This window comes from Gopherus evgoodei, chromosome 5, assembly GCF_007399415.2.
Source record: "Gopherus evgoodei ecotype Sinaloan lineage chromosome 5, rGopEvg1_v1.p, whole genome shotgun sequence".
Taxonomy (NCBI): Eukaryota; Metazoa; Chordata; order Testudines; family Testudinidae; genus Gopherus; species Gopherus evgoodei.
The window spans coordinates 142,652,263-142,705,469 of NC_044326.1; the positions used below are offsets into that span (position 1 = coordinate 142,652,263).

Consider the following 53,207-nt stretch of genomic DNA (forward strand, 5'->3'; position numbering starts at 1 on the left):
CAAGTGATTTGTTAATGTTGAGTTTATCAATTAATTCCAAAACCTCCTCTAGTGACACTTCAATCTGTGACAGTTCCTCAGATTTGTCACCTACAAAAGCCGGCTCAGGTTTGGGAATCTCCCTAACATCCTCAGCCGTGAAGACTGAAGCAAAGAATCCATTTAGTTTCTCCGCAATGACTTTATTGTCTTTAAGCGCTCCTTTTGTATCTCGATCATCAAGGGGCCCCACTGGTTGTTTAGCAGGCTTCCTGCTTCTGATGTACTTAAAAATATTTTATTACCTTTGGAGTTTTTGGCTAGCCGTTCTTCAAACTCCTCTTTGGCTTTTCTTATTACACTCTTACACTTAATTTGGCAGTGTTTATGCTCCTTTCTATTTGCCTCACTAGGATTTGACTTCTACTTTTTAAAGGAAGTCTTTATCTCCCACTGCTTCTTTGACATAGTTGTTAAGCCACAGTAGCTCTATTTTAGTTATTTTACTGTGTTTCTTAATTTGGGGTATACATTGAAGTTGGGCCTCTATTATGGTGTCTTTAAAAAGCACCCATGCAGCTTGCAAGGATTTCACTTTAGTCACTGTACCTTTTAACTTCTGTTTAACTAACCCCCTCATTTTTGCATAGTTCTCCCTTTTGAAATTAAATGTCACAGTGTTGGGCTGTTGAGATGTTCTTCCCACCACAGGGATGTTTAATGCTCTTGTATTATGGTCACTATTTCCAAGCGGTCCTGCTATAGTTACCTCTTGGACCAGCTCCTGCACTCCACACAGGATTAAATCTAGAGTTGCCTCTCCCCTTGTGGGTTCCCGTACCAGCTGCTCCATGAAGCAGTCATTTAAAGTATCGAGAAATTTCATCTCTGTATTTTGTCCTGAAGTGAAATGTTCCCAGTCAATATGGGGATAATTGAAATCCCTTCTATTATTGGGTTCTTAATTTTGATAGCCTCTCTAATTTCCCTGAGCATTTCATCATCACTATTACTGTCCTGGTCAGGTGGTCGATAATAGATCCCTAAGGTTATATTTTTATTAGAGCATGACATTTCTATCCATAGAGATTCAATGGAACATCTGGATTCGCTTAAGATTTTTATTTCATTTGAATCTACATTTTCTTTCACATATACTACCACTCCTTCCCCTGCACGACCTTTTCTGTCCTTCCGATATATTTTGTACCCCAGAACGATTGTGTCCCATTGATTGCTCTCAGTCCACCAGGTTTCTGTGATGCCTATTATATCAATATCCTCCTTTATCACAAGGCACTCTAGTTCACCCATCTTATTATTTAGACTTCTAGCATTTGTGTACAAGCACTTTAAAAACTTGTCCCTGTTTATTTGTCTGACCTTTTCTGATGCACCAGATTCTTTTTTATGTGACTGTTTTATTACCTGATCCGGTCCTTACATTATCCTCTTCTGTCCTCTGCTCCTGACTATAACCTGGAGATTCTCTATCATCCGACTCTCCTCTAAGAGAAGTCTGTGTCCGATCCACACGCTTCTCTGCAGCAGTCGGCTTTCCCCCATCGCCTAGATTAAAAAATGCTCTACAACCTTTTTAAAGATTATAGGACAGAGACTGTGACCCCCCCCCACACACACACACCAGAGATCAGGGCCTGGCACCCTCCCCCTGAGAAGAGATTCCTCCTGCATGCACCCGGGGTGAGGATTCAGCCCCGTCCAAGAATATTTTCACTAGCTGCCTATGACAATAACTAAACTAGTGTGACTTCACCAGCAGAGTGCAGCCACATTGCTTGGTTTATGTCATCTTATGCTAATTCCGATGTGAATCGTGTCCACACAGCTCTGCAATTTTTCAAAATAAATGCACAGAATTCTAGATGGATATCCCATGGTGCAGTGTTCTGGAAAAGCCCTGATGTGTTGAACAAGATTGTATAGTGGTATGGCTATACCACTCTAATTATACCACCATAGTTATACCAGTATAACTCCCTGTATGGACACTCTTATTGGATGTGTTTCTAAAAGCTCTGCTCTAGGAATCATTTTGGGGCAGTTCTCTGTCCTGTATTATTTAGGGGATCAGACTAGATGATCACAATGGTCCCTTCTATCCTTGGAATCTATGAAAAGGTTTGTCCACGTGGGGAGTTATATTGGTATAATTATTTTGGCATAATTAGGCTGGTAAATTTCCCTGCGTAGACAAGTCCAAACGTGCTGCTGTAGTGGGCAGACAAAAAAAGCAAGAACACCCTGAAACCTCTGTTTTCTCAAATCTTGTTAGTTGATGAACAGCCTAAGGCTGTGTCTACACTGCACTCCTTACAATGGCACAGCTGCGCAGTTGCAGCCATGCCATTGTAAGGTGCGCAGTGTAGCCGCTTTTACCTCCGTGAGAGGGCTCTCCTGGCGACAAAATAAAACCACCTCCAACGAGGGGTGGTAGTTTCATTGCCAGGCGCACATCTCCTGATGCCAAAGCACTGACCAAAGCGGCGCTTTTCGTCGTTAAAACCCCTGAGAACTAAAAGGTTAACTACGAAAGCGCACTGTAGACATGGCCTAAGTCCTCCCCCCACCTCCCGCCCAAAATATGCACCCAAGTCATTGGCAGCCAGGGGCCTGCTGTCCTGCAGGCTGTGGGGTTATTTCAAGATTTGTTCCTTGAATTTTTTTCAAATATTGGCAACTCTGGGATTCTGCTTATTAGCAACCTCTCGGTTCCCAGCAAAAAAAGACAGTTACCTGTTCCGTGACTGGGGTTCTTCGAGATGTGTTGCTCAGGTGTGTTCCACTATAGGTGTGTGTGCTCGCCACGTGCACTGGTGCTGGAAATTTTTCCCTTAGCAGTACCCGTAGTGGGGGAGCCCCGCTGTGACCCCTTGAGTGGCGCTGACATATCGTGCTATAAAGGGGGCTGTGCTCACCCCCCACCCTCAGTTCCTTCTTGCCAGACAACTCCGACAGAGGGGAAGGAGGGTGGGACGTGGAGTACACCTGAGCAACACAGCTCGAAGAACGCCAGTCACGGAATAGGTAACTGTCCTTTCTTCTTCGAGTGATTGCTCATGTGTATTCCACTATAGGTGACTCCAAGCTATTCCTGATGGAGGTGGGTAGGAATTCAAATGTAAAGTTTTAAGGGTTACCCAGGTGGAGCACCGCCCTACCAAACCTGGCGTCATCCCTTGTTTGGAAGACGATTGCATAATGCGATGAAAAGGTGTGGACAGAGGACCACGTAGCAGCGCTACAGACGTCCTGAATAGAGACATGAGCCACATAAGTCACTAACGAGGCCTGGTGGAATGCACCTTTACAATGGGAGGCGGGGGAACCCCTGCCAGGGCATAACAGGTGCAAATGCACGAGGTCAGCCAGCGGGAGAGGCACTGGGTAGACACTGGCTGTCCCCTCATATGCTAGGCCAAAGCAATAAAAAGCTGAGGGGACCTCCTAAATGAGCTGGTTCTGTCCAGGTAGAAGGCCAGCTCTCTGCGCACGTCCAACGTGTGCATGCTGCATTCCTCATTGGAGGAATGGGGTTTAGGACAGAGGATCAGGAGAAAAATATCCTGATCCATGTGAAAAACCGAGACTACCTTTGGCAAAAATGCGCGGTGAGGGCGGAGCTGAACCTTGTCCTTATGGAAGACCGTATACGGTGGTTCAGAAGTCAGGGCCCTGAGCTCCGAGACCCGGAGGACTGAGGTGATGGCCAGTAGGAATGCCACCTTCCATGACAGGTGGGACCACGAGCACGTGGCTAACGACTCAAAGGGAGCCCTGTGAGGCGGGAGAGCACCAGGTGCAGGTCCCAGAGTGGAACCGGGGGTCTGGCGTATGGGAATGCCCGATCTAACCCTTTCAGAAACCGGGCCGTCATGTGACGCGAGAACACAGACAGGCCCTGCACCGGGGCGGTGGAAGGCCGAAATGGCCGCTAGGTGCACCCTGACCGAAGAGGGTGCCAGCCCTTGGGTCCTAAGGAAAAGGAGGTAGTCGAGGACAAGCTGGATAGATGCGGAGGAAGGAGAGGAACCTCTATCCCTCGCCCACATAGAGAACCTATACCATTTAGCCAGGCAGGTTCGACGTATGGAGGGTTTCCTACTTTCCAGCAGGCCCTTCCTCACATCCTCAGAACACCTCCCTTCCTCCTCATTTAACCACGGAGCAGCCACACTGTCAGGTAGAGCGTGGCTAGGCTGGGATGGAGGAGACGACCTTCCTCCTGGGAGAGGAGGTCAGGGCAGATCGGCAGCCTGCACAGAGGGGCCACTAAGAGTTGCAGTAGGGACCCATACCAATGCTGACCGGCCCAATCCGGGGCTATGAGAATAACCCTCACCCCGTCTGACTTCACCTTCCGTAGGACCCTGCCTATTAAGGGGAAGGGTGGGAAGGCATACAACAGGGGCCTCAACCATGGGAGCAGGAAGGCATCCCATATCGCCCCATTGCCTCCTCCCACTCTGGAGCAGAATCGAGGACACTGTTGATTCTGAGCAGTGGCGAACAGGTCTACCTGGGGAGCACCCCACTGTAGGAAGATCATCCTGGCTACCTCCCTGTGCAGGGACCACTCGTGCTGCTGGGAGAACACCCTGCTCAGATGATCTGCGAGTATGTTGCTCTTGCCAGGCAGGTACAAAGCCCGCAGAAGTACGTTGTGGGTTATACAAAACTCCCACAGAAGATGGGCTTCCTGGCATAAGGCCCAGGAATGCGTGCCCCCATTTGTTGATGTAATACACGGCGGTCGTGTTGTCTGTAAGGACTCTGACCACCTTCCCCTGTATGTGCTGGCAAAATGTGCTGCCATGCACGTGCAAGCGGGTGTCTGACTGTTCTTCAAACAGGGCCTTGCCATCAAACGGCAGGTCCTGCATTATAGATTGAGACTCGACCGACAACCCCGAGAGCAAGAGCCACGATGCCCATCGCATGGAGACTGCGGAAGCCATCGTACGAACGGCTGTGTCTGCTGCATCCGAAGCTGCCTGGAGAGCTGCTCTGGCCGTGGCCGCACCCTCGTCGATCAGAGCCCAAAACTCCTTTCCATCCTTGTCTCGAACAAGGGGCTCAAACTTAGAGAGGGAACCCCAGAGATTAAATTCATACCTGCTCAGCAGTGCCTGGTGGTTGGCTACTCTGAGCTGGAAACTCGCAGACGAATAAACCTTTTTCTAAAGATGTCCAGTCTACGAGCGTCCTTGTCTTTTGGTGTGGGCACGGGCTGGCCATTCCGCTCATGGTGGTGGACCGACTCTACCACCAAGGAGTTAGGAGTGGGTGGGTATATAGGTACGCGTGACCCTTTGTGGGGACGAAGTACTTCCTCTCAGCCTTTTTGGAAATTGGACCAAGCGAGGCTGGGGTCTGCCAGAGGCCAGTGGGGATGCTGGCTACTCCCTGATGGGATGGGAACGGCACACACCCCGGTACCGAGGAGGCGAGGACATTAAAGAGGTTATCAGAGGGTTCCTCCATCTCTTGGCCCAGAGCTCGAGATTTGCTGCCACCCTCCTAAGCAGCTCCTGGTGCACCATGAAGTCCTCTTGGGAAGAGGGAGGCGGCACTGCAACTGAATCACCCTGCTCCAAAGAGGTGGATGGTGCGGTGCCTTCAGCAACCGACGGCATTGTGGGCTCAACGTCCACATCCGGTGCCAAAGTCGGTGCTGGGGGTTCACCATTGTCCTTGCCAGGGAACAGCTTGGAAATTAGATGCATCGGGCACCGCTGGGCTGGTTGCTCATGCGGTGCGGCACGGCCCAGGGAGAGACAGCTGCGTGCAGACGCCGAAGTCCTAGAGGAATGCACAGTGCCGTAGGAAAGACTGGAGCGGTCTCTATCATGATGGCTCCTGCCTCGAGACTTCGACTTGGAAGAAGTCGAGAGGTAAATGTCCAAAGAGATGTCTCTGGACTCCCTGTGGTGCCTGTGACCACGGCGCCTCGGTGCTGGGGGCTCTCGGGACACACTCTGAGCATGGCCTCTGTGATGGCGGGCGCTTGAGTACAAGTATCGGTGCCGATGGCGGCGAGACCTGTTCCTCTTGGACTGACTGGAGGAGGAACGGCACCATCTCTTGTCACCTCCTCGATGGCATCCGAGACCGGAGGAGTGGGATCCGCTCACTGAAGACCTCCGACACCTCTGGGGAGGGCTGATGGGCGCCCAAGGGCAGCTTCCCACGGGACTGGGGGCCCTACTGAGGTGGCACACCCGGCATCGGAAGTGTCAAGATATCACGCGTGGCCTGAGCTGCCTCTGGTGTCGAAGGCATGCGTATTTTGGGTGAGGCTCACGCAGACGGGACTGGACTACTCCACTCAGTGCGAGTTGGAGGTCTATGTCCCGATGGGGATCGTGGGCTGCTCAACTCAGGTCTGTCCTCACCCCCTGCTATTCTCGGCGCTGCTGATTGCTCCCTTGTTTAGCAGGGGAGCAGTGCCAGCTCGTTGACGGTGCCTCGCTGTGCACCGAGGACACGGTACCGGGCACGGAATCAGGATGGCGCACCGGAGGCGCTTCGCTGCATGCCAAAGATGAGGTGTGAGCGCGGGGTCGGCTCGACGCGCCGGTGCTGGGGTCAATGCTGACTCTATGAGGGGAGCTTGGAGTCGGATCTCATGCTCCTTCTTTGTTCGCGGCTTGAAGGAGTGGCAAATTTTACACTTCTCACTAATGTGAGCCTCACCCAGACAGCAAAGACATTGACCGTGTGGATCGCTTCTGGGCATGGAGTTGCGACAGGAGTCGCACGACTTGAAGCCTGGGCCACGGTGCATGCCCCCAGCCAGGCTTTGCAAGAGACAGTTCAGCAAAGAAGTTTTCAAGGAAACTGGACACCACTAAGGCTGTAACGCTGCAGCCAAGTCTGGAGCAAGTTTCGACTACCTTCACTGGCGGCAAGAAGGAACTGAGGGTAGGGGGAGCGTGCAGCCCCCTTTATAGCGTGATATGTCAGCGCCACTCCAGGGATCGCAGCAGGGCTCCCCCACTACAGATACTGCTAAGGGAAAAACTGCCAGCACCGCTGCACGTGGCGAGCATGCACACCTATAGTGGAATACACAGGAGCAATCACTCGAAGAAGAAGTTGCTATTATCTTAGAACTGCCAATAAGCGAAAGGCAAGTTTGCAGGGCTGCAACCTATCTGTGAATTGCCTTCCTGGGCTGCAGCCTTTCAAACCCGCTTGCAGCCAGGGAAAATGTTACTAACCACATACCTATTGCCAATATCTGAATCCCATTAACATTAATGTCAATGGGACAGGATCAGTTCCAGGCAAGATGTTGCAATTAAGCTCAAGTTGTTGATATCAGAATTATAATTATTAAGCAACATCCAACAAGTGTTGCCCACTTCCTTGGGCTCCTGTGGTGGCTCCTCGGCCCCAGCCCTGCAATACGCAGTATGTAGCTCGACTGCTGCATAGAGCCTCACTGACTTCACTGCAGGAGCATCAGTCCACCTTTGTGCGCCATGCAGCCCCCCTCTGCCCCCAGCTCCTGCCTTGGACTCGGGTCTCTGCTGCAGCTCCTCTGTGATTGGGTGGTCCATTTCAACCATCCCTAATTTAATCTGAGTACATGGAGCTGGAGATACCATCAGCTGAGACCTACGAGGACTTTGATCTAAGACCCCAGAGCAGAGTCGTTTATTTTTTAGAAAAAAAAAATTCAGAAAATGGTTAGACAGTTTTTTAATTATTAAAAAAGATGAAAACTTTTTTTTAAATAGTGTATTTCTAATACCTTGGTCAAAACTGGCTTGATTAATTCCAAGCAGCATGGTTTCTCATTTAGCATTCATATTTGCAATGTTTTACAACTGTGCATACTTAGTTACATAGTGAATTATTCCCTGATCCCCACCTCCCCATTGCAAATTCTTAGCTCCGGTATAGAGGAGAACATGTAAAATTACCCAAGCTTGTGTTTGCTGGCAAGGGAAGAGAACCATATTGGAACGCGACCCAGGAATGGCTGCTGTTCTGATGATAACATGGGACTGCCTGCACTAGAGAAATGACTCATTGCTACAATGGCAGCGACAGGTGCAGTACAATCAGTGCTGAACACTATTTAACGGCAAGTGTAGCCCAGGGCAAACTGGGTTCCATGCGGTTCCAATGCACTTTGACCAGTTTTGAGCCTGTTTCTGAAAAAGTCCAGAAACACTTGCAGTTAAATCATGTTCAGCATTGATCTAGCTGCACCTGTTTCTGATGCCTATAAACCAGGCTATAGAGAGAGAAATACAAAAGGGGCTTGATTTTTACCTTCATTGCATTCGGAATCTGTAGCAATTCTGGGCCTTCTGATATTGCTTCAGGAAGCACTGGGGATATTCAGAAAAGCAACAAGAAAGCACTCTTTTGGGGCCTGGACAAATGCTGATAAGACATTTCACCTGGACAAAGGTCAGTCCTGTTTCACAGCACTTCTTGAGAAGCAATGTTTACTGTTCTCTCCCCAATCTTGCAAGGAGCTCAGTGTGGGCAAGCCCCTACCCCCATACAGAGGCCTGCTCATTGCAAGATCGGGCCACAGCTGGAAAGGGACCCATTCCAAGAGCCACATAAAGCATTAATTCATGCTGTAGGAAGAGCTGAGATACTTTCTAATGCGGACTGAAGTGTTTTGATTTCAAACTCTTTCTCCCCCATAAACCGCTGCATGGAAATTCGGCTTTTCCTTATCTACTGCCTTATAAAAAACAAGAACTCTAAACTCCATTCCTTGCTGGAGACTTTCCAATCTATTTGCATGTTCCTGTGCATATTGGTATTATTGGCCAACCAAAGTGTTATTTTGCAGTGTGGTTTGTGCTAGACTAATTTGAGAGCTTGATCACTTGAGTTAACTCTGAACTGAAGATGCACACTGGCAGGCTGAGGCCTTTCCTCCACTGTTGCTGCTTGGGGCCTCCTCCTGCCTGGAAAGGGGAGGGAGGTGAGGCCACTAGGGAACTACATGGTAGTGATGGAACCACATTTTAATGTGCATAGGGTCCTTGATCTCCTTGACTCAGCCTCAGACATATTTGTCGCCTCCCTTGTGCATCGGATTACAGGTGACTCTTGGAACATGCACAGGTGCAGTGCAGCCTCCTACTTGCTGCCGCTGCAGTTCTAATTCCCCTGCTTAGCGGCCAGGTTTCTTCACCTGAAGCTGATCCAAAGATCTCTCTCATATTAGTCAGGGCCACCCAGAGGATTCAGGAGGCCTGGGGCAAAGCAATTTCTGGGGCCCCTTCCATTAAAAAAAAGTGCAATACTATAGAATACTATATTCTTGTGGGGGCGCCTGTGGGGCCCTGGGCCAATTGCCCCACTTGCCCCCCCCCGGCGGCCCTGGGAAAAATAAACATTTAAAAACCTTCTGCATCTCAGAACAAACCCCATTTTGAGAAAATTTCTTTTCAAGTCACCTTTACAAGGTATCACTGGGTCTCAGCATCAGCTAGTGCTAAAAGGCACTAAAACTCATTAAAAAGGTTGGACAAAGATTTTCCATCAAAATTTTTCTTGGATCGAAAACTAGGGGTTTTTTAAAAGTAGAAAAAAATCATGGACAATGTCTGCTTTCCTTCAAAATTTATTGTGTTTTTTTTAATTGAAAAGCTGAAATTAGTCTGCCAAAACCTGAACATGGTTTGGGGTTTCAGAAGCGTGTGGCCAAATATTTGCTGCTTGCTGTGTTTGATTGTTTAAAGAAACAATACAAAAATTCTGATTAAAAAAAAATCCAAAACTTTTGAACCACCTCAGCTTGTGACCAAATGCCCGAGCCCATCCAGTCAGAGATTTTTCCAGGTTTCTGATACTCTGATGGCTTCCTTAACTCATATCTGTCTCCATAACTTTGGGTTCATTTAGCTTAGAACATAACAACGGTCATACTAGGTCAGACCAAAGGTCCATCCAGCCCAGTATCCTGTCTACTGACAGTGGCCAATGCCAAGCGCCCCAGAGGGAGTGAACCTAACAGGTAATGATCAAGTGATCTCTCTCCTGCCATCCATCTCCACCCTTTGACAAACAGAGGCTAGAGGCACCATTCCTTACCCATCCTGGCTAATAGCCATTAATGGACTTAACCTCCATGAATTTATGTTTCCTAGAGACTGGCTCCATGGGGTCCCTCACAAACTGGAGACGGTTACTGTGGGTTTGTCTTTAGTATAGCTTATGTACATGCTCCACGAACTGAGCATTTGAGCTTGTTCCAGAATCTGGGATGAGCCTATGTTGTGAAAATGGAAATACTCAAAATAGCACATGCATGTGAATGGACACAGGGTGCTAAAATTAAATTAACCCAGGGGTTCTCAAACTGGGGGTCGGGACCCCTCATGGGGTCACGACATTATTACTGGGGGTTGTGAGCTGTCAGCCTCCACCTCAAACCCCTCTTTGCCTCCAGCATTTATAATCGTGTTAAATATATAAAAAAGTGTTTTTAATTTATGGGGGGGGAGTCGCACTCAGAGGTTTGCTGTGTGAAAGGGGTCACCAGGACAAAAGTTTGAGAACCACTGAATTAACCCCTCTGGAGCCTTGGGGAATGCAGGGGAGGGGGGGGTCTCCCTTGGTAGGATTGGGAAAGAGGTAGGTGGTGTAGGATATTGCTCTTCTCATGTGATTCCCTCCCCCATGGCTCTCTTGGCTCTATCACTGTTAATCTAAAGTGGCTAATTTTAATGAAGCTGCCCTCCCCTGACATGACTCTCCCTATGGCACTGAAATTAAATGTAGACTATAATTTAGCATTTGAGAAGTGAAAGGGATGGTAGCCATAAGGGAAAAGATAACAGCTTGTCTCTTTGTGTTAAATAGCTGTCTGCAGGCCTCAAACTGCTGAATGAGCTTTAGGGCAGGGAAGGCTGTGCCTCCCCAAACAGCCTGGCCCTGCCCCCATCTGACCCCCACCCACTTCCTGTTCCCCGACTGCTGCCTCAGAATCCCCGACCCATCCTGCTCCTTGTCCCCTCACTGCCCCCGAGATGCCCCTCAACCACCACCCTGGGACCACACCCCCTGCTTCCTGTCCCCTGACTGCCCCTACCCCTATCCACACCCCCCCAACTCCTGACAGATCTCCGGAACGCCAACGATCTAACCTCCAGTTCCCCATTCCCTGACCACCCCCCCAGAACCACTGTCCCCAGGACTCCCTATACCTTATCCAACCCCCCCAGCCCCAGCCCCCTTACTATGCCACTTACCCCCGCCCAGGGGTGGTACTGCAGGAGTCCTGAGGGGCGTGTGGCCTCAACCAGAAGAGGTGTGGCCTCAAGATTTAAAGGCCGAGGGGCACGGGCTGTGGCTGGGAGACCCAGGGGCTTTAAATCAACCCGGGCTCTCAGCTGCATAGGTGGCTGGGAGCCCCTGCAGCTCATGGGCAAATTAAAGTGCCTAGGGCTCTGACCTCCGGCAGCCAGAGCTGCGGGCAGGATTTAAAGGGCCCAGAGCTCCCACTACTGTGGGGAACCCTGACCCTTGCTGGGCTGGGGCTGAGATTTAAAGGGCCCGGAGCTCCTGCCACTGTGGGGAGGTCTGAGCCCTTTAAATCCGTCTGCAGTCCGGCCATGGGAGCCGTGGGTCAGATTTAAAGGGCTCTGGGCTGGCTGCAGCTGCGGGAGCTCTGAGCCCTTTAAATCCGGCCCCAGCACATCCACTGGAGCTGTGGGCGGGATTTAAAGGGTTCTGGGTTCCCCGCAGCAGCAGGGCGCTCTGAGCCCTTAAATCTCGGCCCTCAGCCTGGCTGCTGGAGCCATGCGTCAGATTTAAAGGTTTCTGGGCTGCCCGCAACCACGGGAGCTCTGAGCCCTTTAAATCTGGCCCCAGCCTGACCGCCGGAGCCACGGGCAGGATTTAAAGGGCTCTGGGCTGCCTCCTGTGGCGGGGAGCCCAGAGCCCTTTAAATCCCCCCCGTGGAAGCCGGTGCAGTGTGGCACGGTGTGCTGGCTTTTGCGGCTACGCCGTACCGGACCAAACCGGCTTACTCTTACCTCTGCCCCCGCCTCTCCTGGATCCTCAGTGCACCATGGACAGCACTGCAGCAGCATAGCTCCATGGGACCTGAGCTCCTGCTGCTTGGCCGCAGCTCACAGCCCCGCCCCTTACCACACGGCCCTGAGAGGGAGGCACTCAGGCCCTGCTCGAGCTACACCGCTTTAGCTCTGTCCAGGTGCCGGGGGATGGGGGGAGCCTCAAACATTCTTGTGGGGCCCAGGGCAAATTGCCCACTTCCCCCCCCCCCAGGCAGCCCTGATATTAGTGTCAGTGGTCTGACAATTGACTCTTGCCTCTTGTGAGTTGTCCTGTTTTCCGACACAATTCAAGTCAACAAGAGAAATGTCAGGTAATCAGTGGCAAGCACTTGATCACATTAAACGAAAGGATCCTGGGGGTAATGGTGGAGAGGAAAGTGCTATTCCCATTTCATAGCAGAACTTCTCTCTCAAGTTGACTGGGCTCAGCTGTGGGACAAAGTCCAAAATGAGAGACAAACAACTTATTCTTGCAGCAACAGGATCTGCCATAGGATTCTTTCCTTGCATGTAAATAGCTCTTCCTAGAACTTCAGCTCTGTGCTTATTTCTGCTACAGACAATGGCCAGCAGTAAAAGAGATGCAGATTTATGTGGCATACAGTTAAATTGGAGACTAAAATGAGTGATAGCCCTCAGAATGCTAAATAGATTATTGTTGTTGATTTATTAAAGTTTTGTACTTATAAATGGTGGTTTTGAGACTTCAGGGCCATCAGGAGACTGCAGAAAACATCCACAAATGCTGTGGAGTCTTTCACTCCAAGTGTATGGAATTCTGCAAAGAATTACCCTGGTAAATTCTAAAGAGCCGTCGAGTCAAACGGTTTTTCTCATTTACTTAACTTTTACTGAGCCTGCAAACATTTAATACACGTAACTTTATTACTGGGCTCAGTTTTGCCACACTGAATTGTATCTATCTGCATAGGTGGCCCATTGACTTCAGTGGAGTAAATATTTGTAAAGTAAGAGCCAGATTCACAAGGCAAGTTTAGACACTTTGCTGTCTATTGAAATTCTCACCCCCAAGGTAGGTGTTCAGGCTCCCCATGCAATGTATGGAGCTAGATATCTAAAAATGGGATTCTTAAACTCAAGATACTACTTCATGTCAGTTAGGGTGGCAGAATCAGATTCATAGCTGTTAAGGCCAGAAGGGACTATCATGATCATCTAGTCTGACGTGCACACCACAGGCCACAGAACCTCACCTACCCACTCCTGTAATAGACCCCTAACCTCTGGGTGAGTTACCTAAGTCATCAAAACTTAATTTAAAGATTTCAAGTTAGAGAATCCACCATTTACTCTAGTTCAAACAAGCAAGTGCCCCAGGCCCCACACTGTAGAGGGAGATGAAAAATGCCAGAGTCTCTGCCAATCTGTCCTGGGGGAAAGTCCCTCCCAATTCCAAATATGGTGATCAGTTAGACCCTGAGTAAGTAGGCAAGACTCACCAGCCAGACACCTGGGACAGAATTCTTTTCATTAACTTGGAACTCTCCCCATTTCTTACTGTTGGAGATATTTGCTAATAGCAGTCAATGGCCTGGTCTACACTACGCGTTTAAACCGATTTTAGCAGCGTTAAACCGATTTAACGTTGTACCCATCCACATTACGAGGCCCTTTATATCGATATAAAGGGCTCTTTATATCGGTTTCTGTACTCCTCCCCGACGAGAGGAGTAGCGCTAAAATCGGTATTACCATATCAGATTAGGATTAGTGTGGCCGCAAATTGACAGTATTGGCCTCTGGGCGGTATCCTACAGTGCACCACTGTGACTGCTCTGGACAGCAATCTCAGCTCGGATGCAGTGGCCAGGTAAACAGGAAAAGCCCCGCGAAATTTTGAATTTCATTTCCTGTTTGCCCAGCGTGGAGCTCTGATCAGCATGGGTGGCAATGCAGTCCCAAATCCAAAAGGAGCTCCAGCATGGACCGTACGGGAGATACTGGATCTGACCGCTGTATGGGGAGACAAATCTGTTCTATCAGAGCTCCGTTACAGAAGACGAAATGCCAAAGCGTTTGAAAAAAAAATCTACAGGCTACACAGTGCTGCGTGACAAGTGTAACGGGAAGCCAGAGACTCAAATGGACGCTCATGGAGGGAGGGAGGGGGTACTGAGGACTCCAGCTACTCCACAGTCCACAGCAGTCTCCGAAAAGTATTTGCATTCTTGGCTGAGCTCCCAATGCCTGTAGGGTCAAACACATTGTCCGGGGTGGTTCAGGGAATAGCTCGTCAATTTACTCCCTCCCCCCCCCCCACGTGAAAGAAAAGGGAAAGAAAACGTTTCTTGACTTTTTTCAATGTCACCCTATGTCTACTGAATGCTGGTGGTAGACGCGATGCTGCAGCAGTGAAGAGTAGTATCTGCTCCTCTCCCCTTCCTGGGGGCAGATGGTACAATATGACTGATATCCGTCGTCACTATCAGCCCGTGAATACTCCTGGCTGGCCTCAGGTGAGGTAGGCTGGGGGTGCCTGGGTAAAAGTAGGAATGATTCCTGGTCATTCACAGTAGATGGGACAGAACGGCTGGTAACCGTCCTTATCATAACTGGGGGCTGAGCTCCATCAGCCCCCTCCCTTTCCTGTGTAAAGAAAAGATTCTGTATTGCCTGGACTATCATAGCAGTGGGATGCTGGGCTCCTCTCCCCCACACCGTTTAATGTCCTGCCTGGACTGTCATAGCACCAGGACGCTGCCTCCCCCTCATTTTATCTGACTAACAAGTCACTGTTTCTTATTCCTGCATTCTTTATAACTTCATGACACAAATGGGGGGGACACTGCCACGGTAGCCCAGGAAGGTTGGAGGAGGAGGGAAGCAATGGGTGGGGTTGCTGCAGGGGCACCCCCCGTGAATGGCATGCAGCTCATCATTTCTGCAGGATCTGACACAGAGCAGCTGTACTCTCTGATACACTGCTTCTCTAGTACACTTGCCCTAAATTCTAGGCAGGACTGACTCTATTTTTAGAAACCATAAAGGAGGGATTGACTCGGGGAGTGATTCCCAGTTTTGCTTTTGCGCCCCTGGCTGACCTCAACCAGGGGAAACCATGATAGCAGCAGACAGCACAGAAGGACAAATAACCGTCATCTCATTGCCAAATTACCCTGACAGCAGACGGTACAGAACAACTGGTAACCATCTCTCCTATCATGCAAAAGCAAATGAATGCTGCTGTGTAGCGCTGGAGTATCGCCTCTGTCCGCAGCATCCAGTACACATACAGTGACTCTAAAAAAAAAAAAGGGCTGAACAGGCTCCGTGGTTGCCATGCTCTGGTGTCTGCCAGGGCAATCCAGGGAAAAAGGGCGCAAAATGATTGTCTGCCGTTGCTTTCCCGGAGGAAGGAATGACTGAGGACATTTACCCAGAACCACCCGCAACAATGATTTTTGCCCCATCAGCCACTGGGCTCTCAACCCAGAATTCTAAGGGGCGGGGGAGACTGCAGGAACTATGGGATAGGTACGGAATAGCTACCCACAGTGCAACGCTCCGGAAATCAACGCTAGCCTCGGACCATGGATGCCCACCGCCGAATTAATGTGCTTAGTGTGGCCACGTGCATTCAACTTTATACAATCTGTTTTATAAAACTGGTTTATGTAAAATCGGAATAATCCTGTAGTGTAGACGTACCCAATGGACCATATGCCACCTTAAGCAATCTCATCATACCATTCCCTCCTTAAACTTATTAAGCTCAATTTTAAAACAAGCTAGATTTTTTGCACTCACTACTCCCCTTGGAAGGCCGTTCCAAAACTTCACTTGTCTGAGGGTTAGAACGCTTTGTCTTATTTCATTCCTAAATTTATTGATAGCCAATTTATATCCATTTGTTCTTGGGCCAATATTGGTCCTTAATTTTAATAATTCCTCTTCCTCCACGGTGTTTATCCCTCTGATGTACTTATAGAGAGCATGCTTAATTTTGTTAGGCAAGCAAGCCACACTCCTTAAGGCTTCTCTTGTAAGGTAGGTTCTCCATTCCTCTGATCATCCTAGTAGCTCTTCTCTGCACCTGTTTTAGTTTGAATTAATCTTTCTTAAACATGCAGTAGTCCAGATAAGGCAGAGGCAGGCAACCTGCGGCACGCAAGCAGATTTTCAGTGCCACGCACACTGCCTGGGCCTGGCCACTGGTCCAGGAGGCTCTGCATTTTAGTTTAATTTTAAATGAAGCTTCTTAAACATTTTAAAAAAAAAGACGGTTACTCACCTTTGTAACTGTTGTTCTTCGAGATGTGTTGCTCATATCCATTCCAATTAGGTGTGCGGGCACCACGTTCACGTCCGTCGGAAGATTTTTACCCTAGCAACATTCGGTGGGTCGCCTGGGCGCCCCCTGGCATGGCGCCACTATGGCACCGAATGTATACCCCTGCCAACCCGTCCGCTCCTCAGTTCCTTCTTGCCGGCTACTCCGACAGTGGGGAAGGAGGGCGGGTTTTGGAATGGACATGAGCAACACATCTCAAAGAACAACAGTTACAAAGGTGAGTAACCGTCTTTTCTTCTTCGAGTGCTTGTTCATATCCATTCCAATTAGGTGAATCCCAAGCATTACCTAGGCGGTGGGGTCGGAGTGAGATACTGCAGCATGTAGAACCGCAGAGCCGAAGGCTGCGTCCTCTCTGGATTGTTGCACCAGGGCATAATGGGAAGTGAAGGTATGTACTGAAGACCACGTAGCTGCTCGACATATCTCCTGGATGGGTACTCGAACTAGGAAGGCGGCCAATGAGGCCTGAGCCCTGGTAGAATGAACGGTAATATGGCCCAGAGAGACATGATCTAGATCATAGCAACTACGGATGCACGCCGTTACACGACAAAATTCTCTGAGAAGAGACGGGTAGGCCTTTCATCCGATCTGCCACTGCTACAAAAAGTTGGGGCGTTTTGTGGAAGGGTCTCGTTCGGTCAATGTAGAAAGCGAGCGCCCTACGGACATCGAGGGAATGCAACTGCTGTTCTCTACGAGATGTATGCGGTTTGGGAAAGAAGACCGGGAGGAATTTTTCCTGGTTGAGATGGAAAGCCGAGACTACTTTAGGGAGGAACGCCGGATGTGGATGTAACTGCACCTTGTCTTTGTGGAACACCATGTATGGTGGGTCCACCATCAGAACCCGAAGCTCAGAGACTCTCCTAGCCGATGTGATGGCCACAAGGAAGGCTGTTTTCCATGACAAATACAGGAGTGAGCAGGTCGCCAACGGCTCGAATGGAGGAGTTGTAAGTCTCGTCAGGACCAAGTTGAGGTTACAGGAAGGGGCGGGGCATCGTACTAGGGGGTATAGACGTTCCAAACCTTTGAGGAACCTCGAGACCATAGGGTGGGAGAAGACGGAGTAAGTACCTTCTCCGGGGTGGAAAGTAGAAATAGCCGTCAAGTGCACTCGCAATGATGAGATAGCGAGGCCTTGCTGTTTAAGATACCAGAGGTAGTCCAATATAGTGGGAATGAGAACCTCCATGGGTGTTACCTTTAGTGTTTGACACCAGCAAGAAAAACGCTTCCACTTGGCCAAGTGCGTAGACCGGGTGGAAGGTTTTCTGCTACTCAGGAGTACTTCTTGCACTGGGGCAGAGCAACGTAACTCTGACTGTGTTAACCATGCAGGAGCCACGCTGTGAGATGGAGGGATTGCAGGTCCGGGTGGTGAAGCCTGCCGTGGTCCTGCATTATAATATCCTGATGCTGGAGCAGAGGGATCAGGTTGGCTATCAAGTGGTCCAGCAATGTTGTGTACCAGTGCTGTCGGGGCCATGCAGGGGCGATCAGGATCAGGCAAGCCCTGTCCCTGCGGAGCTTTAAGAGAACCCTGTGCACCAGTGGGAAGGGTGGAAAGGCATACAGCAGCTGGTTCTTCCATGAGATTAGGAAGGTGTCCGATATCGAGCCTGGGGTGAGACCTTGGAAGGAGCAGAACTTCTGGCACTTCCTGTTGTCGCGGGAAGCGAAGAGGTCTATGTGGGGAAAGCCCCACTTCTGGAAGATGGAATGTAGAACGTCCGGGTGAAGCGACCACTCGTGAGACCGAAAAGATCTGCTGAGATGGTCTGCCAGGGTATTCCAGACTCCTGGGAGGAATGATGCTACAAGGTCTATCGAGTGGGCTATGCAAAATTCCCACAATTGGATTGACTCCTGACAAAAGGGGGAGGATTGAGTCCCTCCCTGCTTGTTTATGTAGTGCATGGCCGTTGTGTTGTCAGTACGCACTGAAACAAAACGACCTTGCAGATGTTGTAGGAACGTCTGGCATGCCAGGTGGACTGCTCTCAGCTCCCAGACGTTTATGTGCAACGCTAGCTCTTGAGATGACCAGAGGCCTTGCGTGCGATGATGGTCTAGATGAGCCCCCCAGCCGAGAGATGACGTGTCCATCGTTAGGGACACCGAGGGCTGCCCTGCACAAACCAGGGAGGGGGTTAGCCATCAGTTGAGGGAGTCTAAGATGCTCTGAGGAATGGTGACCACCATGTCTATGGTATCTCTGCCTGGACGGTACACTGAGGCGAGCCAGGTTTGAAGGGGACGCATGCGTAGTTTTGCGTGCTTGGTTACAAAGATACATGCGGCCACGTGACCGAGGAGGCTCAGACAGGTGCAAGCCGAGGTCATCAGAAAGGTTTGGAGGCTTTTTATAACAGAGACTAGTGCCTGAAACCGGGGCAGTGGCAGGCAGGCTTTTGCGAGTTTGGCATCCAGAATGGCCCCAGTGAATTCTATTCTTTGAGTGGCACGAGAGTAGACTTCTCTAGATTGATCATCAGGCCCAGTCTCTCGAATAGGTCCGTGATGATGGGTATGTGCTGGGTGACCTGAGCCTCAGAGGTCCCTCAAATAAGCCAGTCGTCTAGGTAAGGAAACATATGTATTCGCCGATGACGGAGGAAGGCGGCCACTACCACCATGCACTTTGTAAAGACGCGAGGGGCCGTAGAGAGGCCAAACGGAAGGACCGCAAATTGGAAATGTTGGCGGTGCACCGTAAACCATAGGTACCGTCTGTGTGGGGGATAAATAGCGATATGGAAATATGCATCCTTCATGTCGAGAGCAGCATACCAGTCTCCAGGATCCAAGGAAGGGATAATGGTCCCCAGGGATACCATGCGGAACTTCAACTTCTTTAAAAACATGTTGAGTCCTCGCAGGTCCAGGTTGGATCGAAGACCTCCTTTTGCTTTGGGGATTAGGAAATATCGGGAGTAAAATCCCCTGCCCCTTAATTCCTCCGATACCACCTCTATAGCTCCAATCGAGAGGAGCGTGCGAACCTCTTGCCAGAGGAATTGCTCATGAGAGGGGTCCTTAAAGAGGGACAGGGAAGTGGGGTGAGAGAGAGGGGGCAAAATAAATTGGAGGTGGTATCCAAATTCCACCATGTGTAGGACCCAACAATCCGAGCTTAACTGGGACCACATAGGGAGGAAGGAGGAAAGGTGGTTGGAAAACTGAAGGGGATCCTGGGAAAGGACTGATGCTCTGCTCTCGGGCGCACTTTCAAAAGTTCGCTTTTGGGCCCGTCGCTGGTTTGGCAGGACTGGTATTGTGTCTGCCTTGGGACCCAGACTGTAGTCTGCAGTTCCCGCGACCACGCCTTCTGCCAAAGTCTTGTCACGGTCTGGGCGGGGGGTAAGGGCATTGAGGTTGGCTGTGGAAGGACCTCTGTTGGGTTTGTGGGGTGTGCATCCCAAGGGAACGCATGATCACCCGATTGTCCTTAAGACTCTGTAGCTTAGGGTCCATTTTCTGGGAGAAAAGGCCCTAGCCTTCAAACAGCAGGTCCTGGATGGTGTGTTGCAGTCCAGGAGGTAGACCTGACACTTGCAGCCATGAGATCCTCCTCATCGTAATTCCTGAGGCCACGGTTCTGGCCGCTGAATCCGCAGCATTGAGGAAGGCCTGCAGAGACATCTGTGCCACTTTCTTTCCTTCCTCGAGAAGGGCTTGGAATTCCTGGTGGGAGTCTGGTGGGACCAGCTCAGTGAACCTACCCACCGACTGCCAGGTGTTACAATTATATCTATTGAGCAGGGCCTGTTGGTTCGCCACCCTGAGTTGGAGGCCTCCTGCAGAGTAGACTTTACGTCCCAACAGTTCCATCCGTCTAGCCTCCCGCGATTTTGGGGCGGGGCTTGCTGGCCATGGCGCTCTCGCTCATTGATGGATTGAACCACCAGGGAGCATGGAGGAGGATGGGTATATAGGTATTCGTATCCTTTGGAGGGTACCATATACTTCCTTTCCACCCCTCTGGCCATAGGAGGGATAGATGCCGGGGATTGCCAGATTGTGTCCGCTTTAGCTTGGATGGAGTGTATAAATGGCAAAGTTACGCGGGTTGGGGCATCCGCCAACAGTATGTCTAACACCGGGTCTTCAACCTCCGGGATCTCCTCCACCTGGAGATTGATATTTAAGGTGACTCGCCTCAAAAGGTGCTGGTGAGCTCAGAGGTTGATGGGGGCGGGCCTGAGGATGTTGTACCGGCCTGCCTCGTTGGGTGAAGAGGAGGACAACAGACCCGGTACCAGTGGTTCCTGTAGGGACTCTTGGTCCGGAGGTACATCAGGGTCCGGGAGGACCTGAGGGTTTGATGCCTGAGGAGAGTGATCTATACCCGCTGGTGGTGGGCGGCTAACAGTGGCCTCCGGTGAGCGATGTTCCGATGGGGCGGAACGTGATGGTACCATGGGTTCGCCTTGGGCCTGGTGATATGCCCAAAGCGTCCAAAAGGACCACTGAGGAGGATCTTGGTCTGGACCTTGAGCCTCATGGAGAAACCGGCTGAGTGGCTCTGAATCGGGATAGGCGGCACTATCAGCGTGCGATGATTCAGACGCGTGCCTCGATGGCCTTGGCGGAGTGGAGGCCGTATGAGAATAAGCCCTGTCTCTAGGGTACCATATTTCGTGCCGGACCGGAGAGCAGTACCGGGATCCACACTGGTACCGGGATCGTGATCGGGACCTGCGACCGGTGCGGTGCCCGGAGGTCAACCGGGATCTTGACGCTCTATGATGAGAGCGGCTGCGGTGCGAACGGTGCCGGGAGCTGGACCAGTGCCTGGAGTATCGGTCTGGTGAGTGGGACCTCGAGTGGTGCCGTGAGTGCGACCGGTACCGAGGAGGAGATCGGTACCGGGACTGTGAGTGGCACCTGGATCTGGAGTGATGACGAGATCGAGAACGTGGGCGGGACCTCGATCTTGAGTGCTGTCTGCCTGAGGTGCCGATGGAAGGTGATCTTACCATGGCAGGCTTGCCTGTCGATTGAATAACCCGCACCGGCGGTGCCGGGAGTTGAGGCAGGGCAGGCTCTGTTAATGCAATAAGTTCCCTCACTGTAGCAAATGTCTCTGGCGTAGTGGGAACAAGAAGCTCTACCGAGGCATGTGCCAGGGAGCTGTCATGCACCGGACTTGACAGCTCTTGCACGGCCAGAATCAATGGTGCGGAGATTGTCGGTGCCGCGGCAGTTAGTGGTGCCGAGCGGCTCGACTTAGATTGCTGCTCAGACTGTGGTGCAGATAGTGGGGCCGCAGGAGCTTTAAGCTTCTTGGCATGTGGGGAGAAGGAGCGGTGCCGGGCCGCTGGTGCTGAGCTGCCTTCGCGGTGCCGGCGCTCTCCGGTGCTGATGAGGCACTTTTACCCGGCGCGGACTGTCCGGCAGCCGGTGCCAAAGGTGGAGGAGTGAGGGCTGCCTCCATTAGGAGCTGCGTAAAACGAAAGTCCCGCTCCTTTTTCGTCCGCGGCTTGAACGATTTGCAGATCCGGCACTTGTCTGCAAGGTGGGATTCCCCCAAGCACTTGAGGCAGGAGTCGTGGGGGTCTCCTGTGGGCATCGGCCGGCGGCAGGCCGAGCACAGTTTTAAACCCGGTGAGCCAGGCATGGGCCTGGGCACCGGGAGAGGGAAAGGGCTAATCCCCGACCCTCTGAACTATATACACTAACTACGTTTACAAAAATCTATTAACTAGAACTACAGAGAATAAACTATATATGCAATAAGTATTAGAATGAGCGAAAAGCTAGGGAGGTGGAGATTAGCTAAGCTGCGCTCCACTGTTCCAACGACCGACATGGGCAGTAAGAAGGAACTGAGGAGCAGACGGGTCGGCAGGGGTATATACTTGGTGCCATAGCGGCGCCACGCCAAGGGGCGCCCAGCCAACCCACCGAGTGTTGCTAGGGTAAAAATCTTCCGACGGACGTGCATGCGGCACGCACACACCTAATTGGAATGGATATGAGCAAGCACTCGAAAAGAATGTATTTACTTTACATACAACAATATAGTTTAGTTGTATATTATAGATTTATAGAAAGAGACCTTCTAAAAAAGTTCAAATGTATTACTGGCACACAAAATCTTAAATTAGAGTGAATAAATGAAGACTCGGCATAGCACTTCTGAAAGGTTGCCGATCCCTGAGATAAGGGCTCACGAGTGCCTTGTATAATGGTACTAACATTTTCCAATTGCTTCTGGAAGTACCTCACCTGATGCAGTCTAGGATTGCATTCAACTTTTTCACAGCTGCATCACACTGACAACTCATAGTCATCCTTTGATCAGCTAATATACCATGTCATTCTCCTCCTCTGTTGAGTCCAACTGATACATCTCCAACTTATTGCAAAAATTCTTGTTAGTTCCTAAATGCCTGACCTTGCACTTTGCACTATTAAATTTCTGCCCATTTCTACTACTCTAGTTTTCAAGGTTATCCGAATCATCTTGTATGATATTCTGATCCGCCTCCTTATTGGCAATACCTCTCAAGTTTGGATAAGCCACAAAATTTTATTTGTAAAAGCAGCAAAGAATCCTGTGGCACCTTATAGACTAACAGACGTTTTGGAGCATGAGCTTTCGTGGGTGAATACCCACTTCCTCAGATGCATGTAATGGAAATATCCAGGGGCAGGTATATATGTGTGCTAGCAAGCAAGCTAGAGATAACGAGGTCAGTTCAATCAGGGAGGATGAGGCCCTGTTCTAGCAGTTGAGGTGTGAAAACCAAGAGAGGAGAAACTGGTTCTGTAATTGGCAAGCCATTCACAGTCTTTGTTCAATCCTGAGCTGATGGTGTCAAATTTGCAGATGAACTGAAGCTCAGCAGTTTCTCTGTGAAGTCTGGTCCTGAAGTTTTTTTGCTGCAGGATGGCCACCTTAAGGTCTGCTATAGTGTGGCCAGGGAGGTTGAAGTGCTCTCCTACAGGTTTTTGTATATTGCCATTCCTAATGTCTGATTTGTGTCCATTTATCCTTTTCCGTAGAGAAAGGATACGCTCTTTTTGCTGCTCTTCCTGGGCCTTCATGGGAGCAAAGTTATTCACATGCATAGGTTTTCTCAGGATTGTGCTCTAAGCTTGTCGACAAGTTACTTTATGAAAGGAGAGACAAAGAGCTTGGCTTGTTTAGCCTAACCAAAAGAAGGCTGAGAGGAGATATGATTGCTCTCTATAAAAATATCAGAGGGATAAACACCAGGGAGAGAGAGGAATTATTTAAGTTTAGTACCAATGTGGACACAAGAACGAATGGGTATAAACTGGACACTAGGAAGTTTAGACTTGAAATTAGATGAAGGTTTCTAACCATCAGAGGAGTGAAGTTCTGGAACAGCCTTCCAAGGGGAGCAGTGGGTGCAAAAGACATATCTGGCTTCAAGACTAAGGAGGGGATAGTATGATGGGATAGCCTAATTTTGTAATTAATCTTTGACTATTAGTGATAAATATGCCCAGTGGCCTGTGATGGGATGTTGGATGGGATGGGATCTGAGTTACTGCAGAGAATTCTTTCCTGGGTGCTGGCTGGTGAGTCTTGCCCACATGCTCAGGATTTAGCTGATCACCATATTTGGGGTTAAGAAGGAATTTTCCTCCAGGGCAGATTGGCAGAGGCCCTGGGGTTTTTTTGCCTTCCTCTGCAACATGGGGTACGGGTCACTTGCTGGAGGATTCTCTGCACCCTGAAGTCTTTAAAGCATGATTTGAGTACTCCAATAGCTCAGACATAGGTTAGGGGTTTATTATAGGAATGGGTGGGTGAGAGTCTGCGGCCTGCTTTGTGCAGGTCAAACTAGATCAGGGTTTCTCAAACGGGTAGCCGCTTCTGTAGAAAAAGCCCCTGGCAGGCCGGGCCGGTGTGTTTACCTGCCCCGTCCGCAGGTCCGGCAGATCGCTGCTCCGGCCAATGGTAGCTGCTGGAAGCGCACTGGCCCGGAGCAGCGATCCGCAGCCAGTGGGAGCCGCGATCGGCCGGACCTGCGGACGGGGCAGGTAAACACACCGGCCCGGCCTGCCAGGGGCTTTCCCTACACAAGCGGCGACCCCTGTTTGAGAAACCCTGGACTAGATGATCAAAATGGTCCCTTCTGACCTTGAAGTCTAGGAGATACCCAGGGAGATGCTCAAAAGTAAGAGTAAAGGTGAAACACACAGGTTCATCTTTGGTACATTATAGCTGTACGGATTATATGGAACTATTATACAAGTACTAGAATATAGTTGAGGAAAGAACAAAGTACATAGGAAGTAACTAACATCTGTAGTGAATTTAATTGTGTTATGCCTTTTGATTTCTCTTTTGCACTTTTAGATATCTATAGGCTCTGCAAAGTTAAATGCCATTCAGTGTTCATTTCAGTGCCAGCAATCATAGGAGAGATAGATACACGTGCAGTTTTTTAAATCTGTAACAGATTCAAAGTTTATGGTTGCACCTTGGGAGTGGAATAATATCACTCTTTAAAAAGAAACTAATGAGATGCATTGTGTGTTAAGCAGTCAAATGATTGCTGTGTTCATTACTATGTATTCTTTGCATTGTAGATGTGCCTAGAGGCTCTAATAAGGGATGACCATTGTGCTGGATTTTGCATGCACACACACACGCACACCATTCCTGCCCTTCACCGTTTACAATGATGACATTTTTGTTTGTTACTTATGCAGCTACATTGAAATTAATGGAAGATGCACAAGTAACTGAGCAGATTTGCCTAGTGTCTGTTACCTGGGTAGCTTTGTTTCTTGTTTGAATCTTATTTTCATAAAGTCCAAGGCTGCTTGTGGTGGTGGTAGGCCTCAGCTGCTACTTGAGTGATTCCAAAACAGAAACAAATGCACACTAAAGATGAAGATTTAAGAACAATCCCAGTCTTAGCCCTGGCAGCAGAACAGGAAGTTCTTGCTTTAGAAAACCAGCTGACAAAGCTGCTCCTATAAGTACATAAAGGCCTGATCTTGCTTCACTATAGTCAGTAGTGCAACTTCCATTGGCTTCACTCAGAACAGGATTAAGCCTGACGTGTGGGGAGAAGGGAGCCAAAATACGTTTTAGAAAAATAATTTCACTCCAGCCGAGTCTCATAAATTATTGATTCTTTCTGATGCTCTAGTCCGACCTGCATAACACAAGTTATAGAGAGCTACCCAGTGATCCCTTCAGTGGAAGGGATTATTCTTTCCTGTTGTCTCACAAGGGAGCCCAATATAAGTTGTATTTGAACTACAGCATCTCTCAAAAAGACAGTCAATGTTGATTTCAAGACTCCAGCTAGATTCAAAGGACTTAGGCACCAAATTCAACATTTATGCACTGCTGCCATTCTCAAAACAACTGCTCAGTTGCCAACTAACCCTGTAAATCCCTATGTTTTGGCAGTAGGCACATGCGAAGCCACCTAAATCCAGATATTCCCCCCCCCCCCCCCCCACAGCTAACAAGCTAGTTGAAGCCCCAGTAGGATTCTTAAACGAGATGTTCCCCCATTTATTGCACCAGTAGGTCTGAGTGTGCATACATACCCGGTGGTTAGGGCATTCACTTAAGATGTAGGAGACCCAGGTGTGAATCACCCCTCTGCCTGAGCTAGAGCAGAGACTTGAATCCAGGTCTCTGACATCCCAGATGAGTGCCTTAACCACTGGGCTATTGGGTATGATGGGGTGAGGGGAAGTCATTCTCCCTGAGAAAGGCCTGATGTGACATAGGCACCTAACTCCAGAAGAGGGTTCATTGTTGAGAATCCTTAGCAAAGGGAGGCAGCTGTTGCCTGCCTGTCAGTCGAAGTATGTCTACACCAGCTGTTGGCCCATGTCAGCTGACTCAAGCTCATGGGGCTTAGGCTGCAGGGCTGTAAAACTGCTGTGTAGATAGATGTGTGGGCTCAGGCTGGAGTCTAAGCTCTGGGACCCCACAAGGGGGGACTGTCCCAAAGCCTGGGCTCCAGTCCAAGCCTGAACTGCAATTTTTAGCCCTGCAGCTTGAGCTCTGTAAGCCTGACTCAGCTGATCCATGCCAGTGACAACTATGCTGGGGTCGCTTATTCCAGTGTAGATGTACTCTCTGGCACCCGAGGCCAAGATCAAAGGCAGTAAAGGCCTAGATTCACAAAAGGCACCTAAGCCCTATGCCTTTCCTTTGCATTTCACACGGGGCTGGGTTAGGTGGGTCTCACCTCTGCTTCCCGGCTTCTAAGCAACCCTTTCTTAGGTGCTTAACTCTCCTCTTACTGAGCTTAACTTGGAGCTGACAATTCCATGAGGCAAAAAGGTCCCTAGGTGTTTCCATGCTTAACTCCTAAGTACCTTTGTACCTTCTGGCCCCTCAACTCGTGGTTTACACACATTTTTTGTACCCATTTAACTATAGTTTAGAAATTGATAATCTACGCAGCTCCAAGGGTGGATAGTTACATCAGTATAAAGGAGTTTATGAAGTAAGCTGTAGCAATATAACTCCACTATAGTTAAATTGATACAGAAACTGTGTAGATGTGATGCTGAATTTACCATATCCCTTAGGAAGCTGTGTAATCCCTCTCCCTGTTAAATAGCTGCATTTATTTCTATTCAGATTCTTTCTTTCTTCAACTTCCAACCAGTGGATCTTGCCTACTAGAGAGAGAAAAAATAGCTGCTGTTAGGCCAGCTTCTGTGCAGGTTCTTATTAGACCATGACCAAGTTATCTATTAACCTTTCTTTCCTTATACTGCCACGCTTAATAAGTTTGGCATTTAAATAGGCCCAACCAGCAGTTAAAATTAAAATGTCAGGCCAGAAGGCTGGAAGGTGGAGTTATCACACTAAGCATCACAACCTCTCTCTGTGCAAGAGAAGACTAAACGAATGTTCTTAAACAAAAACTTAAGCCTGGTCTACTGCTAACTGATACAGCGAGGCCAGCAAAAGTCCTGCTGTAGATGCATTTATGTCAGCAAAGGAACTCTTCTACTGGTACAAGCTGCTGCCTACGCTAGGAGGATTCAGTGAAATAGCGACACTGGCAAACCCTTTCTAGTGTAAGCCAGGCTTTATATTTTGCAGAAAGTAGCTAAACTTATGGAAATATCTTAAAACCACAGAATCTGTTATTCTTTTGCAGCCCTGATGTCACGTACACAGTGCAGAATAATGCACTAATGGAAAGTGAAGTTGTCAGTTTTGATACTAGGTGGCACCACAGTCAGTTATAGCTCTGGGTTCTTAGGTACTCTTTCAGCTTCCTCTCTTTCAAATTTTGTGCTGCGGGGGCCTTCTTTTTCTTGTTAGGCCCTTGTGCACTACAACCCAGCCATGTTTAACCACAGTTGTAAATTGGCTTTTTTTTGTATCTGTTCAGAAAAAGCAATTAGGGAAAAATGTTTAAACATAGCTGCGGCCAAAGCATGTTACAATGCACTTAATATTGTAGCTTAAATAGTGTTCAACACCAGCTGAGCGACATCAATTGCCAACATCTGCTGTCACCAATAGGGAGTTTGGTTTCTTTTAGTATAAGTGCACCATAGAACATTGGGCAGACGAACAACAACTGCTGCTCCTAGAGTGGAATTTTCATGCATCAGTCACCACTTTTTACAGCTGGTTATAAATTTTTGAAAGATTAATTAGTCAATATCCTTTTTATCTGAAATTCACTAATACTAAAGCACTTTTAAATATAACCAAAGTTAAGCTTAGCATAACATGGGGGGGGGGGAAGATGAATGGAACTCAACAGGAATCCTCTCCTTACATATGACTACTTTTCAAAGCACTCTAAATTAAGTATTCTTTTATAAGATTTGATGTAGAGACATACTACCGACCACCTGACCAGCATGGTGATAGTTACTATGAAATGCTCAGGGAGTTTAGGGAGGCTATTAAAATAATAAAACTCAATAATAATAATAATGGGGAATTTCAACCATACCCATATTTACTGGGTACACGTCACCTCAGGACGGGATGCAGAGATAAAGTTTCTTGACAACTTAAATGACTGCTTCCTGGAGCAGCTAGTCCTGGAACCCACAAGAGGAGAGGGAATTCCTGATTTAGTCCTAAGTGGAGCACAGGATCTGGTCCAAGAGATGAATATAGCTGAACTGCTTGGTAATAGCGGCTGTAATATAATTACATTTAAAATCTCTATGGCAGGGAAAACACCACAGCAGCCCAACAGGTAGCATTTAATTTCAGAAAGTGGAACTACACAAAACTAAGGAGGTTAGTGAAACAGAAATTAAAAGGTACGGTGCCAAAAGTGAAATCCCTGCAAGCTGCATGGAAACTTTTTAAAGACACCATAATAAAGGCTCAACTTAAATGTATACCCCAAATTAAAAAAACATTGTAAGAGAACCAAAAAAGTGCCACCGTGGTAAAACAACAAAGTAAAAACAGATAGAGGCAAAAAGGCATCCTTTAAAAAGTAGAAGTTAAATCCTAGCGAGGAAAATAGAAAGGAGCATAAACTCTGGCAAATGAAGTGTGAAAATATGATTAGGAAGGCCAAAAAAGAATTTGAAGAACAGCTAGCCAAAGACTCAAAAAGTAATAGCAAAATTTTTTAAAAGTACATCAGAAGCAGGAAGCCTGTTAAAAAAACCAGCAGGGCTACTGGACAATCTAGATGCTAAAGGAGCACTCAAGGACAATAAGGCCCTGCGGAGAAATGAAATGAATACTTTGCATCGGTCTTCATGGCTGAGGGTGTGAGGGGGATTCCCAAACCTAAGCCATTTTTTAGTTGACAAATCTGAGGAACTGTCCCAGATTGAGGTGTCATTAGAAGTGGTTTTGGAACTAATTGATAAATTAAACAGTAATAAGTCACCAGGACGAGATAGTATTCACCCAAGAGTTCTGAAGGAGTCTGTAACCTATCTTTTAAATCAGCTTCTGTACCAAATGACTGGAGAATAGCTAATGTGACGCCAATTTTTAAAAAGGGCTCCAGAGCTGATTCCAGCAATTACAGGCCAGTAAGCCTGACTTCAGTACCAGGCAAACTGGTTGAAACTATAGTAAAGAACAGAATTGTCAGGCACATAGATGAACATAATTTGTTGGGGAAGAGTCAACATAGTTTTTGTAAAGGGAAATCATGCCTCACCAATCTACCAGAATTCTTTGAGGGGGTCAACAATCATGTGGATAAGGGGGATCAAAACCTTTGACAAGGTCCCTCACCAAAGGCTTTTAAACAAAGTAAGCTGTCGTGAGATAAGAGGGAAGGTCTTCTCGTGGATCGGTAACTGGTTAAAAGATAGGAAACAAAGGGTAGGAATAAATTATCAGTTTTCTAAATGGAGAGAGGTAAATAGTGGTGTCCCCCAGGGGTCTGTACAACATACTCATAAATTGTCTGGAAAAAGGGGAAACAGTGAGGTGGAAAAAATTGCAGATGACACAAAACTAAGGTATCTCACAAAACTGGGTGACTGGGCAAAAGGCAGATGAAATTCAATATTGATAAATGCAAAGTAATGTACATTAGAAAGCATAATCCCAACTATATATATAAAATGATGGGATCTAAATTAGCTGTTACTCAAGAAAGAGATCTTGGAGTCATTATGGATAGTTCTCTGAGACCATCCACTCAGTGGGTAGTGGCAGTCAAAAAAGCTAACAGAATGTTGGGAATCATTAAGAAAGGGATAGATAAGACAACAAAATATCACGTTGCCTCTATATAAATTAATGTTATACGCACATCTTCAATACTGTGTGCAGATCATACAATATTAGGGTTGGAAGGGACCTCAGGAGGTCATCTAGTCCAATCCACTGCTCAAAGCAGGACCAATCCCCAACTAAATCATCCCAGCCAGGGCTTTGTCAAGCCTGACCTTAAAAACCTCTAAGGAAGGAGATTCCACCACCTCCATAGGTAACCCATTCCAGTGCTTCACCACCTCCTAGTGAAAAAGTTTTTTCCTAATATCCAACCTAAACCTCCCCCACTGCAACTTGAGACCATTACTCCTTGTTCTGTCATCTGTGGTCACCCCATCTCAAAAAAGATATTGGAATTGGAAAACTTTCAGCAAAGGTCAACAAAAATTATTAGGGGTATGGAACAGTTTCCATCTGTGGAGAGAATAATAAGATTGGGACTTTTTAGCCTGGAAAACAGATGACTAAGGGGGGCTATGATAGAGGTCTATAAAATCATGACTGGTGTGGATAAAGTAAATAAGGATATGTTATTTACTCCTCATAACACAAGAACTAGAGTTCACCCAATAAAATTAATAAGCAGCAGATTTAAAATAAACGAAAGTATTTCTTCACATAATGCACAGTTAACCTGTGGAACTCTTTGCCAGAGGATGTTGTGAAGGCCGAGACTATAACAGGGTTCAAAAAAGAACTAGGTAAATTAATGGAGGACAGGTCCATCAATAGCTATTCGCCAGGATGGGCAGGGATGCCATCCTTAACCTCTGTTTGCCAGAAGCTGGTAATAGGAGACAGGGGATGGATCATTTGATGTTTACCTGCTCTGTTCATTTTCTCTGGGGCACCTGGCACTGACCACTGTCAGAAGACAAGATACTGGGCGAGATGCACTTTTGGGCTGACCCAGAATGGTTGTTCTTATATTTTCTTACATTGGAATTAGATTGTTTTGCTAGATTTCGTTTGCAAGACTGACAATAATAAATCCTCTAATATGCTCTAATAATTTCCCCCTTTAAAACAAAATATGGCATATGCCAGCCTTGCAGCCTAATAATGCTGATTGGGAAGCCAATGATGAGATGCAACAGTCACTCCAAAGGTGCAGTGGTATCACAGGTGCGCTGTAAAATAGCATCATGGTATACTGTAAAAACATGGTAATGAGAAGAGTCATCTAGGCTTTAGATACAGTGTACTTCCTGGGGTTTGAAACAGTACCTCCCCCTATGAATTGTTTGCTTTTGCCCTGCCCTTTGTTGCTTTAATAAAAATAAATCAACGGATAGGTTGGTAGGGCTTAGAAATATCAATGTCAAAGTAACCCATCAGAACAAATACATAATAATATTCAAAATACAAAGCAAAGCATTATCTGAAGCATGTAATATACACAATTATGTATTTCTAAGCCAAGCACAGAATTTAAACTCCATCCAGACAGTTCTATGATAATGGATATTTATCTTGCATAGCAAGGAAACAAAGTGCTAAAAAAGCTAAACTATACATTAAATTTCACTAAATTATACATAGCTAAAAAATAAAGACGGCTAAGTAAAAATAAGCTACGTTCCTCTACTTGGCCACCAAAACCAAAAACCACACCAAAAAAAGCTATCAACCCTTGCTACCATTTACTATAAGAGCTAAGATAGTTACATACACATTCTAGCAAGCCAACAGTAAGAGTAATGCTCTCTCCCTGTTTATTCTGTTCTCTAGATTGAGAGCGAAAATGAACCTGCTCAATTCCTCTCCCCAACAACCACGTGGTCCTTGGGCAGCTCTAAACAGCAAAACTGCCATCCCTGGATCTGCCCGCCATCCCAGATCAGTTACTGTCTTTCTGGCTGTATAAAGGTGACTGTCTCTCTCTCTCTCACACACACACACACACACACACACACACACTCTCACACACACACACACACACACACACAAAAAAACCCCTCTTAACTATCTAACAGTGTTCCTTCTTCGGCTGTCAGGATCAGTAATGAGCAAGCCAAGGCCTGAATGTCGTGTTCCTGCAGTAGTCTTGGTCCCCACTAGTCCAGCAGAAAGCAGATCCAGATCTCTCAGATGGTGAAGTAGTAGAAAATTACTACAAATTTGGGACTAAGTGTTCCATACTTCCACCTTTTCATGTTCTCTGTATGTATAAATATCTCCTGTCTGTGTGTTCCATTCTATGCATCCGAAGAAGTGAACTGTAGACCACAAAAGCTTATGCTGAAATAAATTTGTTAGTCTAAGTGCCACAAGTACTCCTGTTTTTTTTGCAGACTATTTTTAGTGGCAGTTCCTCATTCTGAATAGTTTCTTGGTTAACAGGATTCTTATAAATGTAGTCTTCTTGCATGAAACAAGCCCCAAACTCAGGCAAAATAGTCTTAAACAAATTGTATTTGTGCTTAATAATAGTTGTGGTTACATTTTTCTTTTTGCGCCTACTAGCACTGAGGCCAGGTTTACATTAGGGCTTTTGCTGGTACTGAAATGTCGCTAAAAAAATTACCACTCAAACTGCCATTACTATACCATCCAGAGTTTCTACTGCATACCTGGCCTCAGTGTCATATTATTCTCTTCATACCTCCAGTGGTCCTTAGAGGATCCTGTTGCTTTGCTTTTTAAAGCAGCTCCTCTTCCCTTCCCAGATCATGATGTGAAGAAGGTAGGGGAAGCTCCCACAGAGCCCATCATTGGTGGTTCCAAAATAACATCAGAAAGCAATGCCAAAGGGCCACAGAGTCCGTGTTACAGAAAAAGGCTACAACATCTTTAAAAACAAAATCGGCAGAGCTGGCTCAGACACAGCCTTGTAGGGGTATGCCTAAACTGCAGCTTGAAGGTGTGATTTTAGCACTCAAGCTGGTGCACTAAAAATATCAGTGTGGCTGTTAGAGCATTGGCTGGTTGCCCTAGTCCAAGCCCACCTGACCCCTGGATCTGAGCTTGGGCAGGTAGCCTGAGCTACCACCTGCACTGCAACATCTACACTGCTATTTTTAGTGTGCTAGACTCTCACTAACTCGGCTCAAGCTATCTACTCGTGCTAGGAACCACGCCTCCAAGCTGCAATGTAGACATATCCTAGGAGACCTGGATTCACGTTCTGGGCTCAGTCTCGAGGTCTGCTGTGCTCTGGAGGAAGACATTTTAGTTTTTGAGTAAGGGCAGCAATGCTCTTTGTCAAATTACAGTGATCACGCCCAACCAATTGAGTCCTGGCCACTTCTCCCTAAAGGAAGGGTGGTGGCTGAGGCATAAGCTGTGTCTGCACTAAGGATTTTTCTGGTAAGAGCTTTCCACCATAGCTAACATCCATGGTTGAAACATCTGGAGCCCTACTATAGACAAGACAAATATGGCCATAAGCACTTAACACCACATCAATCTGTTCTGACGAGATTTGGAGTTAAAGGCAATGGCCAGTGGCTTCTTATCTAGGCTAAGTCACCCAATGTTACATGAACCAGTGGATATATATTTAAAAAACCAAATACCTACTAACGCACATAAGTCATGTCATTTCAAGGATGAATGATAAAGCAAGGAAATCTTCAAATATGCAACCTTCAGGCCTCAACGTTGATGCCAAGATCCCCATTACATGTGGGACAAAGGCAGAAGAAGTCCTGAACATCAGAACACTATTCTTTTTTTGCACTCTTACAATTATGGACAATGCCTGCATATATGATTAACTGAATTCACTGTTACTGTAACACACATCAATTCTATAAGTGAAAGAAAGACCAAACGGATCTTCAGAAAACAGCACTGAAGTGAACAATTCCTTACATGCCAGGCTTCATTATGTACTGAGGTCCAGATCCTCAAAGATATTTAGGCTCCTTTCTCTTCCATTGATTTCAATAATATCTTTTGGGAAGCTGGGCTTGAGTGTTTATTACCAAGTTTGCTAGCGTCCCAGCATCCTCACTGGCTTGCAAATGCTTCAGCACAAAGACTGAGAAACCCTGGTTGAAAAGAACTGGCTCCCAGGGCATGGTAAGCTAGTTATTTTGGAAGACTGGGACAGTTACCATTGCCAGATAGCTAAAATAGTAAAGGTTGGTAAGATATCCCTTTGTAAACTTGGAGGACTTTGTTTTTATTATAGGAAAATAGGGTATGTTTTGATACCTGCTAAATCTCTAAACAAGATGGTAGTATCCAACCTCTCTGTTAAGGCTATGAAAAACTCATTGCCTATATTTATTCATTCATTCCTCTCCACGCAGTCATACAGACTTTAATTTGAACACATCAAAAAAACTGTTCTTCCCACCAAGAGCAGTATCTGCTCACTGATCTTATCTCCATTTTCTTTTCAAAACAAAAATCCAAAGCATAACATCTACAACATCTAAACCCAAGGAACATCTTATAAACAAACTAACTCAACGCGCAGCCTATAAGTCCTCTGGAGAAGGATTTCAATAGTTTTTAAAACTGAAGCTCCATATTTTAAAAAGAAGGCACTAAAATGCAGGGAGGAAGAGTGTATTTAACTGCAACCGTGCCAGGAAACTAAGAACATCATCTCCTTTTTGTGCTTCCAAAGCCTGCAAAGGAAAAAGACAATCATTATAAAAACATTAACAGCTTCAGTCCAGCCACCAGCTTTCCATTTGGTTCCCCTCTCCTTTACACTTGTACACACTGATAACTGAGTCGTGTTAAAGATAGCCACAGGATTAGTGTGACAGAGCGTAACACTGAGCTGGCCTGGGAAAGATTTCTAGGTGACGACTTGGACTGTCTGATTTCTGACAAAAGAGTTTACTAAAACACACACAAATAGAAGAGAGGAGCACTCCCTAACAGACTAATGAAGTGTGCAGACTATTAAGGACGGGCCTAGTGCAGGTAACATGATGTTCACTGAAAGCCTACAGGGAAGCTCCACGTGTCATTTAGATTGCAAACCCTCCAGACCAGGAATTTTTTTGAATGCTGTGTGAGCATAAGTACAATGGGTCCTCAATCCTGATGGCAGTCTTTGGCTGCTACCATAATATAAATGTTCATTAATAAATCAACCCTTGGCCCCATATTAATCAACGAGCAATATCTTAGAACACAGCTATGGCACTTGCCATAAACTGCCACTACTCAAGCAGGAGCAAGAGAAAGACTAACTCATTGCACCTAAAGCAACTTTACTGCCTCCATGGAAACAAAGAAGAAAAGGTGATAATCTGGAATGACAAAACCTATTTACATGAGAAAGGAGTTAAGGGAGACCTGGTTACAGCCTGGCTCCAATTTGTAGTGAAGATAGAATCGTAACTTTGTTCGATAGTCTGAAGTTTTAGTCTGGTTAAGAAATACTTCTAAGTTTCTGTCTATGCTACAAACTGCAATAGTGTTGTAACAAGCTCTTGACTACTGAAAATGTAGGGTGGATGGGGCACTAAAAAGGAAAAATCTCTGTGCCCCAATCCAGACCACCAGACAGCCCTGTGGCCCTTTATCTCATACAAATATGGAGGTTTAATGGAGATATTGTGAATAAGGATGGGAACCACACACTGAACACCAAGGATAAAAATATAGTTCAGCAGTTTCATTTACTCAGCAACTTCCACAGTGACTGAGAAAAATTAGTAGTATACGTTCATGTAATTAAAGACTATACCACAATGCAGATGCACAAGGGACAGAGCAAGGATTGCACAGTGGTGCAATCAAATCCTTATGATCTTCTAAGGAGAGTTTTTTTATGTTAAATTTATTATATTTAATCAAATCAACTACCGTAGTCTAGAGAAGGCTGATGGGGGGCACACGGTAACAGCCTTCATATATGTCAGGGGTTGGCAACCTTTCAGAAGTGGTATGGCTTCATTTATTCACTCTATTTTAAGGTTTCGTGTGCCAGTAATACATTTTAACGTTTTTAGAAGGTCTCTTTCTATAAGTCTATAATATATAACTAAACTATTGTTGTATGTAAAGTAAATAAATAAAGTCTTTAAAACGTTTAAGAAGCTTCATTTAAAATTAAATTAAAATGCAGAGCTCCCTGGACTGGAGGCCAGGACCCAGGCAGTGTGAGTGCCACTGAAAATCAGCTTGAGTGCTGCCTTTGGCACATGTGCCATAAGTTGCCTACCCTTGATATATGTAATAGCCTATTATAAAGATGATGGGGATTAATTGTACTCCATGTCTGACTATAAGGATAGTTAAGCACTGAAATAGGCTTCCAAGGGAGGTTGTAGAATCTCAGTCATTGGAGGTTTTTAGGAACAGGCTGGACAAATACCTGTCAGAGACCTCTTGAGGTCCCTTCCAGCCCAGCATTTCTATGATTCTATGTACAAATTTTGAATTCCTGAATATGTTCATTACAGAGCTGAAGGTAGCAGTCTTGGAAGGTCATCTGGCACTTCATGCATACAGTTTACCTGTAGCTGTATCAGCCCCAGGAAAAGATATTACCTCTCCCACCTTGTCTCTCTAATTTGGCATTTTGGTTATTTGTGTTATTTAATCAATAATACTTTGGGAAAGAAGCTATCTGCAGTAGGAAGTCCACACACATTTAAGGAACTTTATGGAGAACAGCAACCCAGCAAGGTGTTAGGTTTTATTTTGCCCAGGAGGAGAGGATCCAAAGCCCACTAAAATCCATGGGAGTCTGTTCATTCATTTCAATGTGCTTTGGATCAGCCCCAAAATCTCTTAAAAAGCCACAGGAAAATAAAACAGTCTTTGCCTTACCAGAAGCAGTTCTTGTCCCTGAGGGATGAGGCCCCGTAAAGCCACTTGAATTTCTGCCTGGAGGAGGAGGAGTGGTAGGACCGGCGTATGGATTGACATAAGGAAAATATGAGGAATGTGGTTGTGCCCTGACAAAAGAAACATGTTTAAGTTGTGGGTTTTTTTTTTTTAAAGAAAAGGTCACTGCTTAAGAAGGTATTAACACCCAGAGTGAAGCATCTCTTTTAAAAAGGCAGATGAGAGTAGAAAAAATACAATTGCACACATTTTACTTATTTTTAGGCCTAAAAATTAGCAAGATGCAAAGAGGAATTAAACATATACATCGACAACAAGGTTTTTCAGAACTATCCTACTTAATGCTAATAACTTTTGGAAGAGATATTAAACCTCATGCTTCAGGATTTAACCAGTCTCTAACTCCTAGGGATTAGGAGGTTTCTTGCACCTTCCGAAGAAGAATCTGGTGGTGAGTATTGTCAGAAACTGGACTAGATTTTTTTTTTTTATACAGTCTGGCAATTCCTTTATTCTTCTATTACATTCATGTAATGTAAAAAAAAGTGCTTTAAAGTATCTCTGGGATATTTTACTAGAGAAGATATGAGCAACTGCAATACAGGTGTGACTAGAGACACGGAGTAAAATTCATGATCTTTGACTCATCTCACTTCAGTTTATTCTTAACTTCTACAGGCAGGAGATTTCTACTTTTTGAAAATCCAAAATCTACTCCTTCACACTAAGTTTGGATCATAATTTCTTCTTATTCTTGTCAGAACACGGGGAAAGAAGAGTTTTTTAATGGAACAAAGCTACTATGATACTTGGTAACATCGGTATCCTTGGCATGTGCTGTCACAAGTTTGAAAATGTTGGCTTAAAATCTGTTCTAAGACAGGAAGCTAAAGTTAGGCTCTTAAATATTTATTTAGACCACTAAATAAGTGACTCGAGTTTCAGGCATTCTGAACACCCAAGAGCTCCGACTGAAGTCAACAAGCACATATTTTCTATATACAAATTTCGTGGTGTTTAGACCAGTTTAAAGCTTAAAAAATCCAGATATTTGAAACAGCCTAGGAGCCTAATGGGGGTGACTTAATTTACTTCAACAAGCCACTCTCCTCTGAAGAGTGACACTGTAAACATTTCTGTTTCTTCCTACTGAAGAAATCTGCAGTGTGTGTGTATTCAGTCATATCTGCCAGCTTTGCTGCTTTTATTTCTGTTAGCCCTTCAGAGCTAAGAGTGTCAGTTGGATTCTATTGCTGCTGCTGGTACATCAGAATTGGTCTCTGATCCCAAACTGTTTTTTCTGCAGAGTTTGTCTCCTCCAGCTCCCTCACAATCACTTTTCAAAGTAGACTGAAACTTCAATGCATTCCAGCATGTTTTATATTAGAGTCATAAAGCTTTTATCGGTTAGTATCCCAACTTTTGTTCCTTAAATACACACAGCCCAATAAAAGGTGAGTTGACATATTTGTAGGTAGCCCAGTCACTTGATAACAAAACCCTCCTGTGCAAGATCAGTTTGTGCTCTGCAGAGTCCCAGAAGAGCTATAAAATCCCACTAAAATGGCAACTGTTGCTACTCCTACTAGGCTGTTTGGAAGAGTTTACAAATTTTTTTGATTTTTAAATAAACATTTCAAAGGTGAATGGTAGATGAGGGCTCAGATATTTAAATTACTTTATTATTGTAACACACACTTTTGCCTATTACTTTGTACAAAGTAATACTTAAGTAAAAGTCCTTTGTAGAACCATGCCACTTGGATTTTCATTCATGGGATACGAGGTGGGGAGACTAGTCCACGTACTGGAGCCCCTGGAATCTGGCTCCCCATAATGTCACAGAATGGTGCATTCTGGATGTCACAGCAGAGCAGGAACCAGCCCAAAGTGACTTTAGGGGAGATAAAATTAAGAACAATGGCTAATTTATAGGACTGTCATGTGATTAAAAAAATTATCACAATTAATTATGCAATTAATTGCGCTGTTAAACAATAATATAATACCATTTATTTAAATATTTTGGATGCTTTTTACATTTTCAAATATATTGATTTCAATTACAACACAGAATACTTTATTTTTATTGCAAATATTTGCACTGTAAAAAACAAATGAAATAGTATTTTTCAATTCACCTAATACAAGTACTGTAGTGCAATCTCTTGATCATGAAAGTTGAACTTACAAATGCAGAATTATGTACAAAAAATAACTGCATTAAAAAACAACACAGTGTAAAACTTTGGAGCCTACACGTCCACTCACTCCTATTTCCTGTTCAGCCTATTGTTCAGACAAACAAGTTTGTTTACATTTGCAGGAGATAATGCTGCCCGCTTCCTGTTCATGATGTCTCCTGAAAGTGAGAACAGGCATTCGCAAGGCACTGTTGTAGCTGGCATCACAAGATATTTACGTGCCAGATGCGCTAAAGATTCATGTTCCTTCATGCTTTTACCACCATTCCAGAGGACATGCGTCCATGCTGATGATGGGTTCTGCTCAATCACTATCCAAAGCAGGGCAGGCAGACGCATGTTCATTTTCATCATCTGAATCAGATGTCACCAGCAGAAGGTTGATTCTGTAGTTTCTGCATCAGAGTATTGCTCTTTTAAGACTTCTGAAAGCATGCTCTACACCAGTGGTTCTCAAACATTTTTTTGTGTGGACCACTTGAAGATTGCTGAGGGTCTCGGCGGACCACTTAATGAGCTTTCCAAATGCTGTTTGTACCATTAGCTAACTACTGTAAAGCGCTTTGGATAAAAGCGCTGTATAAAAAAAAACCTAAAAGTTTTTTTTGTTCTACAAATAAAAGCACACTAAGATTTTAAATATCAGTAGTCTTGCCTTTCTAATGTGCCCTCTCCTCTGCTGTGGCAGCCCCCAAGCTGGGGCTGGGAAGGAGGGGGAATCTCTCCCCAGCAGCTGCAGCCCTGGAGCTGGGGAAAATCACCTCCTTCTCTGGCGGCCACAGCCCTGCATGTCCCAAATTCCCCCCCTCTTCTCAACCGATTGCCCCCTCCCACCTACCCCCTATTTCCCCCAAGGCCACCATGTCACCTTACATATGCATCTTCTCCAGGGTCCAGGCACCTAATCAGTGGAGCCACACCTGCGCGGCTCCACTAATTAGGTGGGTGGCCCTTCATTCTCTTGTGCGTGGGCGCCCAGGTGCGTACCTTAGAGGGAACTATCTGTGGACCACCTGAATGGAGCTTGCGGACCACAGTTTGAGAACCTCTGGTCTAAACCTTATCCCACTCCGATTTTGGAAGGCACTTCAGATTCTTAAACCTTGGGTCAAGTGCTGTAGCTATCTTTAGAAAATTCACATTGGTATCTTCTTTGCATCTTGTCAAATCTGCCGTGAAAGTGTTCTTAAAACAAACGTACTTGGTTATCATCCGAAACTGCTACAACATGAAATATGGCAGAATGCAGGTAAAACAGAGCTGGAGAGACAATTATCCCCCCAAGGAGTTCAGACACAAATTTAATTAACACATTTTTTTTTTTAAAAACTGTCATCAGCATGGAAGCATGTCCTCCGGAATGGTGACCAAAGCATGAAGGGGCATACGAAAGTTTAGCATATCTGGCATGTAAATATCTTGCAATGCTGGCTACAAAAGTGCCATGCGAATGCCTGTTCTCACTTTCAGGTGACATTGTAAATAAGCAGGCAGTATTATCTCCCGTAAATGTAAACAAACTTGTTGGAGTGATTGGCTGAACAAGAAGTAGGATGGAGAGGATTTGTAGGCTCAAAATTTTACTCTTCTTTTATTGCCATTGTGTAACAAAAAAAAAAAATCTACATTTGTAAATTGCACTTTCATGATAAAGAGATCGCATTATAGTACTTGTGAGGTGAATTGAAAAATACTATTTCATTTGTTTATAATTTTTATAGCGCAAATATTTAATCAATAATATAAACACTTTGTATTGTGTTGTAATTTAAATCAATATATTTGAAAATGTAGAAAAACATCAAAAATATTTAATAAATTTCAATTGGCATTCTATTGTTAGTGCAATTAAAACTGTGACTAATTTTTTTGAGTTAATCGCGTGAGTTAACGGCAATGAATCAACAGCTCACCTAATTAACAATTACTTCTATTCTAAATACTCTTAGCTATGTCACTGGAGACATTCCACACAGCTTTTTTACATATTTTTTTAAATTTGCAATTCATTTAAACAAGCTACAAGGGTAGGTGCCTTAACTGAAAAAAACCAGTCTCATAGAACCCTTTTAAAATGCGCCATCTGCTGAAGCTGCAGCTTCCACCTGGGAATTGCTACTGTGGCAGTACTTTGCAGTTTGGATGATGAAGGATCCTGCAAGCTCAAATCCAGAAGCAATGTGAATATTTTATAGCCAGGTAAAGACTACTAGTAACAGGGAGGGAGAGAGTGAGTGTAGTGCTTACCTCTGACTACCAGCCAAGTATCCTAGTAGGCCTCCTGTTCCGAGTCCAGTCCAAAACCCTCGTCCTAAATTGGCCTCAGAACTGGAACTGCCACCAAAACCACCAGCTCCTTAATTCATATTGCAAATGGGGGGAAAAACACAAAAAAAACTCTATCAAATACGAGTCAGTAGCAGTTAACCATCCTCAGAGTCAATAATATGTCATATTAAAGAAATATTTTAACAAAGAAGAACTGTGAGACTGACTCCAAATGACTTCAATCCTTCAATGGATCAATCCCCATTTGAAAAGCTTCAGCGAGCGGTTCTGCTCTGGAAAGTGACTACATTAAAAAATGAACCTTGATAGAGCATCAGACTTTTAATCTGAGGGTCCCGGGTTCAAGTCCCTTCTCAGGTGGAGGGACCTTTCCCCCTGTGATATCCTCCTACACCTTCAGATGGTGTCTCCTCAGGACTTTCCTTAACACTTCCTTTTGGGGGGATAGCTCAGTGGTTTGATTGCTAAACCCAGGTTTATCAGCTCAATCCTTGAGGGAGCCATTTAGGTATCTGGGGCAAAAATAGGTCTGGGGAGTGGTCCTGCTTTGAGCAGGGGGTTGGACTCCTGAGGTCCCTTCCAACCCTGATATTCTTCCAACCCTGGTATTCTATAAAATGGTACCTTCTGTTTGTATTACAGTAATGTTTAGTGCAGGGGTCAGCAACCTTTCAGAAGTAATGTGCCAAGTCTTCATTTATTCACTCTAATTTAAGGTTCTGCATGCCAGTAATACATGTTAACATTTTTAGAAGGTCTCTTTCTGTAAGTCTATAATATATAACTAAACTATTGTTCTCTGTAAAGTAAATAAGGTTTTTTAAATGTTTAAGAAGCTTCATTTAAAATTAAATTAAAATGCAGGGCCCCCCAGACTAGTGGCCAGGACCCGCAGTGTGAGTGCCACCGAAAATCAGCTCGCGTACTGCCTTTGGTACACATGCCATAGGTTGCCTACCCCTGGCTTAGTGGCTCCATCCAATAATGTCTTTGTTACTAGACATTGCACAAGAACAGGGAGGCATATAAAAATATTGCTCAGGCATGCTGGAGTGAAATCAGGAAGGCCAAATCACACTTGGAATTGCAGCTAGCAAGAGATGTTAAAAATAAAAAGAGGGGTTTCTTCAGGTATGTTAGCAACAAGAAGAAAGTCAAGGAAAGTGTGGGCCCCTTACTGAATGAGGGAGGCAACCTAGTGACAGAGGATGTGGAAAAAGCTAATGTACTCAATGATTTTTTTGTCCTCGCCTTCACAGACAAGGTCAGTTCCCAGAGTGCTGCACTGGACAGCACAGCATGGGGAGAAGGTGACCAGCCCTCTGTGGAGAAAGAAGTGGTTCGGGACTATTTAGAAAAACTGGACAAGCACAAGTCCATGGGGCCGGATGTGCGGCATCCGAGGGTGCTAAAGGAGTTGGCGGATGTGATTGCAGAGCCATTGGCCATTATCTTTGAAAACTCAAAGAAATCGGGGGAGGTCCCAGAGGACTGGAAAAAGGCTAATATAGTGACCATCTTTAAAAAAGGGAAAGAGGAGGATCCGGGGAACTACAGGCCAGTCAGCCTCACCTTGGTCCCTGGAAAAATCACGGAGCAGGTCCTCAAGGAATCAATTCTGAAGCACTTAGAGGAGAGGAAAGTGATCAGGAACAGTCAGCATGGATTCACCAAGGGCAAGTCATGTCTGACTAACCTAATTGCCTTCTATGAGGAGATAACTGGGTCTATGGATGTGGGGAAAGCTATTCCTTGACTTTAGCAAAGCTTTTGATATGGTCTCCCACAGTATTCTTGCCGGCAAGTTAAAGAAGCATGGGCTGGATGATTGGACTGTAAGATGGACAGAAAGCTGACTACATTGTCGGGCTCAACGGGTAGTGATTAAAGGCTCTATGTCTAGTTGGCAGCTGGTTTCAAGCGGAGTGCCCCAAGAGTCGGTCCTGGGGCTGGTTTTGTTCAACATCTTTATTAATGATCTGGAGGATGGCATGGACTGCACCCTCAGCAAGTTTGCAGATGACACTAAACTGGGACGAGTGGTAGATACGCTGGAGGGTAGGGATAGGATACAGAGGGACCTAGACAAATCAGAGAACTGGGCCAAAAGAAGCCTGATGAGGTTCAACAAGGACAAGTACAGGCACTTAGGACAGAAGAATCCCTTTCACTGTTACAGACGAAGAACCGAATGGCTAGGAAGCAGTTCTGCAGAAAACGACCTAGAGGTTACAGTGGACGAGAAGCTGCATAGGAGTCAACAGTGTGCCCTTGTTGCCAAGAAGGCTAATGGCATTTTGGGTTGTATAAGTAGGGGAAATGCCAGCAGACTGAAGGACGTGATCATTTCCCTCTATTTGACTTTGATGAAGCTTCTTCTGGAGTACTGTGTCCAGTTTTGGGCCCCCCACTATAAGAAGGATGTGAAAAAATTGGAAAGAGTCCAGCAGAGGGCAACAAAGATGATTAGGGGGCTGGAGCACATGACCTATGAGGAGAGGCTGAGGGAACTGAGATTGTTTAATTTGTAGAAGAGAAGAATGAGGGGGGATTTGATAGCTGCTTTCAACTACCTGAAAGGAGGTTCCAAAGAGGATGGATCTAGACTGTTCTCAGTGGTAGCAGATGATAGAACAAGGAGTAATGGTCTCAAGTTGCAGTGGGGGAGGTTTAGGTTGGATATTAGTAAAAACTTTTTCACTAGGAGGGTGGTGAAGCACTGGAGTGGGTTATCTAGGGAGGTGGCGGAATCTCCTTCCTTAGAGGTTTTTACGGTCAGGCTTGACAAAGGCCTGGCTGGGTTGATTTAGTTGGGAAATGGTCCTGCTTTGAGCAGGGGGTTGGACTAGATGACCTCCTGAGGTCCCTTCCAACCCTGATAGTCTATGATTCTAACACATTAAGAGACAGTCCCTGTACCAAAGAGCTTATACAGGCAAGACAGATAAAGCAACTCATCCAAGATCACACAGCAAGTCATTGGCAAAGCTGGGAACAGAACCTCACTCAGTACCTTATACATTAGACCACACTGCCTCCCAGTCTTCTCACTCAACAAATTTGCTGCCATTTTGAGTAAATAAGTATGTTGAGTAGTATGTGCTCAATCTAGTGACTAAAACAACACTATCACATTTATCTCCTGGTAGTTCTATCTTAAGTGTGTGTTAACAGAACTGTTAACTAAGATCAGACTGCAAAATCTTCATTACTGGTGATGCATGAGTCAGGAAAAACCCAGCTTGACTTAAATCTCTGGTTGAACTTGCAGAATTATCAGTTAGAAAAAGCCAGATTTTTTAATTGTAAGCAGAAGCCTTTTAATCTGGAGTCAGAGGCAATGTGGAATTTCACAATGTCATTTACAGTCACATTTCGAATAGAACTGCACTCTAAACTAACTCTACAGATAAACATATTCATAATTACTAAAAAAAAAAGTAAGTGATCAGAGACGGCATTCCAAACTCCCCCTGAACTCGCCCAATCTAAACCATCTGCCAGAAATGTCACATGCACTTTATGCCATAGTAGTCTGAGGGAAATCAGTAAGGTATTTGAGATAAGAGTTAAAGAAAAATTTTACAAAACAGGGAAAATTTCCTAGCATGTCTAAAATCTGTTGGCTCTGGCAAGGATGGGGACCCTGGCTAAATTTGGATGATAAGGAATAGGATGGAAGAAGAAAATGACTTTTTGCTCTGCGCTTGACAACACCCTAGCACAGTAGGGTCCTGGTCCACGGCTGAGTTTTGTAGGTGATTCACAGTACTAATACATAATAATGATAACCATAGCCATTGCTGTTCTGTAGGAACTCACCAGGGTCATTAATGGGCACACGGCACAGACACATGGTTTAGAAATTCCACAATAAGCGAATGGGAACAGATTTTTCAAAAGCATTTATGGAATTTAAGAGCACAAGTCCCATTAACATACATATAAAAGCATTCACCACCACACTATTTCACAGCATTAAATTTTCAAGGTTCCACACGACCTATCCCTACCCTACCTCTCATTCAGTATTAAAAGGTTGACCCCTACTTCTGATTAGCCAACGATGCCAGCCTCCATTGCCCACTACTTACATTTTCAAACAAGCACCTTCATGCTTCTCCTGTGCTGCCCCACACACTTGGGAGGCACTCCCCATAAACATCTGCATAACTACAGTACAACCTCTGAGCTATGAACACCTCAGGAATGGAGGTTGTTTGTAAACTCTGAACAAAACATCATGGTTGTTCTTCCAAAAGTTTACAACTGAACATTGACTTATTACAGCTTTGAAACTTTACTATGAAGAAAAAAAATGCTTCTTTCCTTTTTTTTTTAAAGTCGTTTACATTTAACATACTACTGTATTTTCTTTTTTTTTCAGGTCTCTGCTGCTGCCTGACTCTGTACTTCCAGTTCCAAAGGAGGTGTGTGGTTGACTGGTCAGTTTGTAACTCTGGTGTTCGTAACTCTGAGGTTCTACTGTACCGCATTATCCACCTTCAACTCCCTCCTTAAAACTCCCCTTTGCCATGAAGCCTACAAAAAACTTGACAATCATGGCTGGGCTGCTGGCATGCTGAGACCACTGCCTATCATGCTGACCAATGTTATCTCATTGTTTCCTTGTGCGCCTCTGTGGATCTGTCTGTATCCATCTGCTGTCTCTTTCCTTATATTTAAATTTATAAACTTTGGGGCACTGGACTGTCTTTTTCCTGTTTATACAGCACCTAGCACAATGGCATACCACATTGTAACGTGCTTGGATGCTCTGCAAGAACGAGGCCCACACACACTGTGAGTTATTTGGCTTTAATGAAGGTAAAGTGACACATTCGCAACGGGGACCTTGGGCGTTGCTGTCACTGTGGCGGGGAACCCAGCACCGAAGCTCAGCTCGGCCTGGGTTGGAGTCCAAAGGCGGGACCGGGAGCATACAGCTATATGGACACAATACAAAAGCAATTCATACATATGCAAAAAGGGACTTCCCACAGGCTATATCCGCCCCTTGGCCAAAGGCCAGGGACTGTCCATGGGCGGTGTACGCCCTTTGGCCTAAGGCCACACAAGCTAGTTTCAACCAGTTAAAAGCAAGTTATAACTGGCATGCCGTGTCCTACAACGACCAGCCACTTAGCAAGCAGGGGCTTTCCACAAGGCCCCCGAGAAAGCGGAAATACCCTAGCTAGGCCGTGATACAGTCTTCCGCAGTCCCCTACACACACAAAAATAATTTTACTCAAAATGTTTGACTCCTTTCAAGCTGTGACCGACCAACCCCCCTGACCAAATAAATATGAAGTTTCATGCTAAAAGGACGGCTTTGAAAAAAGTTAAGTTTGCCAAAAATAATGGGGAGTTTCAAAGACAAAGGGCAGTCAGGCATCCAACTTTCTTTGAGGGTCAGTAGGAGTTGGCCATTTGTGCCTCTGAAAGTCTCCTCCAAAGAGTATGGTGCAAAGCTAGTTGCAACTTTAGTAATGAACTCATGACTGTGAGCTCCATAACTGACATTGACACTCAGCAATGCTTGAAGACATTGTTTTGTTTCTTAAACTATTCCTGTCCACATTTGCTGCAGCCAGACCAATATCTCATTGCTTTTTATTTCTAACACTACAACAAGCTTAGAACCACACCTGTGAAGCTGGATTTAAAACCAGGAGGAGGTGGTGTCTGAGTATTCTGCCAAGATGTCCTAGCGTATCCATCACCATTAGAGAAATCCTGTTGAGGCAGCTGATTACTGAGGAATAGCTTGTAACATCCATAAGCAAGGAGTAGAAGTACTATTACGACAATCACTCCAGCAACAGAGTTAGAGGAATCCTGAGAATTCACTTTACTTGATTGGTAATAGCTGGAGCCAAAGCTTCCACCAAAGTTGTCCGCTTTTCTTTGGCCTTCCTCAGTTAACTCTAACCCATACTGCAAACCACAAGATCCCCTTAAGATGTAAGGGTCATCTGGATAATCATAGCCTTCACAGCTCACTTCGATTCTTCCAAAGCGATAGGAGTTTTCCAAGTCTGCCTTACACTCCCACTGAAATTAGTAAACAAAATTCAAAGTAGTAACCATTTCCTGGTAGGTGAGAGTAGCTCTTTTGTTTGCTTTCCTATATATGTAGTGAAATATAGCAATAATTAATAACATAATTTAAAAACAGTAATTAAGAAAGCTTCTGGACATCTGTATTTTAAAAGTTAGCTATCAAGAGTCACAAACCTTTAACTTAAAGAAACTGAACATTCAAAAAGTAAAGCAATTGTAACTTTAAAAGACAATGTTTCAGTAGTTCACATATCAGGTTTTTCTAAGCATTCATCTTTAAAAAGAATACTGCAGAGTATCATGTAATAAAAATAACAATAGCCTTTAAAACGTTTTAATAAGCATCCCTCACAAGAAAGCTGTGTAGTAGTTACAATGAAATACTGATCAAGGTTGCAATCTGATCCATGTTAACAGGCTATTGTATCCAGGTGGAGCGCCATTGACATCAGTGAGACAGAAGGGTTGCCCACACAGATTAAACTGCAGGATCAGAAACAATGATGTAAAGAAACCATTCTGTAAGGAAAGTCATAAATGCAACTCTTAAAGATGTGCCTATCTCAAACAAAAAAATGGTTTTAGCCATCGGGCATGCATAGCTTTAGCAAGATTTAAATAGGTAATTCCTGAAGAAACAATTCGACTGAATTTACGAAGTTATACCAAGATCTTTCAGTGTTTCTATTGCTAAGACTCCCATTTCAGCTTTTCTTCCTCAGAAACCTATTTTGCTATTACCTAAACTTTTGACAATTGGATAAAATATTAAACCACATTTTTGCTTGAAAGATTTGCATCAGTTTAACTTAAATTGGTTTTAAAAATCAGTTTAGCTAAGATGGTACAAACCTCTGTGTTTGGTTATAGAATGCTTTGTTTCTGTTTCAGCATAAATTGATTGGCAATCTGTTTCAACAAAGCCAAAATAAGGGTATCCAAGTATGGTCTTACACTGCTTTAACTAACCCAGTTTAAAAATAATTAAGTTAAACTGCCGCAACTTTCTCATGTAGACGAGACCTTATTTTCACACTAAAGAAAGATATGGTTAATATGGAGACTTTTGTATTGGTCTCTGATTTCAGAAAGTGTATCTGAAGAAACCTAACATTTGGCTCAAATTTGACTGGCTAGTGTTCTTTTAAACAAAATCTAAGTTTGGGGTGTAAACTAACAGACAATGTCCCTTTAAAACTATGCTTTTAAACAGTCTTTAAAGGAATAATCTGCACTACCATTTAGAAATGTTATTGTGATTCTTTTCAGTTTAAGGTTGCTGAACAGTTCATTCAGTCTGTGCAAAGAGATTCTTATTTAATATTTAGCATTTCATTTACATGCACTTTTAAGTGAACCTACCTGTATGTCAAAGCCATCCCAGCCTTTGTTATGACACTGAACAACCATGGGAACATACGCACATCCAGCTGTACCTCCAGTACATTGTAACTGGGGAATTGGAGATGTCCGCCGAGAAGTAGTATATTGATCTCTGTAGAAAGTGAGAGCTTGGACCTCCCGCAACAAAACTCTCCCTGAAACAGGAAGTACACAAATTAACTGAACTAGCATCCATGAAGAATTTGTTTCAGAACAAGAGTAAATGTGACAGTTAACACAAGCAGCCTGCCAAGGTGCTTTCAGAACAGGGAGCACCAGGGTGGATTTGATTTTAATCACTAGTCAGGAAGACTTGATTTAATCATGGATTTCTACATAAAAGGGCACTCCTGTTGGTTGTTACAACTGTAATACATATTCTTCACAGGTAGAGGAACTTCATTAAAATATTCCCAAACTGGGTCTCTTTTACGGCCTGCTGCCATTATAGGTTTTCCCTTCTAGTGAGAGAATGGTATGGCAGATTTCAAATCAATGAAGGCTACACTCAGAAAGACCTCAAGACTTCTGGAATATGCTGCTCAGTTTCACTTTTGTTTCTACTGCCTGTCCCTCCCTTTTCACATTTATCTCCAGACTTCTTCTCCTTGTCCAGATCTATTCTGCCCCCCAAAATCTTCTAACTCGTTGAACTTTTTGAAACTTTGCACTTTTAAAGAGAGAGTTGGGGATTGATTCTGTGTACACAATTTGCAGAGGGACAATAGGGTTGAGGTCAGTTATTTCTCACCTCTATATATTATTTATTTATGTATTTATTTAAAAACATTTTTGCTGTTAACAAGCATGTTATCTCTGGAGACAAATCCACAGTTTGAGAACTGCAAAACTAAACATCTCTGCTGGTATCTTCTAGACTGAGCACTGAGTCTCATTGGCGAGATAGAAAGATTAACCTAAATAGTCTAAACAGAAGACCCTGGAACCCCGTAAGATTGGGTCCCTAATCCATGAACTATTGGAACTCATTTACAAAAACTTTTCTTAAACATTAAATGAATACCGTATATACTTGTTCATTAACCCGTTTGTTTATAAGCCGACCCCCCAGGATGGATAAGTAAAAAGAGCAAAAACTATATGACCCTTTCAGAAGCCGACCCTGTATTTCAGGGGTTGGAAAACTTTGGCTCCCAGCCCATCAAGGTAAGCCGCTGGCGGGTTGGGATGTTTTGTTTGCCTGGAGGGTCTTCAGGTATGGAGCCCCTCAGCTCCCTGTAGCAGCAGTTTGCCGTTCCCGCAGCTCCCATTGGCTGGGAACTGTGAACCACGGCCACAGGGCGCTGAGGGGCTCCATGCCTGCAGACGCTCCAGGTAAACAAAATGACTATGTATTAGATATCCAATTCAATGATTCCATAGAGTTTAAAATCACTAAATTTTGGTGTAGAACCATTTATAAGCCGACCCCCCCTTTGATATGTCACTTTTTTACCAAAAATATTCAGCTTATGAATGAGTATATACGATATATTGTCTCATAATACAAGAACTAGGGGTCACCAAATGAAATTAACAGGCAGCAGGTTTAAAACAAATAAAAGGAAGTTCTTCTTCACCCAGCGCACAATCAACTTGTGGAACTCCTTACCTGAGAAGGTTGTGAAGGCTAGAACTACAACAGTGTTTAAAAGAGAACTGGATAACTTCATGGAGGTTGAATCCATTAATGGCTATTAGCCAGGATGGATAAGTAATGGTGTCCCTTGACTCTGTTTGTCAGAGGGTGGAGATGGATGGCAGGAGAGAGATCACTTGATCATTACCTGTTAGGTTCACTCCCTCTGGGGAACCTGGCATTGGCCACTGTCTGTAGACAGGATACTGGGCTAGACGGACCTTTTGTCTGATCCAGTATGGCTGTTCTTATGTTCTTATACTATAAAATTAGAATTTATAATCCCTATTCCATGATGAGATATCTGAGCTATAATGTATCTTAGTTTAAACTATCTTTAGATTGGATTTTTTGATTAAATGCTTTTGGAGGAAAAAATCTATTTAAATAAAAAATATGATTTTTTTTTAAATCATTGATTTTTATCCATTCTGAGCACTTTAAAAACCACTTGGGACTCCCAGCAACAACATGATTGTGGCTGAAAGTCTGACACTGACAGACCCTACCAATAGGACCCAGCTCTGTTCTACTCCTTTCAAAGAGATGTCAATGTGTATGTCACAGACCAGCTGGCATCTCACAAATAACATAGACTTCATTGAAACATAGATTATTAGGTTGGAGATCATCTAGTCCAACCACCTGCTCAAAGCAGGATCAATCCCCAAATGGCCCCCTCAAGGATTGAACTCACAACCCTGGGTTTAACAGGCCAGTGCTCAAACCACTGAGCTATCCCTCCCCCTTATGCAAGAACCTTTAGTAGCAATACAATAGTTTCTCTGACAAGCGAATCCCTGACTGTGTATTTTCCATATAGATGCTCATGAAAAAAGTTGTTAAAATAAATATTTCTCTGCTTCATAGACTCCATAAAAAGCTTTTGACTGGCACTCGTGACTGAACCTAAAATTAGTACAAAAATGGAAGTGGAGGAGAAACCTATGACATTAGTCAATCCATGTACCAGTCCATCACATTCAAGACAGCAATATACAAATTGAAGACTTCAGGAAAGAAAGATGAGTGAAATGGGGTTTAATTTCAGTCTAGCCTTCTTCTATTTATACATCAGTGACATAACAATGGTACTGGAACAATCCCCAAGTCAAGAATGCTCATTCAAAGACTTGAAAATTAAATGCCTGCTGTGTCATGATGACTAAGCATGCTTATGAGGATTGTCAAGAATCTTACACTTTCTAGACATTTACCGCAATACATGAGCAATGCAGGTCAAACAAGCAAACAAACCCTCACAATCATAATTTTTCAGGGGGACAAAAAATGAAAACAGGCAAAACAGTAAAATTCTGTCAGAGACTTGCTGACAGACCCTGAACAACACATACCACAAGAACAGCCATATTGAGTCAGTCCAATGCTCCATCTAGCCCAGGATTCTGTCTAATGAGATTAGGGCAGTGGTTCTCAACCTATTTACCACCATCCAATACTACCTGTATGGTCCTGAGGCTGTGGCTCTGTGCTGATTGGGCTGCAAGTGGCCTGCGGGGCACAGGCTGAAATGCCAGAGTCCCACTGGCGGACAGAGAGAGAGAAAAAAAAAATAACAGAGTCCCAGAGTCCCTCCAGGGGGGGAGGGGGGAGAGGCGGCGGATAGAAAGAAAACAAACAGAGTCCCGCTGACAGAGAGAGAGAGAGAAGGGGGGGGAAAAAACACCAAAAAACAGAAGTTCTGGAGTCCTGCTGGTGGGGGGGGGGGAGAGAAAGAAAAAAAAGCAGAGTCCCATTGGCAGAACAAAACAAAAAACAGGAGTGTGAAATATCAGGACACAATTTGTCCTGAACAAACATTAATCAGGATGCAGGACAAACACCTAAAAATCAGGACAGTCCCGATTTTATTGGGACATCTGGTCACCCGGGGTAATAGAAGCCTATATAAGAAAAATTCCAACTCAGGACTGTCCCTATAAAATCGGGACATCTGGTCACCCTAGATGGGGGTGACTGAAGATGGTTTTAAATAAGACAAAAAGAAAGTGTCTTAAAAGGAGCAAACACAAACCTTCCCCCCCCCCGTGTCATCTTATGGAAAACCTGGGGATCAACAGGGAAGAGGAGAGGAAAGGCCCTGCTGAGACAGGAGCTCGCCCGGGTTCAGACTGGACCTAAGGGCGCCCCGTCTCCCACCCTTACAGCTGCAGCCGCACCTGGCGGTGACATCACGGGTGTACTGACGGCATAACGGGGTGTGAATGTGGGGGAGGGGAGCCTGCCAGGAGATGGTTCCCCCAGGTCTGGCCTGTTTGTCCCTATGCTGAGCACCCGCTTCGGCCAGCTCTGGTAGCGCGCGGGCGGCCGGCTGGGAGGCCGAGTTAGGGCAGGGTACCAAGCCCGCGCGCCTTTGCCCTGGCGCGGTAACAGCGGGCGCTGAGAGGCCGGGGCAGCCCCCCCGCGGAGGGGTCGCGCCCTTACCCGGCTGGTCCCAGCCCCGCGCAAGCCCCGGCCCGCTCAGGAGCAGCAGCAGGGACACGAGCAGGACCCGCCCGCCGGCCGCCATGACGATTACAGGGCACATCCGGCGCCGACAGCTCCCCTTACTGCGCAGGCGCCTGCGAGCCGCGCCCTCTGATTCGCTGGTGATTGTCGAGCGGCGCTCGCTCGCGCATCCCTGCTGCGTTCTGGCCTCGCTCCGCCCCCCCGTCCTGATCCCGCCCCCTGTCCTGCAGAGCCAATGGGAGGCGAGGAGTCTCTGAGCGGACAAGGGGGTTGGCTGGGCAATGTCTAAGGGTAGGATGTAGTCAGGGGTATTTTTAGT

General features: G+C 45.5%; 1 protein-coding gene and 1 long non-coding RNA gene across 3 annotated transcripts; both read right to left on the reverse strand.

Annotated features, from left to right (window-relative positions):
- Nucleotides 1–31,376: 31,376 nt before the first annotated feature.
- LOC115652913 lies at nt 31,377–32,292 on the reverse strand. Its single transcript, XR_004000767.1, has 2 exons — nt 32,005–32,292; nt 31,377–31,955 (listed from the first exon to the last, which is right to left on the reverse strand). It is a non-coding gene; the product is annotated as an uncharacterized LOC115652913 (long non-coding RNA).
- A 66-nt stretch (nt 32,293–32,358) lies between these two features.
- Nucleotides 32,359–52,971, reverse strand: SARAF (store-operated calcium entry associated regulatory factor). Of its 2 annotated transcripts, XM_030565559.1 has the most exons (6): nt 52,865–52,971; nt 48,760–48,935; nt 46,983–47,388; nt 41,293–41,401; nt 36,824–36,951; nt 32,359–34,659 (listed from the first exon to the last, which is right to left on the reverse strand). In XM_030565559.1, the coding sequence occupies exons 1-6, from the start codon at nt 52,965–52,967 to the stop codon at nt 34,634–34,636; spliced, it is 948 nt and encodes a 315-aa protein (XP_030421419.1). In that variant the 5' UTR covers nt 52,968–52,971; the 3' UTR covers nt 32,359–34,633. The 2 variants fall into 2 exon arrangements, with proteins under 2 accessions (XP_030421419.1, XP_030421420.1); XM_030565560.1 differs by lacking the exons at nt 32,359–34,659; nt 36,824–36,951 and adding an exon at nt 38,503–38,735.
- Between the last annotated feature and the right edge of the window lie 236 nt (nt 52,972–53,207).

Coding starts and splice junctions, on each gene's coding strand:
- SARAF (XM_030565559.1), bottom strand. CDS start 52,967: ATGTGCCCTGTAATCGTCATGGCGGCCGGCGGGCGGGTCCTGCTCGTG. Junction 41,402..46,982: donor TTTTAAATCCAGCTTCACAG/GTGTGGTTCTAA, acceptor ATATGAATTAAG/GAGCTGGTGGTTTTGGTGGC. Junction 36,952..41,292: donor TACTTGGCTGGTAGTCAGAG/GTAAGCACTACA, acceptor TTCTTTTGTCAG/GGCACAACCACATTCCTCAT.